This window comes from Ceratosolen solmsi, unplaced genomic scaffold, assembly GCF_000503995.2.
Source record: "Ceratosolen solmsi marchali unplaced genomic scaffold, CerSol_1.0 scaffold53, whole genome shotgun sequence".
NCBI lineage: Eukaryota > Metazoa > Arthropoda > Insecta > Hymenoptera > Agaonidae > Ceratosolen > Ceratosolen solmsi.
The window spans coordinates 1,570,047-1,641,443 of NW_011948441.1; the positions used below are offsets into that span (position 1 = coordinate 1,570,047).

At 29.7% G+C, this 71,397-nt stretch overlaps 3 protein-coding genes across 4 annotated transcripts; all 3 read right to left on the bottom strand.

The window, feature by feature from the left end:
* Positions 1-17,129: 17,129 nt before the first annotated feature.
* Positions 17,130-18,833, bottom strand: Ppt1 (Palmitoyl-protein thioesterase 1). Its single transcript, XM_011503922.1, has 7 exons — positions 18,692-18,833; positions 18,335-18,444; positions 18,117-18,244; positions 17,786-17,944; positions 17,590-17,707; positions 17,351-17,509; positions 17,130-17,274 (listed from the first exon to the last, which is right to left on the bottom strand). The coding sequence occupies exons 1-7, from the start codon at positions 18,792-18,794 to the stop codon at positions 17,149-17,151; spliced, it is 903 nt and encodes a 300-aa protein (XP_011502224.1). The 5' UTR covers positions 18,795-18,833; the 3' UTR covers positions 17,130-17,148.
* A 6,816-nt stretch (positions 18,834-25,649) lies between these two features.
* Positions 25,650-44,978, bottom strand: LOC105365696 (uncharacterized). Of its 2 annotated transcripts, none has more exons than XM_011503924.1 (4): positions 44,284-44,978; positions 28,184-28,309; positions 26,523-26,752; positions 25,650-26,456 (listed from the first exon to the last, which is right to left on the bottom strand). In XM_011503924.1, exons 1-4 carry the CDS (start codon positions 44,385-44,387, stop codon positions 26,182-26,184), a joined length of 735 nt encoding a protein of 244 aa, XP_011502226.1. In that variant the 5' UTR covers positions 44,388-44,978; the 3' UTR covers positions 25,650-26,181. The 2 variants fall into 2 exon arrangements, with proteins under 2 accessions (XP_011502226.1, XP_011502225.1); XM_011503923.1 differs by having other exon boundaries at positions 28,184-28,312; positions 44,284-44,973.
* Positions 44,979-65,778: 20,800 nt separating this feature from the next.
* On the bottom strand, positions 65,779-71,391 carry MsrA (methionine sulfoxide reductase A). Its single transcript, XM_011503926.1, has 4 exons — positions 71,263-71,391; positions 70,516-70,636; positions 68,702-68,838; positions 65,779-66,062 (listed from the first exon to the last, which is right to left on the bottom strand). Exons 1-4 carry the CDS (start codon positions 71,370-71,372, stop codon positions 65,822-65,824), a joined length of 609 nt encoding a protein of 202 aa, XP_011502228.1. The 5' UTR covers positions 71,373-71,391; the 3' UTR covers positions 65,779-65,821.
* Between the last annotated feature and the right edge of the window lie 6 nt (positions 71,392-71,397).

Below are 71,397 nucleotides of genomic sequence, written 5' to 3' on the forward strand. Positions count from 1 at the left end.
ATACGCTTGCGGTGTGTAATTAACTCGTCATTCCGTTTCCGTATTGGATGGCTATGCGCACCATACTCAGAGCTCGCAAAGATACTCCTTTCTTTTTATCCTACCATTCCTCTGTCGCCGTTCTTCCCATATCATCCCCTTCGCTACCCATACCGTCGTTTCTATGTGCGTCGATTATTTTCCAGCAATTACGATTTTTCAGGTTCAAGTACAAAAAGAGGCCTTTAATCTATATGTCTAGATTATTGTCATAATGAAATCAAGCCAAAATAATATTTATATATGCTTAATAAATAATAATAGAGCTAATAAAAAGCAGAGAAAAAGCTCAGTAGTCATTCTTACTTCCTTCGGTCTCCTTCTTCTATTCATCCTTCGATACGCCGGTATTTTCTATATCAATTGCTGAATATTTCTTTCTATATTGCATAATAGGCAAAATTAAATTCAAGTATTTTAATGAAGGTTAAGAAGAGCTCGTGAATTCATATGAAATATTAAATATTAGTTTAGAATGTAGACCGTGAAAATATTTGTCGATTATATTATAAAGAGGGATTCAAACATTTTCATATTCTATATTACAAGTTAATTATACTTTAAAGCAATTGAATTCCTTCGTGTATACATAAATTATACAACCATTCTCATAACTCATTTTAATAAAATGTCTTAAATTTTAATGAATAATCTCGATATATTTTTTCGAACAACAGCAGCCTTGATTTTTATATATTACTTATGATCAATTGAAGTCGTACTCAACAAAAAGTTGTTGAGTTTATGTTCCATTACTCATCTTACGGTTTCAAAGTTTCAAAACTGATCGAGCTTACCTATACATAGAACTACTAACTAATTTTTTACTTAAGGCATTTTTTATTAAAAAATTACGTGTTGTATTGAAATACAATAACAATAAAAGGACTATTTTTTTACTTATATTAAATAACTTTTCGCTTGTATAGGCTGTTGTTAGTATTATTTTTAACACATAATTGAGAACTAGTAAATTCTTTATCATTTTTATGTTTATATCAAATTTTATAAAGTTTCATTTTAATAAGAAAGTTCAATTTTAAAATATTTATTATTTTAATTTATTATGAATTTTGAGTGAGAGAGTAATTTGTTGAGAGAGTAATATACAATTACACGGATATATTAGGATGCTTTTGTTAAAGAAATTTGAATTTGCCTTGCAAAAGTAATAAATTAAGTTAGCAACAGGTCTTTGCTATATAAACAAAGATTTTTTATTCTCTCTTGGAGCTCTAAAAGCTAAGATACAACTAAAAATTTTAATTCTTTCTCTTTTATTTAAAGTATACACTTTCTTTTAACAACTGTCGTTTTTTCGCATTTTTTCATCATTACTAACCTTACGTACATTCTCACTTTTAGTTGCATTTGTGTCAACTTTTCTTTACTTTGTACAACAAATTCAATATTATTTATATTTTCTTTGCCATTTATATTTATCATTTATGTCAAAATAATAATAATAGTTAATATAAAATATAAATAATTAAAAAAATGTAATGATATTGAAGATCACGTAGTACGTTTATTTGAGTACGAAAATACTAGAATAGTACTACATTATTAAACTTTCATATAATAAACATCATTAGGATAAGCTTCCATATAAAATTCGCTACAGACTAAAGAGGCTAAATCCAGAATAAAGAAGGAAAAAACGAAATGTAGCGAAGAACAAACAGATGGGTTTCGGCGACATTAAAACATTCGCAAGGCAAAGAAGAGCGAGAGTCCCCGACAGAAAGGGCAGCCATTGTGTCCGCGCATCCCGAGAAAGAGAAATATTAAAAAATTGTGTCGAATGCCTGACATGATATCGCAAGAGAGCAAGAGAGGCTCTTCGAAAAAGAATGAGAGCAAAGGCTGCGCGAGACGGCGGGGTTCCGCGATGCTCTCGTCCATTACTATCGCAGCTAATTTTCGACAAAGCCCCCCCCCCTCCAGCATCCCCACCTATCCAATTCCCCAACCCCAACCCCAACCTCAATCCCACGAGCTCTACAAGCCATCCAAGGATCCATATTTCACGGACTGGTAGGAAAGTCGAGAAAGGCGCAAAGGAGTGCAACCGCGAAGCTCGATTCCATGATTTTATTTGATGAGACAAGAAGGATGACGCACTTTTAGATTCTTGGCCAGCAGCATTTCCATTTTTCTTGCCTCTCCTTCCCTTTCATCCCTATCCTTTCTTCCGAATTATTTTCATAACCGATCACGTATTAGTTTGGCGGCGGAGTACACGAGACATCATCTGTTTTGTTTTACATTCACTCCCTTCACCTGGACTTTATTATATAAATATCGTCGAATACTTGTTGACTAGATTTATTATTATGGAATATTTGCATATAAGCGAATTGCAAATAATAAATTATGTTGCAATTTTCTAAAATATAGATATATGAATAATATTTGCTACATAATATGACAATAATCGTAATATCCATAACATAATAAATGTTTGTATCGATAAATTTTATTAGTTAAAGCTGTTAATTATATTAACAAGTAATGTGTATTGAATTTACTTATGTGTATTAAAATTAATAATTGAAGAACTGAAGAGAAAGTCTTGTGTATTTTAACATGCGATTTATTTGTTCAACTTCTGTAACCCACAATTCGTATTAAAAATTTTGTGAAACCATTAGAAAGTGTAGAAGGTAGAATGCGGGAGGGGGAGGGGGGGGCATTCCATTTATATAATAAGGTAAACCTGCCAAAAACTTGGAAATTTATTGGATGCATAATACCTCAGTTGGCGTATGTTTATCATGGTTTTCCGATACTCTGGTTAATCGGAAAGTGACCATTAAAATTTTAAAAAGTAAATAAATGCTTAATAACGCAAATAAATTAAAAATATAAAAATGAATATTGTATATCATTAGAACTCCGCAAGAAGGAAATTGTCGATCAAACTAATTGTACTCTTAAACAGTGTTAGTTATCCAATAAATAAATATAGAACTAATTTCCATAATATCGCGGTTGTGCATAAACTTTGTCGATAATAGATTAATTGGAAAGTAACAAAAGCGTCAAAGGACGATGATAGACTGAGAAGCAGCGCAAAGAGAGGAAACCCCGAGCGAATAAAAGAGAAGATAAAAGCATTGACAGTTAGGGTTCGGGAGAAGGAATACAGGTACGGTAGGCTTTACGTTCATATCCGCGCACAAACGCTGGTTGACAAGGAGGAGTGGGAGGGAGCGAGTGAAACAACAGGGTATATTATACAATGCTATCTGCCAGCCGCAATTGCTCATAGCTCATTGTTCCACTGCGAATGAGACTCCCCATCATTGTCCCCTTCCACAAGGAGAGCAAAGATGGCGCGGCTCGGTTACCGGGTGGGGGGATAACGTAGAGAAACGCTCAAACGGAACGCGGGTATCAATTCATTGTCATATCAGTGGCTTTTCTCTTATTGGCTCTAGCTCCAATCGAAGAGAACACTCATCTCTTTCTCTCTCTCTCTCTCTCTCTCTCTCTCTCTCTCTCTCTCTGAACATATTAAATACTCGTGGAAAAACTTTCAAATTACACCAGTCTTTTTACTTTCAGCTTTGTGTCTAAGATAAATGATGAATCAGATATAGATTCATTTTAATATACATTTTATTATATTACATTTTAATATACATAGAAAGTAATATAACATTCTCATTTGCCACATTAATTCGTACACTAGTTTTTCTACAATCAAGTTTTAATAAATCATAATTAAAACACGATTATTTAAAATAAAGATAATGACGAAAATTCTATTTAAATTTAAATAAGTATTAAAAGTGATTTAAAGAACTTTTTGGCATGAATCCTAAGTTCTTGACTATCCGATAGAAATATATGAATAGTCTGCGGAAATGAATAGGTTGCAGATTATAACTATTTTAATCAGAGAAATAATGAATAATACATAATTTTCTGTAGTGCAATGTATAGTCGAAGAAGCAAAATAATAAACATTCCCATTCTTCTACTGGCGAACAAAATTGAAACCAGTATTAATCCGCATTTTCACCGCTTTTTATTATGCAGAGATGTTGTATGTATTTTTTTGGAAAGAAGGAACTATTTTTAGAGGTTGAATTAACAAATAAATGCAAGCGAAATTAAATATGAGGCTACGGAAAATCACTACGGTGGGACAGAACATGGAAATAAAGTCTCTCTCCGCGTACGCGACCATATTTGCCCGAGGAAGCGGAAAACCGGCCAGAGTCATCCTGAATATTTCTCGATCAACGGATCTATCGACAAATGACAAACAAATGAAATATTAACTTTGCGAGTGACGTAGCCGGGGAGTAGCGAGAAGATGGCGTCGCCGCAAAAGCGGAGCCCCCGGCTTATTATACATCCGAGAGGCACGCGTACGTCGAATTTCGGGGGCGGGAGGGGCAGAAACGTCGACACCGCGAACACTAATCGCTTACGTGCCGAGCCCCCGGCTTTTCATTTTTCACGTCACCCATTGGCATTTGGCTGTCTTTCGCATAAAGTCGCCGCGCGTTTGATCCTCGATTAGAGGACGGCTGACATTGTATGTCATACTCTCTTCCAAGATTGGCAGACCTTGGCGAAGCTTTTGCACCAGAATAGTCCGAGTTCTCTGGACAGTTTAGTTGCCCACCGTATTAATGAAATAACAAACTAATAATCCATTCCAGGATGTTGGAAGGAGTTGTCGCAACAATTCTATTCTTTACCCCCTCCACCTCACGGGCTTCTTCGTCTCTTCGTAGGCTTTTCACGGCCTATTAGGCAGCTTCTTTCATATCCACGAATCTTCAAAATATTGTTCCATTATGCCATTATAATAGCTTAGAGTTTAGAGGAATCCGAACAAGTTCGAAGCTCTAAAACAATTAAGCTTCGCATCTATTTGCCTCTCTGACCGAAAGAAATGCCGAAAATATAATTTACAAACGAATGGATCGCGCGAAATTAATCATCGTGTCTCCTTCACAAATACTGGACTTCAAATATTATAGATCATTCTTAATGCTGCGACTTTATCTGTTACCATAATGATTTTGACATATGAAAAGTACGCGTGGTTATTGTTTTCCAATTAAGTTTCTCCTTCCAAATTATCGTTATGCTAAATTATTGGATTCCTTATTTTGTAAAATGTTCATTTAGGGAGCAAAATAGGACAATATAAATCAATTTATAATCATAGAGCCTACCTTCTTAATTCAAGTTATGTAATATTGCTTAGTTAGGAAAAAATCAAGTGCTTTTGGGAGCCCCGATATTATTATAAATTGTAATAAATGCGTAACAAGCAGATCGAATAGACTTTAAAAATGAAAGAATTTGTTAATATAGCTGTTTCTAATTTAATAATTACATTACTTTTTACTTTTTAATATTGAAATAAATTATTTTTACTCATATTATTAATTGTACAATCAATTATGTAAAATATTCAAAAAAACTTTTTGAAATAACAAGAATGAGAAAATGAATGCATAAATAAATAAACTATACAATAGGACAATATATCAATCTGTTACATAGACACAATATAAAAGAATGAGGAATTTTAGAAGGAAAACACACGATGAAAACGCAAAAATACTTGACATACTAAACTGCTAGTGTTTGCATTATAAATAATATGTCCTCGAGGAAATGTAGAGACAAATGAAACAATCAATAGTGACTGCGCATACATGTTAGACATGATAACGAAAAAGTTTTTTTAAAAAACAGTATGGTGATATAACCTGCTGCTATCACTACAATATTACGTATACAAAGAATCACCAAAACAAACATTATGGAGATATCCCTTCGATTAATTGAGGGAGTTACTGAATTGTGATATGATCGTCGAAAAAAGGAGGACGAACACGATCGTACGATATGGCCAGCTAATAGATGACGAAGTAAGCAGAAAGCAGCGTACCAGGAAAATTTGGATTGCTTAGTCGAGTTACGTGCTTGTAAATGGTTGAGAATGTCACGAATATTAAATAATTATATATTGTTGAATACAATTGATTCTATCTTTATTATGTTTTTATTTGCTTTTTCAGGTGTATGCAACAATCACTACTGCTGAGTTTATAGTGTTCTTTATTTTCATTACCTTACTGCCGTTTTTTAAAAAATGGGCGGTTTTGGATAACCAACCGTATGAAAATTAACGAAGAAGACTGTGATATGTGATCTTATACATATAATGTGAAATAATAGTTATGGAGAATGTAGTTGTTTCCTTTATTGGCGGTATATGTATTTGTTTGGTATTTGGTAACTCTTGAAAAACTTGAGAGACTAATTATGTATATAATATTTGTATTTAATTTTTCAAAATGTCTATACACTTTGATTTAATTTAAAAGTTTTCATGTTAATTGCTTTTAAGATCAGGATCAGAATCAACATTTTATTTTCATTGAAAGATGAAATTTTTTTAATATTAACATTTCTTTTATTTATTACCTAAACATTATAGTAATTATTATGTGGTTATTTTATTTTACTATTATATAATCTAAATTAGATATATTATAATATATTTATTAGACTAAAATGAAATAAATACAATAAAATATATCAATATTTTAACTACTCGAGTAATAAAAATTGCTGTAGTTTCTATAGACGAATTTAATAAAATAATATATAGGCATATATTTTAAGGCCAATGAAATTCAAAAAAATACTTTATAGAATAATACACATTCGTACATGCATATGGATAAAATTAATTTTTCTTTTTAATTATAAATATTTTGTGCATGCAGTCATAGTAGAATAAGTGGAGAAAAGTTTAACATTTCCAAATTAAGAAAATTTCATAAAATTTAAATATATTCCAAGAAAAAGCGCGTGTCTAAATGTTGTAAATAATAATAATTAATAAATTCGAATATTGGGTACAAATATAAAAAAATTTAAACGAAAGAAATAAAATACTCGTAAATCAAATTAGATAAATATACAAAGCATTGAAAAAATTTGAATTAACATTTTCAAGTGAGAATAACAATGTCAAGGAATTACTTTACAAAAGTAAAAACCACCTCACGGATTTTCAGATGATAAATGAAATTGTAATACATGTGTATGAATAGCTTGTGCAGTGATATCTTTTATCAAGAGTATAATATAAAATTTGTACGATTGCTGTTACAACGTAATGTGCGTATGCGTATATACGAGAAGAGAAATTTCCATCTGCGCATATTATCGTAGATTTTTACCATCTGACTCCCCCCCCCTCTCTCTCATTCTATCACACTCACTCACTTGATCTTCAGATATAGGTATACGTTGATCCTCTTTTACTTTATTCATCGTGTAAGCGAATATTATTGTGCCGCGTGTAAAAACGCGAGGGTTTGGTGCGCGCGGATAAACATGTTTTTTATAACCAAAAGAGAATAAAACCGTAGAAACACGGCGCTCATACAAATACGGTCATCATATGATTAAAACTCTTTCTTTCTTTCACGATTTTTTTCCCGACTCTTTCGTTTTTTCTTTCTTTCATTTTTTAAATGGAAAATTCAGGACAGTGAACGTAATCCAATCATTTTAAAGGAGTCGCATATACGTTCCTTTTTATTTTATCGTATTTATAAAATTACAGAGAATGAATTATTTTAACAATAGTTTTCATTTTCACGAGTGTTAAATACCTTTTTGTATAATTCAAAATATTATTCGTAAAATCCAATCCAATTTCAATGAACTATATCTGTAATTTAACTATTGCAAAGCTAAAATATAACATCATGTACGGCATGAATTTATCTTCAAATCTATTCATGTTATATATAATTATAGTTGTATATATCGTGCCGTAACAGATGTTAATCCCTAATCAACAATACCAATCTGAAATTCATTAAAGTCATTATCAGTGAAATAATATCTACATACGAACTAAATATGTAAAGCATCATATATTATATTCTTTAACTTTTTTTAACAATGGAATAGAAGTGTCGAAAAAAAGAGCTGCTATTTGCGTCAACAATATTAAGCATAAATTGTATCATTAGCTTATAGATGAATTATCAATAGAATTTTCATTATTAGATGTAATATCTTCCTTTAAAAAAGTGTAAAATCCTTCAGAAATACGAGCGTAAAAATTTTGTTTTATCACCTTTTATGCAATATACTCTCACTACTTTGTGAGCTTTCATTGTGTGCCTTATAATTCTAAATGTTTATCTCTACCCGTCTATAAATAATTAGGCCCTTCCAGCACTTTTATTACTTGAGTCAAATTACATGCACTGTGACGTTGCATGTTTTATATTGTTTTATAATTTTATAGAAAAAAAAAATTTTTTTGTTTTGCAGTGGTTCAATATTTTTGGGGGCGATAATTATACATTCTTTAACTTAAATTTTAATTTTATAGAATATTACGATACAATATCTAAGATACATTTGAATTGTTATTTCCTAATACTGGCAAAAAATTTTGAAGCAGGGTAAAGTAAAAAATCTGTTTTACATCAAAATAACGCAACGGCTATTGGTAATCTAAATATATATAATATTATAATAACAATAATTATGTGTTATTTATTGCTTTTATTGAAAAGAGTCTTCTTATAAAAGAATCTTTTATAATATAGCATTAAATTTCAGGATTTTACTGAATTTCATATTAAATCACATGTACGAATATATTTATAAAATCTTCATTTATAGGTAATGAATAATTGAATTAAAAGTTATTTTCCATACATAAACTTTTCGATACAAAATAATTACGCTTGGCTATATTAGTAGAAATATAATATTATGATTTTTTTTTTTTTTTTAACAAAAGCAGATTGATAAGTCAGTAAATACTAGTAGATCGACAGAAACTTATATATTATTTATATTATTTACAATAATTATTTAATATATTATTTCATTAATTCGTTAATTATTATTACATAAAAATGTGTAACAATAATTTCCTGATAGAAATTATATTCAGATACTTTTAAATATACTTTAAAAATTCAAATGAAACATTTTAATTAGCACATTAGACCAGCCTTCTCGCATTACTATATAAAAGTCGTATATATTTGATGTTGTTATCTTACTTGCTTCCTTTTATTTTATATACAGCATACATTCGTTTTTACCGAATGAGATAGTAACAGATTGATAATAAAATCCACATTCTTTTAATTTATGTCCTCGTGGAGAAGTAAATTTTTATCATATATGTATAGGTTATTATAAGGATATCGCAATTCAAATTACCTAATTACCTAAGACCTAATTATCTGAAACTTACATACTAATAAAATAATGTGAATTGTTATATTAGTAGGGAATTAATGCAGGTGGGTTTAATAATAACGAATAAGAGCTTGGTTTTGTAGATAATTACCATTTCATTTATTTATATTAGCCTCCAATGAGATTTAAAAATTTCACGAGATTTCTTCCAATGTTCTTTGGCCCTCGGTAGATTAAGACGAGCTTTGTACACTTTACGTATTGCGTCAGATTGCAAATATCGTCGTTGTCTTCGTTGTAAAATGTGCATTAAAAGTACGCCAAAGTATGTATATCGAAGCCCATTATTCATCAATCGTGTGGAAAGAACGAAAATCTTTTGCACTACGTAGGGCAGTTCATTCACGGATTTGCAATTAACGAAGCACTTTCCGTGACGCAATCAATTAGCATCTCTTTACCAAATTAATTAATTTTGAAATAGCTCCTATAAAGACCATATAAACAACAAAACGAAACGCCGATAAAGGGACGCGTGGTTAAAGTTGGCGAAGGACCCACGATAGTCGATAGGCGAGAAGCCACTTCCAAGCTCGATGTACATCTCGATGTATTTGTCGGTTCGAGTGCCTCCAGCTTAGCAAAAAAGCGACCGCTCTATCGATTCCACCTGCGTGGATTTTGCGGAGTTTCCTCGCCAAGTGCTCCTCGAAGCTAATTCATTACGGTTATACCTTAGCTTTCGTTTTTATGTGAAATACCGCGTTCTGGCGCTTCCTGCTCACCGAATGAATGCCGTTGCACTATCGCGCGTATTTAATCGACTTTAAGCTTTGATTTGAAATTCGGTGGCATATAATGCGCCCAAGGGCTTTATACGATTTCTAAAATTCAATCTTATCAATGTGATGATTTGGATGCGTATGTAAATGTAAATGTCTCTATTGACAATGCTCACAATTACAATCACTAACCTACACTAAGTAAATCATCCCTAGCTACTTAAAGCTCGAGTGTAAAAAGCATTGTGTAATTGTGCAATATTTAATTGCATAAATGGTACTTATAGGATGGTATTTTGTAATATTGATTTTAGAATACAAGAATAGGTATGGAAAGATAGGCGAAATTAAAACAATCACTCACCACTCTCTTTCAATTGTCTTTTATAATTTAAATTTTCATTTGGATCGACAAAAAAATATTTGTTATTTCTATGTAGCGAAGTATTGGACAACTATGTTCATGAATAGTCGCTAATTTAATAAAATATTATTGATCATTTTGTGTGAAATAGTTTGATACATACGCATTAATCCACGTTCTTGCATAGAAGCATAAGGATTTTTTTGTTTAGTTATTATTCGTACTATACCGCCCTTCCGTATGCCGATTAAAAATTTCAATTACCGCCAATTCAAATTTCGCCACAATATTGCATAGTATCACTATAGTTGTCATACTATACTGCTTTGATCATATTAGGCTTTGCACGTAATTCGTATAATAAAAAAAAAAACATAATAAAAAAAAAAAAGAAAAACCAATTAGGGATTGCTTAACTTTATATTCACTCGAGCATGTTATCGAGGTAAAAGTTAAATGCAACGAAAGTCAAACCAACTTAGTAATTACTATTTTATACAGGTAGAGGTAGAAAATATCGATTAGACAATTTTGCGAAGTTATCCAATCCACGAAAGTTATCCCGTAATATCTATACAATTTTTTTTTCGCTACGCAAATGAAGAAATATGTCTAAAGAGTAAAATGCAAAAAGGGTGGCCAGTGAAAATGGTAGACGAATGCACAAAGACAAAATTCTCGGACGATAATATAGCGGACAATGGTTGATTGTTCGATAGTCGAGAGCTAATGCGCTGATGAATTTCGGGATACACCGTAAGAATCCTACATATTCCCATTCATGGTTTCGAAATCATTATTTCCCTCCCCCATTCCTCACTCACGGCTCATCGAGCCTGGATATAACGGGGCATTAATAACCGACGCAAGATATGGCCTCATTGGTACCGGTTATTTGCCTTCTTTATTCTTTTTCTCGGATCTTCTCCATTCTCCAGACAATTATTTCCTGCTTTCTTTATCGACTGTTATAAGGAAGACAAAAGACGACGTTTAAGAAACGAGTTTTTAAGCTACAAATTCACGTGGTCTTGTATATGGAAAATTTGCTTGCTGAAAGAGCACTGGCGAAGATTGTAATGTTTCCGGTGAGCTTAAGCAAAGAATTTCTCAGCCATACACTTCCCATTTTTTCTAATTATGATCTTTCAGGCAATCGTCCTCTCGATTGCTTTATAAATTTCAAAATTTAATTAGAATTATCATAATATCAATGGATTATGTACGAGAAATTGTCATCGGAGTTTCCGACTACAAAATTGTACGGCTTAAATTTCCAATACGCTTTCAAATTTCTAATACTGCCCTTCATTTTCAAGCATCGCCATTGGAAACTCACCTCCCAAGAAACACTCACGTGACATCGAACAAACATACGGGCTGACGCGCGTCCATCACTCGGCCTGATAAGGAGCGTGGAGAGGGAGTGCATTTGATAAGCCGTGGAGGCGCATTTTCGCGAAAAGCTTCGGGGACAATGGGCACGAAAAGCTCGGTTCGAGCTCCTCCACGCTTCACATATCCCTTCGGCAACTTGCTAAACAAACCCGCCCTGCTTTTCACCTTTCAACCCCCCCCCCTGCTGTTTCTGTTTTTTTTACCAATAGCGCACACGCGCGTAATGAGTCACATACACGCAATCTATTGTCACGCGTTATTGTAACTTCTCATCCGCCGCGACTCGACAAGTCTCGGTTGCACTATTTATTATCGGAGACGTGAGGGTTTTATAACGCTGTCGCACACTCTCGAGATACGAATTCGAAGAGCCAGGACGCGTTGGGAAATTCAAATTTTTTTTTAGAGAGAATTCAGCAATAATACGATATTTGAATCCCATCGAGCAAAGGATCGTGTACTTTACCGCGAATGTGCAGAGTATCAGTGAGCGGCTTAGGACGGACAATTGGCTATTGATTCGGTGAATAGAGACTAATGTGTGATTGATGAAGTAGTCGGAGAAACAAATGAAATCTCGCGATTTTTTTACGCTTGTACTGACTCGCTGTTGTTGCGACGATGCAACTTCATTCAAATTCTTCTGCATCGCAGTAGTTTATCGTTAAATCGCAGGCAAATTTGACATGTATCATCGGTCATTTATAAAAATCGGGACTCGTTATAATAAATTTCGATGGTTGTATAACTTTATCGATTTCACTGCAAAAAATTTTTAAGTGTGCGCGAGCCCTTTCTCTGCTCTTTTGCAGATGGTTATTTATTAATATAAAGGGGTTAACAATTTTGAATTATACACGATTATAATATGCTTTTCAAACATGGTTGAACAAGTACTTTCTAGAATTCGTTGCTATCCTATCAAATAATTACGTACCTCTAATATTTTTCAATACCACATAGTAGTGTGTAAATCCTCTTGAATATCCATCTGAATTTATAATCGAAAGAAAACCGATTGTTATGCATACGGTAGCATCTCTCTTTTTTAATCAGTTTAACCGTGTAACTGATCGTGTAACAAGAAATTTAAGTTAATCGTTGAATTTCCTAATACATTTTACAAATACCTTAATAAATTATAAAAATATATATAAACTATAAAAAAATTAATGAAAAATAAAAGATCGATACACATATGTTATTGTTGTATAATTGAAGATTATTTAGAGGTAACGGAACCCGTTCTATGATATAAAAACTTTTTTTTTTAACTGAATTGTGCTTGACAGATCAAATATATTTATATTTTACATCTGCTTAATAAAACCGATTTAACTTCATACATCAACATATTCTGATTTGCGAATAGTATATTAAAAAAATTTCAATTAATGGAAATCAATACTTTCGAAAAATATATTTAAAAAATATCTAATAATGAAATCTTATTCTTCCTACACATCCATCATAATAATACCGATTTTATTTAAAAATACTTTTTCTATATTTTAATTACTTATATAACAAGTGAATTGGCTGTATTACTATCCACAGCAATAAATTGCCACAGTAGAATACTAGAGCAATCGAATGTTTGATTTCAACGTTTGAAGCATTAATTAATTTCAATTTCACATTATCAATTGCACATAAAATAATAACAAGATATAAATTTTCTTTAAAATAAATGGCTAAAATATATTACTTTCAAAATAATAAATTTGAAAAACTTCACTATATTATACATTTAATGTAAAATGTATATCTAATTTAAAAATAGTGTACAATTATATTAAAATTATATTAACTTCATATGTCAAAATCATTATGGTAACAGATAAAGTCGCAGCATTAAGAATGATCTATAATATTTGAAGTCCAGTATTTGTGAAGGAGACACGATGATTAATTTCGCGCGATCCATTCGTTTGTAAATTATATTTTCGGCATTTCTTTCGGTCAGAGAGGCAAATAGATGCGAAGCTTAATTGTTTTAGAGCTTCGAACTTGTTCGGATTCCTCTAAACTCTAAGCTATTATAATGGCATAATGGAACAATATTTTGAAGATTCGTGGATATGAAAGAAGCTGCCTAATAGGCCGTGAAAAGCCTACGAAGAGACGAAGAAGCCCGTGAGGTGGAGGGGGTAAAGAATAGAATTGTTGCGACAACTCCTTCCAACATCCTGGAATGGATTATTAGTTTGTTATTTCATTAATACGGTGGGCAACTAAACTGTCCAGAGAACTCGGACTATTCTGGTGCAAAAGCTTCGCCAAGGTCTGCCAATCTTGGAAGAGAGTATGACATACAATGTCAGCCGTCCTCTAATCGAGGATCAAACGCGCGGCGACTTTATGCGAAAGACAGCCAAATGCCAATGGGTGACGTGAAAAATGAAAAGCCGGGGGCTCGGCACGTAAGCGATTAGTGTTCGCGGTGTCGACGTTTCTGCCCCTCCCGCCCCCGAAATTCGACGTACGCGTGCCTCTCGGATGTATAATAAGCCGGGGGCTCCGCTTTTGCGGCGACGCCATCTTCTCGCTACTCCCCGGCTACGTCACTCGCAAAGTTAATATTTCATTTGTTTGTCATTTGTCGATAGATCCGTTGATCGAGAAATATTGATATAGAAATATCTATTGATCTTAGATATGGCAGCAAAGTTCAAGGTCCGTTTTATCTTAGAAGATATGAATTTGATAAATCGAAATAATCAATTTTGCAATTACATTTTTATTTTATTTATTAAAAGAAAAAGGAAAAGTTTATCAAATTTTGAAAAACATGCCAACCAGTTTCATGCAATTAAACAACAGGTAAGGGAAATAAAATAACGAAAACGTAAATATGTTGTATTTAACGTTGATTATGGTGCCTTATCGGGAAATAAAATTGTCAGTATGACATTATATAATGAAAATAATGGAGCTAAAAAGCTATGAATATGTAAAACAATTGTTATTATCGGAAGCGATATATATATATCTAATGGAGAATACATAATTTGATTTTCGTGCGACTCTGCGAATGATAACACGAGATGAAATATATAAAAATAACTGCTATTTTTAAATAATAAAATAATAAATAGTAATAAAATAATTTAAATACTTCTGAAAACGTTTATTATGTGGTACATCCATAGCTTTATATGCGTCTAAAAGTATCAGAAAAAAGATTACGTAGACAGATATAATATTGAAAATAATCGCTCGAGAGAATATATTAAACATGAATGTAATATTGAACAAAAATTGTAAAAGCGGAAACGGCACTTTTGTGGGTCTGAGGCACCTTTATACAGACTTTATTGAATATCCATATGGTGTAACAATTGTAGGTGAATCTGAAAGGATAAAGGCGAAGCAGTTCTTTACGCAATATCTTAATGGGGGCGGCGGAACTTGGAGCCTTCTTGCTTTCAAATTTCGTCTGGACCCGCAATAGCACAAACATCTTGTCCCTTCGCGCCCTTTTATCCGCTTCTCCATTCGGATTCTTTTATCAGCGTTCGCAAATGGGGAACTGATCATTTGATATGATGTGTAGTCGTAATAAGCGTATGATAAATTACATAAAGACGTCAGTGAGAATGAATCACTGCTTCTTGTCTTGATCTAAAGATCTATGCATTTAAAAATTGTAATGTTGCATGACACTACTGTTTATAAAATTTATTATAATTAAATTTCAGTTAAATATCTGCTAATATAACAAAAGATAGAAATGCTGTTTACTATAAAACTTTATTTTATATTAACTGTCAAATATTATTAATAAACAAATAGTTTATTAATTGGCAATCATTATTTTCTGCTTAATATTTTTACGTCGTCGTTTTAAATTTCAGATTCTACCAGTGAATATTAACATTATGTACATTAATTTTCAAATTGTTTGCCAAACAGTAGTAAAAAAAAATTTCAAACATTGCCATGAAATTTTTAAATCAATAAATGTGAACAAAATCTTCGAAGTTCTACAAAAATTTATTTATTTTTATTTTTATTTTTTTATTAAAATTTTTTATTAAATATTTTTTCATTAAAAATATATTTATTTATTAAAATTCTTTTACATATACTTGGATTTTTAATTATGTCGAATATTGATCGAATATAACTGAAAAAACTTCTATCCCATGTGATGGCGCCATCACCTATGTGTTTATTACATTGTGGGCAAAGCAAATTTCTACGTTTACCATAAATAAATTTATCTAAATATACAATATTTGTTCGTATAAAATTTGTTCGTACAATATTTATAATATTAATCAAAAATATATTATTTTATTAAATATCTTAATTTACGTTATTATTAACTGAGAACTGTATAAGTAATGATGTTAGAGCGAGTGGCCGTAATTAGAGGGAAACTTACACTGTCAATGGCTTGACTGTCTTTCTTTATTACTATGGTACATGTATTTCTTAAATGGTCATGAAATCTAAATATTATACTAAATTCTTCGTCGTCTAAAAACATATTTTCATTGTCTTTAATTAGTAGACAAAAGAAAATCAACTTATGAAGGCATCTAATGTATTTTATCCTAGTACAATTTATAAAATTGAAGTTCTTATCAGCAACCCTAATATAATAACAATATATCGTTTGTAAAGTTAATTATGCCCACTACTGTTGTCATGGTATCAGAATTGATTTCTCTGATTTGATGAATTTCATTACAACGCCGCCTTCGTGTTAAATGGTAAGACATTAAAAGAGGCTGTATAAATTATCTGAACACGGTTCGTTCAAGAAATATATCAGTATTTTAAATAATTTAGGGACTAGAAGTACGAGTTCAACGAGTATAAATCATAATTATTTAAGAAAATGAGAGGATTATTGATGTAGCTATGTAGCTAAAATTGTTATCAATAAATATACAATTACAATGAGTTAATGAAGATTGTAATACGATCGAACTGATCATGATCTCAACATGAATCTACCGAACCACATCATTTTTTCTTTTTCAGCTGACAGATATCAAAGACACAATAAAGATTTCGCTGGCACTCAATCTCTCTCGATGATTATGGCCCAGAGAATAACATAGTGTACTTGGCACACCACCGGTAGACTAATATAACGTATGATAATATTTCATTCTATACGTACCAAACATCAATTCTATACATCACAATTACTTACTCTTAGACTATCACTTATACAGTTCTCAATTGAAAAATGCAATCTTAATAAAAAAACGTTCGCCTTATTACTGTATCTTGATAAATAAATATAAAAATATTTTTTATAATATTTATAGAACTATGATAGATAAAAATAAATCAAGCACCTATTATGTCAAATAAGATTTAAACTAAAAACTTATTTATAATGGCTTCGATAAACCATTCGATATCAAACTGTAAATGTTTGCTATCTAATGATATAAAGTGAAGTTTACCATTGGCATCCATTTCTTTTAATCCTAAGCGATCCTAAAAATTTTATTTTTATTAGAACAAATATTGAATAGTTTTATTAAATATCTAAAAAAATAGGATTTAGGAATACCTCGATATATAATTTAGAATTGTGTAATGTCTCAATTTCTACAGCCTGACCAGGCTTATAAAAGCCAAACCATTCGGAAATTGCTGGCTGTACCATTTGATCATGATCAAATTTTACCAATACCAAATTCTTTAGTTTCTTCAAATTTCTTTTGTAAGTCTTCATACCAAATGTCAATACAAATATTAAATCAAATACAAATATTAGACTTATTTCGATAAAAAAAATAAATATTTTACCTCATTGATTTGCAATTCATTGTTAATATCAGATAGGAAAGTACTTCTTTTCCTATATTCTTCTTCCCTGTTTGGATCATGCCAAAATTGGGCTTGAACTAAATTATTCTGAACATATCTTGAATTAAAAAAAAAAATTATTTAATTTATCCGAATATGGAGAATATATAACGTGAAATAACTTATAAGAATGTACTTGGTATAAGCCGCATAATGAAGCATTCGACGAATCATATCACAGAAATAATGTTTTATCGATGCACAATTAGGAAGACCATAAACGCCTTGATGCTGACCACCTAGAGATATTAAATTTTGCATTTGGGGACCACCACACTTTTGGGCAACTGCTCTTCTGTATGTCAAACAGTCAATAAACATAATAAATATTTTAAGTCGTCATAGGTAAATAAATATAAATTAATATTTTTGTTTTATTTTTATTGTAATACAGTTGTTACAGAAATATAATTAATTATTAATTATAAAAATTCTTTCTGTTATATAATTTATAATGCATTACTTACAAAAATTGTGCTCCTTGAGAAAATCCAATAGCATTATATCCATGTTTCAGTTTTTCATCCATTGATAGTTCTTGACAAACTTGCTCAATTTGTTCATTAACACTTTTGAAAAAACTATTTTCAACATCCTGAAAATTAAATATGTATTTAATAAATATAAATAAGTATAATTGTCCAATTAAATAAAATTTTTCTTTTAAAATATTTATGTTTAAAACCTCAATATTATTAGTTCCAATCCTTATAGACTTCACATATACACCTGGAATATTCTCTTCTAATACCGATTTTACTTTGCCAAGACTGTAGGAAAAACAGCAACTGTCTCCTGCGTCATTAAAATTAATTCAGACTCTACGCCATTAATAAACTATTTTTTATATAATCTAATTTCCCACTTTATGGAGAAAGTTAGAATATAAATTGAGCATTGAACTTATCAAAATTTAATACAATTTACATTCAATACAATTTACCCATTGCTTAACCGCTACTATACAAAAACCTCCATATTTCCGTTTTCACATTATTACATGAATTTCGATTAATTTCAAAAAAACAATTATCGAACTTACCCATGCCATGCCATAGAACAACAGGAACTTTTGTTGTATAAGAAGTCACACAAAGCCTTGTCAAAAGTAATAAAGACACTTCGATTCGAAAAATATTAATCATATTTAGATTAAAAAATAGTGCCTTCCAATTGCAAATATAACTACAATCTATAAACCTTGACAATTTATTTTCGTATTTTAATTATTTTATTTATGATATAAAAATCAGATCATTTTTACGCTTAAACAATGTTGTGTACAAGATGACAGAGCCACTCGCGGAAATTGAATGAATTACTTGAAAATCGTCCCTCCCGAATCGTTACTTACACGGTTGATAACAAAAAATAAATTACTCTTATTTATCAACCGTTGAAAATAAAAATAATATTTATATAAAATTTAAATTCATATTATTATCATACTCTCTCGTATTTTAATGATCAAATTTTACTGCGATTTATATTTTTCATTAATACAAAAGTTACTAATCTTTTAAAAACTATTAAAAAATAAAATAAGATACATTAAAGATAAATTGTAATCGTTTAAGAAATGTGTTTATGTGAAAATTGTAATTGTGATTAATGATTATTTTAAAGACAAAATAATTAATCAATACAAATTGAAATGTTTAAATAAAAGCAGTATAATTAATAGATTATTATTATTGTTTCTAGTTACTTATTAATATCATATTTCAATCATTAGATTGTTATAAAATCAAATATAGCTGAAATATTCCCATAATTACCCCTATGTTACTTAGAACATACAATATATATAGTCTTACGATCATAAAAATATGTGGATATTTAATTTTTGCCTGAATTCTATAAAAAGCGATACAATTAATAATATTTATTGTACAAAATTCTTGTTGAAAAAATTAATGAAATTTTTTTTTATAAATTAATGCTATTAGAGCGGCATCATGAAAAATTCATTAACAGAAAATATTGTTTCCTAACTACAGTTTCAAACATTTTAAAAACAATAACAAGATACATTTTACTTTCTTCTTATAAATAGTTTGTAAAAGTTTACACAAATTTTAAACCTACCAGAGTTGAAAAAAATGAATTATACTCGCTTATTTGAATATTTCATTCAAAGACGTCAAATATAAAAACTCTTTACAATATAATTTACAAAAAAAAATTATTGGCTACTATTGAATTTATAGTCTAGTACTCTTAGCTTCTCAACCATAATGAGAAAAAAAAATTGGCACCTTTAATTATGTGCTAATTTACTGTTTATCGAAATCTTATAACTCTTCATGACAAAAATTCCTCTTTTCATATTATAGCCACATTGTGACATAAAAACTCGACAATAAATGTTCTTCTATTCTGAAATATAAAGTCAACGAACACAAAAATAAACTTAGAGCATACATAAATATGCATATTATTCTCAAATTTTGCATTCGATGATAGAAAAAAGCAAATGAAAAATGAAAAATTCAAATAGCAACAAACTAATGAGAACAATATATAATAATACGCTGTTATAATATATACTTATGCAATAATATATATACTTTTGTAGTAAAATATTCTTGCTACAATTATTGTATAGATTTATGAAAATTCAGATATTCTATTAAAATAGACAATGTCAGTGAACTTTTACTGATTTATAAAATTTTGAAATATTAAATAGTCAAAATTTTACTACCATTTGAATATTATTTACTTAATTTTTTAATTTTTTTTAATTTTATTTTAATGATGCACATGTTTATTTCAATTTTTAATTAATAAAGTATATGAAGTTTTAATTATATTTTAAATTATTGTTTTACATAACTCTTATATATAAGAGATCGTTAACAAAGTTTATCATTTATTATAAATATTATTGATACATGTACTGTTATATATAAAATTACACAAATTATTAGATACTAAAACATCATCAAGTGTGAAATATATTTCGTATTAGATGTTTATATTTTTAGCATAATAATTGTTTGAAGAATTTGTCCTCTAGACGCAGAATATTTATAAACAATGAAAATTTCTAAACACCAAATGACAATATAAGATAAAAATATAATGAATTAGAGACTGTTTAATTTAATATAACTCTGCTAAAACAAATTGTTATAAATTCTCTTTATTAAAATAAAAAACAAAAAATTAAGTTTTACTATTATAACAAAATTTATAAGTTCAAACAAATAATTGTAATGAAAATAACAGCAATTCTATTAAATATTCACGATTAGAACATTGAAATTGATGTAAATATTTTCGCGACTTCAAATTTACAAATGTAATTAAATTTTTTCTGAATAAAAATTTGTATTTTATAATATACAGAAGTATAAACAATTTAAAAATTTAGTTTTTGCATAAAAAGGTGAAAGATATGTAAAAGAATTTTATAATTCCCAAATTAAATATTCTAGCGATATCAAAAATTACTTTATCAATGAATATATTTTTGGTATTTATAAAATACATTTCTAAAATTTATTGTAAATATAGTTACTTTTCACTCAATATGCTTTTTGGTTTTTGAATATTTAATTTAAGTAACAAAAAAACAATAATAAAAGATATAACTATAAACAGTAATATTGTCATAATAACAATAAAAGAAAAATAATATTATCAATTTTTAAAAATTAAATAAAAAAAAACACACGGTTTTAAGGCACATTATCGTTTAAAGTTTTAAAATTTTGATGTATTATTATTTTATTGTTAAAATTATCCTGATTAACGAATCGATATTAATCTATTTTACTCGCATTGATTCAATGATTTTGACATCCTTTTTTTATGTGGAAATACTTGAAACTATGGTTCTCTAAGAATCTTACCATTTTTAAAAATTAAAAATAATAAATACATTTAATGATTTTTTATCTCTTGTTTAAGTAAATTTCATCTTCGTTTAATATTAAATCAATGAAAAAATATATATTTAATACATGTACTTCGTAAGATTATGTACGATAAGTATCTTGTGGAATACTGAATATTCACAAAACTTAATTTTAAAAATTCTAATAATACAAAATACTGTAAAAATTATGATTATTTTCATTATATTTCTTTTTATGTTGTACTATACAAAAGATGTGATTCCAGATTGTAAATAGTAAATTTCTTAATAAGTGTAATTCAAATTCTCATATTAAGCATTTACTGATGGTGCACTAGTTAAGTAACAAATTTACTTCGTAATAAAGGCAATTACATAAATTAATAAAATATATATTTTTGATATTTTTTTTTCAATATTCTTTCATAATTAATTTTTTATTATAAAAGCCTTTCTACTTATTTTAGATACATATTTATTTGTATATAAACTTAATTAAAAAAAATATATAAATAATAGTATTTTAAAAGCAATAATAAATCCATTATAACTAATTATAATTATTCTATATTATTAATTAAATTAAGGTCTCGCAATTGAATAATAAATTTGGGCACATGTTATTATGACGTAGTATTAATATTATATTGTTATTTACATAGAATTGTAATTATACATTTATAGTTAAATATTGATTTGATAAAAATTAAAAAAAAAAAGAATTAAATACTTTATTCATTCTCAAATATTTTATCTTCTTAGAAAAGAAAATTTATTTAAAATACATTAAAAAATATAACAATTTCCATCTACAAGTTTCAAATATTTTTAAACGATAAAAGAATAACATATACGAGGAAATTCTAATTTAATACGGGTGGAATTGAAATTAAAATAAGAATAATTAAAAGTCTTTCAGGGTGTAAATATTTAAATTATTTGCCATTAGCAATGAAACAAAATATCTATACATTTTTATCTTGAATATTTTTTCTGCGTTATCAAGATTTATTAGATGTTAACGGACATTAAAAAAAAATTAACTATTGCGGCTAATCTAAAAAATTTACTAGCATACTATCAATATTATTTTGTGAGAAAACTTAATTGAATCAATCGATCAACATTACAAAAATTATTATAATAATATGCTATATAAACTTATAAAGTCTAAATAATAGTGACATTTCAATACTTTATAATATATAATAATCAAATTTTAAATAAATTATATTGCAACATCCGTTTATCCCTGTTTTCAAATTCTTTCCAAATCCAAAATTCGTAATGTATTGTCTGTAATGTCGGCATTTGGTAAGATATCGATAATATGCGCCACGACAGATGTTTGTCCGAATTCGCTTTTACATACTTGGTGCTTGTAGATTGGGCAAAGGCTATAATCTCTTGATACGTAATAGCTGTTGTAGCTGACAGCGAAGCTTTCAAGTTGATAGGAACTCAAAATATTTTGTCTCCTAAAAGACTCGCATTGCAGGCTAAAATAACGGCTTACATTTTAACGTTCATGAGTTTTCTAAAACAATCTACGACGTTTTGTAGTTTTTATGACTCACTGATAACTCATACCCCTTCATGTGTCAATAGGAGCTATAACATATTAAAAAATATATCACAAAACCGAATATTAACAAAATAAACTCTGTTTAAATTTTTTTTTATTTGCTTGATCTCGTTGTAAATAAATAATTCTCCTGCATAGGATTATTTAGTTCGTAATACTTTTTTATAACCTACTAATCCCAAGTATAAAAAAATTCATCACTTGTACACTATACTTCGATATCCACCACAAAGGCTTTAAGCGACGGTGTTAAAAAGCACAATAGATATATATAAATGTGTGTGTGTGTGTGTGTGTGTGTGTATTTATATATATATGTATTTTTAAGTATTATATGCATATGCGTATTAACATAAACCATACAATGGATAACGAAGAAGTATATTGACACATATGTGAAGCCATTGATATATTAAAAGTAAGCAACTTAAAAATTATAACATTACAATTTGGATAAACTGCTATAAAATATCTATAGTTATCAGTCAGAGATATAGAAATTTTAGTGGAAGGCCAAATTTACAAAATACTGATATCAATTGAGGAATAAAAGTTCTTTCAATATAATTAGGTCCAATTCAATTTGCATACACATAACACACACACACACCTATATATAATATTTCAATACTTCCAAAGATGAGATTCAAGCATATGTGTAAAATCAGTAGCATATATTTAATGTAAAATACCGCTTTAAGTATTGGTAAGTGATCCAATATTCGTAAAATAAGCTAATACAGTGTAGATTATTCGAAAGTAGCTATGGTCATAGTTTGAAAAAAAACCGTTGCGTGAAAGCAGAACTAATTGTATATGGATGCAAATGTTCATAGTTAATCTGTTGTATTATCAGAAATTCAATACACCGGATGCAGCTTTAATGAGCAAAGATAAGTTCTTGAAATTTTCAAGTTATCCAAGAACGAGATAAAAATCTAAACCATTTATACATTTAGTGAGGAGGAATAAATACAATTATTTGAAATTATTATTTATTAGTCATTTGAAAAATGTAATCCCAAAAATAGTTTAATATTCAATCGGATAATCAAATACAATCCTTAAAATATACTCGCTCTTCAATGAAGAAAACATTCAAACACATTTACATACAAATTTGGGCACACTTGATTTAAAATCACAACTGCTCTACGGAGAAGTGATTTCAATTCCCAGTCCGTACACAAATGTTCAATTTATTTCGCTTGAAATTTAAACTATTAAATAATAACTACGATACTTCTATTAACAAAATATCTTTACCATATGAAAATAAAGAAAATATTCCGTACTAATCACTTTCATGTATAATTATATAGTATAAACGCATTAATATCGTTACAAAAAAGTGAAAGATAATAAAGTGCAGATCTAAATGAATGAAGTATTTATAACCTTTATAAAACCGTTATAAATGGTTATAAAATTATAAATTAAGAAATTGATACGTATTAAGAATGTCAAAACGATATTTGATTTGCTAGCAATCGAGAAAGTGGCGAATTCAATTCGTGTTTATCTCAATAACTTTCATTCGCATCACGGTTTCTTATCTAAATTATTTACGATGACAAAACTAACTGCATTTCTCAATGATTCTAAATGACTAATGTACATATATCTCACGTTTTGGTGATTACGATAATTCATATATTCTGGGCTGTTATTTGAAATATTTATTATTGATTTATCATCAATAATCGAATGTTGAAACATACGTAATTATTATAATACATGTATTATCCAAACAATTGCCAGTACCTATTTCTGTCCACCAATAATTAGATTGGACGAGAAATTTTTAAACTTGTGTCACCACATTCAACAGACTAGTTTTAACATGTTTTATATACGTCAACGATATTTACAACTCTGCACTTTTTTCTCACTCGAGTCTTTCATTACTATATAGAAATTGTTAAAAACTATACAGATATCGTTATTATTTTTAAAACAAATTTAAATGAAATAGATCAGTCTTACGTTCGATATTCAATTGCCAATTTTTTTTTTTTTTTTTGTTTTCATAAATTCACCTTTTTTTACAGTTTAATTATTAATTAATGGACCACGTATTGAGCTTTATTAATATTGTATATCGGTAATAGGAGACAAAATTTAATTTATTTACTTTTATTTTTGTATTTACAATAAGATAAAATGGCGACACTTAAATATCATCGTCTTAAGAGGCTGTTAATATTTTAATTACCTTTTTGCAATTAAAAACCTTTTACAGTTACGTAACTGTAATACCTCACATCAAAAAGGTATTTTTAATTAATTATTAATAATGAAAAAGTTTTGTTCTAATGATAACACACAGAAATAATGCCTTTTGAAACTTTGCGTATTTATAATAAAAACAGAATCATATATTACGGAATTGTTTATATAATAGAATTTTAGAAAAATATACAAAAATGAAAAAATGAAAGGTTACATTGGAAATTCGTAAGTAAAATAATATTATTTATTATTAAAATTCATTTAAACTATTAGACAATTAAGTACAAAAACGTGTCATAATAAAAATTGATATTGAGTCTGAGTGGTTGTAATATTTACTTACTTAGCGTAATACAGTTATTTTATCGTTTAACAATAGCAACTGGAACATAACAGAATAAGTTTTGCCAACTCGAGCAAAATCTTCGAAAATTGTAAATAATTAATCAACTTCTGCAGACAATGAAAATCCATCCAGGCATGCGTAAAAACACATTTTCAAATTTGCCTTGTAATTATATTCGTAAAATTTTATTTGAAACCAGCGGAAGTGTCGTTAGCCGAGTCAATATTAAATATTCACCCAATTGAACAACATTAATTTCACTTATAATGAAGAGTGACAGTGGTAATAACTCCTCGAATGGAGCATAATATTCATTCAATTTGGGATATTAAAAATGGCTGGGCCGTAGTCCCGCCTCCATATATTCGTTAGTCCTTGCATACCCTGAATCACTACAAGAGTGACATCACACGTCGCACTCGCACTCGCTCGTTTTCATTTTTAACGATCTAATACAGCAGTAGTAATGAGAGAAAAAAGAGGAAAAATGGTTAAAAACAATTCTCAAATAATCCGATGAAGGTCACCGGAATGACGCCTTTGAAGGTTGCGTCTGTGGCTGTTGCGTACGACTCCGAAGTACTCGTTGCTGAGGTCATTAAGCCGCTTCTCGAGCCTCAGATGGTTCAGGAAGCGATCCTTCTTCGACCGCGAGAAGTAGCCCCGGCCCAGGGTCAATCGGAAGTCCTCCTCTTCCTCCGCGGTCATGCCCAGCTTCGTGCTGCTTTCCTCGTTGCTTACGTTGCCGCTAACTCTCAGTTCGGTCTCCGAGTCCAGATCTGCCGGAAATGCACGAGATTGTGGATGAGGAAGCGCACGACAAGGGAGCCAGGCATGAAATTTACCGGAATTTGAGCCGGAGTCAGAGGAACAGCCGGACGAGGAGGTTACGTCCCACATCCTCATGTTCTGGCGTTGCAATGAACTGGGCGTCGACGTGACCATTAGCGAACTCTTCGCCTTACCGCAGACGATGAGGGCCGCGTCAAAGCTCGAAGGTCGCGTTCTGAACCTTAACTGCGTTGCCCGGCGGTTGCGATTCTCTTGGTGCAGCGAATTATTATTGTCTAACATCCTGGACGATTGGGAGAAAGTATTGAACTATTAACGTACGTTTTAATTATTCACATGCCAATTAATTATTCTATGTATTTTCTTTCTTTTTTGTTTTTTTCTCCCCCCCCCCCCCCCCCTTCCTCCTTTACTCATTGCCGTCGGTATATCGTCGATAGAGGTCTATTATTTTCCTCTTTTTTTTCCTTGCTTTTTTTTTTTTTTTTTTTTTTTTTTTTTTTTTTTTTTTCTCCCCCCCCCCCCCCAATGGAATTTGTTGTTGATGGTAAATGTGGGAATTTAATCGCAAATTTACTGCGGAATATAACTTTTAAATATAAATTTGGAAAATAACTTTGGAAATATATTAAGTCAGTTAATAAGCGTCAAATAATACATTAATCCTTCGTGAAATTGTATTTGGAATAGGAAGATAATAGAAAAATACAATTTCTCATATTTTTTTCCAATTGAGTGTCATACTAAACTTACTTGCACTTCCTTTTAGAAATTACATTTACACTCGTAGTATATTAGTAATTCAACGTCATTATATTAATCAATTTTAAAAAGTAAGTATAGATTAATAATTTCATATATATTGGACAAAGCATAAATTGTAAGCAATAAATCGCTAATATTTAGTATTCCGTTTTAGCCGTTCAATATGAAATGATGAGAACAAAAAACTATTTAATATAGATATGCAGTAAATGTTACGTTAACTCCCTAATTTGATTGAAACAACCGCTTCGAATGAAAATTATAAAAAATTTTATACAGTGAGTTATGGTTATTAATTTTACAATATCCAAATATTGCGCGTAACTGTGTCCGCTCGATTATTGTAAAAGTAACTTATTAATTAAATTTGTAAAAATCAAATTGTGACATATTTTCACACTATTGTTTAATGTTATACAAATTGCGTGTATGCAAAAAAATTCTTTTTTACAAATACTACCAATTATTTCAAAATAATATGATTAAGTATTTGACTTTATCAGTTAGAATTAAAATTCTATTTTATTCAAATGCTGTGCCGTTCTAATTTATGTACTTTCTATAAGTTTACTATATACTTATAAATTTACTATCTTACTGCGTAAGGAATGAAAGATCTGAAAATCATCATTGTAAATAATAAAATAATTATGAAAATTTGCTTAATGTTCTCATTTGTACGGGAATACGAAAACGAGCAAGTCGTGAGCGTTAATCTTCACGCTTGAGGAACCCGAGCAATAACTTTCGTATCCTCGTCGTGAATTACCACGTCGTATTATAATCAATTAACCGACGAGCCGTACAGTGAACTTATTCGCCATCTACTGAAAGTACAAGCTACCAAGGTATATAGTCAGCCACCGAGCCAGCCGTATCAAAACAAGCGGACTACTAAAATCGGATTAACTCGAAGCCGTTGAGCTCCATTGACTCAGTGTTAACTTACTTGCTGATGGGGATCGTGGGCGACGCCTCGAATGCCTCTGGCTCCGGAACCGAGGTCGGTGCGACCTCGACTGCCGCCCGGACGTCGACGCCCTCCTTGCACTCTTTGCTCTTCTTGCACTCTACGCTACTGTAAAAGAAATGTTTGGTTGTATTATTATCAGAGGTTATTTAAATTTTTTTGCCTCGTGATTGGGGCGCAATATTTAATATTTCCCCATAAAAACACTATAATTTATCAAATTCGGATGTATCAATTGCGTAAGCTGCGAGACAGGACGTACTTTCAAATGTTATGGGGAAAGTTTTCAGCTGGCTTTTGACATATAAATAACACACTGTTGTCTAGCTGGCTTATTAAAGTATATCGTAAATAGGTATTGCAAGGCCTTTCTTTCATAAAATTCATTTAATCGTAAAATTTTATGCAAATTGTTTAGACAATAAGTATAATTTTCATTTGTAAGTTTTAAAAATTGTTTTAAAAATCCATTATCGAGCTAGCACAATGAGAAGTATTATTCCTAAATGAATATAGCTAATCGTTGTGATTTTAATTGTAACTTGTGTGTAATGTTCCACTGTTGGCAAGAGACTAAAAGTTGTACATCTAAAAAAAGACTCAAAACTTTTACTCAACTCCATTATTTCACTTTAAATCTACGAAGGTTTTCAGGCTCCGAGTAAATCGTTCTTTGACCAAGTTGGCAAATCATGACTTTATACCACATGTGTACCACATCTGGAACTTTGCTATTGCAAATTAACATCAATAGTTTAGCTTAGTTGTTATGTGGGACTTGGAAAGACATATTATTTTCTTATTGAATTATAAGGCACCGGAGATTGATATTTCATGAAATAATCCTATTAATGTAGTTTACTTCGCAATAATAAATATGTTTTCCTGTTTAACTACACCTCGTATATCAAAGCAGGGATGAATTATTATTTAAATCAAAGATTAAAGAAAGTCTTTCATCATAATCAGGAAGAACCCGCTTTTCAGTACAATACACACGAGGAATTTTTAAGATTTATTTTTGACAAGCGTCTCGAATGGAAATACATAAGATTCCATATGATTTTATATGTTCATTTACTTGGAATAAATCTATGTGAATGGGGATGTTTAACGTGGAATATAATAAGAATACATACTGGATTGAGGCCTCTAAATTTATAAGTTTATTGAAAATCATAGATCAAATCTTTACATTTAAATCAATTTATACAAATTGCAGATATTTATGAATTTGTTTATACTAAACGGCCGTTTAATTCATCTGTTAAATAGCATATAGCGGAAATCTCGCTACTAAACAGACATTACGCAATCGCGCAAGATATAACTTAACTCCCGAATCAAAAGATAAGCTGATTGTTTTCATTAAAAAATATATCATATACACGCTTCACTACGTCGGGCCGTTGATAAAACCGTTAATCAAAAATAAATGCTACTCAGCTAAAGAAAACTTAATTGCATGATTCAATGGAGTCTAATAGTGACAAGCTCTGATGGCAAAGTTGCCTTTTGCCGTAGTACAAACTATTGATGTAATTAAACGTCACGACATAGTCACTGCATCAGTATTATCGACTCAGAGGCACAACTAATAAAGCATAGTAAAAATTACACCATTGAATGAAATTACACAATTTGAATCAAGATATGACGAATTCGTTAACCCGGGCGCGCAATTAAAGGCTTTTATTAGCATTGATGGCCACTATACAGCGTGAGATCTTGCCATCTCGATAATACGACGTAACCCAATTAGCTTCATTAATATTAAATTATATCAGTTAATGTCCTAAATGTCAACGTTAACTATTCATCACTAAATTTGATTATTGATTGGAAGTGGCTTAGGACAGCTATTAATGTACTAAAGAATGTATTGCGTTGATTTTTAATAGGAATGCAGCTAATGTGTGATTTAACAAAGTGGACTTTTTTTCAAATGCTGCAATACATGATCACTACTTATAATCATGATCTCTCGCAAGAGATGTAAAAAAACACTGCTGTTCGCTTACAGAACTGATATTCTTCCTACCCAATACAAATTCATTATTTAACAAGATGAGATTCTCATATAATAAAGAAAATATTAACACAAAGAAAATAATATATCTTTTATATGTTTAGATTTAATTTGCGTTCGCAATTATGTAAATAACAATCATTTAGTAGTGGCTGAATAAACGAAAAAACAATTATTTTTTAACATTCTTGATAATAAAAAACTTAATATATAAGGCATCATTCATTTTCTCAAATATCACGAGAAAATTATATGGAAATTCAATCATTTTCAATAGGCTAAAGAAACGATATAAACAGTAAGATTATTATTATTCTTAATCAAACGGTTGCTTGACTTTAAGAATTTAGCACTATAAGTGTAGACAAATTAGTCAAAGTATTTCATGGTACAGATAAACACTTTACAACAACATTTTTTAATTGATTTTTTTCTTTCGTAGAGGATAAGCTGCTTTTTAGTAAATAAAATAGAAATACCGAAATTTGTATTAAATATGAGACTCTGAAAAATTGCCATTACAAATGACAAAAAAGCGACTTTTTATAATCTACCACTTTGAAAATAACTTGCGACACGAAAAACATTATCCTTGAATCGGGCTTTAAAAATATTAAAAAAATAAAAAAATAAAAAATAAAAAATAAAAATCAAATAGAATATTAAATGTAAAATAAAAGTAAAATAACTACAAAGATCACGAATATTTAAAGTAATCTTATCTTATTTACATAGATACAAGTTATATATAAATTTCATTTTTTTTTTTTAGTTATTTTGTTTTCCATAATAATAGAAGTATCCAATAATAAAACTATGTAGTCACGTATAGACACTTCGTTAATTTGTCATAAGCAATATATGTATAAATGATGACTTTAATAATAATGTAGTTATAAATACATCTTGCTCACATTTTGAATTTTTATCTGATACGTGATCTATTCGTTACGTGCTTGCACAACAAATGAATAAAATGTACTTTCAATAAAAAAAATTGATATAATGATTGTCGTCTTAAAACATACCAATAAATAAAAATAGAATATTTATTAATCATTTAGCCGTTAAATTAGCATTAATTGTATTCTAGTAGGAGAAAACATGAGTAATTCTGTATGATAGAGAATAAATATTATCATAACGCACACAATGTTTACTATTATAAGTATTATCATCTAAAACAATTCAACACGTCGAATGTTTACCATTTTACTCTCCATGCTCAGTACGTACAAAAAAAAAGTCCTGTCCTCGCTATCGCTATAAATAAATACATCGCTATAGTACACGAAAAAATAAAGTCAATTTCCTCTTTTGAAAAGTGTCACGATAAGAATAATAAACTTTGATAATCTACGTCTCTCTCGCAACGGAAATTAATTTTATGACGATACGAAAAGGCAAAAGTGCTTGCATTGGTCAATCCAAATTTAGGAGATGAAAGTCTCAGAACTTTAAAAGGGAATGGAAAAAAGAGCAGGCGACCTCGAACTTTTGGCGACTATAAAAAAAAAAATATCTCCCACTATAGAGCAGAAGCCTCGATCATTAATTCAGTGACCTCAAGACTCGCCGTTAAGGTCGGCCCCTCCATCCGAGGAGGTCGAATGTTGCCGAGTGGAAGACTAGTCCGGTCGGACTACGCGATGCAACGTTGATCTAAATTCGGAACAACACTTGTAATATGCATGAGAAGTCTGAATATTGATGACGAGGAAGTAACATATGTATCGATATTTTTTAAGAGCAAAAAATCTCATTTTCAAAATAACAAACATTACCGACCGTCGGCTAATCGCATTCACATATTTATTCATTCGGACATTGTTCATCAGCATGACCGTGCGAAAAAAGAATACGGCTTAGTGTGGATCTTATAGACTTATTAAAGCCGTTAGAACGTACGCAATGTTTCTTATATGGTCTTTTTTCCAAATAATTTTGAAAATGCTTCTGATTTTTTAATAAATAATATCGCGTTAACTAAAATTTCACTTACTGTTATAAAGAAAATATTAAATACTATGAAGCTTCAGGCTATTCTAAACGTTCCCTTCGATTCTCTTATTTATCTATTTTTAATTCTATTTCGAAAAACAGTTATCTTTATGTAAAAGAGAAAAATTAAAAAAAAAAAAAAGATTATAAAAATAGTAATTAATTGTTTATCTACTTACGTATCGGTAATATTCGATTTCAACTATTTGGTTAATTTAAAGTCTTTATATATTTGTACTTTTAATATTTCTATCCCGATCAAAGCAGTTTCGTATACATGACTATTCAAATCCGATAAAACGATCATAAATAATTTTATAATACATATAATCTATAAAGGATCTGTTAATAATTATTCCATTAATTAAATATAAATATATCGTTTTAACCGAATTGAAAATTTGATATATCATAATCGAGCAATTATCAATGCAAATATCAATTTTTTATAGTAAAAGAGCATTTAAAGCTTTTTATAAATAATTTTCTAAATCGACCGATTAATTTGATGCCTTATAATAATGATTAAATGTATGTTTGTATATGGATACAATGGTTGATAATAGGTATTGACATGGCTAATAAATTCAAATGATCTATAAATAAAAATATTTTTTAAAACAAAAGAATCGTTTGAGATTTTATTAAAAGCTTTTAATTTTCTTTAAAAAAAAAGCATCAATCTCTTTGTATAATCATAATAGAAAAAATAATTCTTTACAAGATATTGACAATTGCTCAAACTTAGAATGTAAAATAGATAAATAATAATAATAATAATAATAATAATAATAATAATAATAATAATATCTTAATACGCTATATAATATTTTGTTATATTGCTTGAACATGAACTGTGTCATGAGTAACAAAGGCGATAGTAATCGTAGTAATTCTTATTTGACTTATTTAATTTCATTAAATTTCCTTTTCACTCTTACCGGTTTCATCACTTACTCTTTCTTTTTTTCTGCTACAACGTCCCACATTCTCACCACTTTCTTTTATTACTTTATAAATTATTTAATATGTTTGTCCAATAATTCTCCGTCTCTCTCTCACACACTCTCACTCTCACTCTCTCCTTTATTTATCAGTCTACCTATCTCTATAATTTAAAACTTTTTCCAGATATTATCAATGGTTAACTCGTATCTTTTATCCTTATAAAACTTCAAATTATATTTAATAACTTTACTATTGGAACACTATATGAATAATTGAAACGCATTTGGAAGTTTTTGAACAATAGTGGCGGAACAAAAACCATTTGTTTGTAGAATGGTTTACATACAATACTCTCCCTTAATTCCTAAATGAAAAAAAAATTTATCTACATAAAGACTCCATTTAGTTAATTTAATATAATCGAATAAATTTACTTATTCCATTATTTATAAAAATACGAATAACTCATATTAATAAGTCAATTTCAATAAAGTTGGCGCGCATAAAGAGAAAAGACACTAATACATAATCATTTATTATATAATAACTCATATTAATAAGTCAATTTCAAGAAAGTTGGCGCGCATAAAGAGAAAAGACACTAATACATAATCATATTACAAATCGCCCTTTTCCAAATGTATAAATAGTACAAAATAAACAGACGCTTGGAAATAAATGTAACGTGTCCAATTGGTTCGGCAGGGCCATAAAAATACAAATCGCTCCCGACTTATGATCGATACATAACGCATGAAATGATGCAGTAGCGAAGTAGTAAAAACGAAAAGACGAAACGGTAAGAAAGGAAGAGAGAGAGAGAGAGAGAGAGTGAGAGACACACCAGGCGATCGTCTTCACTAACGCAACAGAGCGCTAAACGTACTCAGAAGAGTGAAAGTATGTAAAAGGCTGCGTGGGTAGGCACAGACAGAGAGAGAAGAGAGAGACTGAGAGAGAGAGAGAGAGAGAGAGAGAGAGTGTGTGTGTGTGCGTGTGCGTGTTCGGGTTGAGAAAGAGGGAGTACGATAGCAACTCTTACGAAATTATATCACTTGGAAAGAAAATGCTACTTTTGTTTTCATTTTAGTCCCGACAATGCAAGCATTGCAAATTTGCTTTCAGGTTATAATGGGATCACGACTTAAGGAATATGTCAGTGTTAAATACACTTGTGATTCTTGTCCGTAATGACGAAAAGTGCTCTACTAAGAAATTGAGCGCTTAAGGCTTATAGATTATTATATGTACAGTAATTTCAATAGGTGCGTCAAGTGTCTATTACATTGAAGGCTTCACACGATATTCAATAATGGTTTCTTATGTTAAAGATGTTCAATTGATTAATATAAAGGCAAGCTATTTCAACTTATTCAGATATTCAGATACTGACTACCTCGAGCTTTATTGAAGTATATTTCAAAATGAACTTATCGATAACTTATATCAGCCAAGAATGTAATTGAAATTATTTGATAGATTCGCGTTCGTTCGTTCAAATGCATGAAAAACACTTGATACAACCTAATTCTTTTAATTCATATTGTTTTTTCTTTCATAACTCGATGCATTTGCAACTATTTAAGAAATAAATTACTTTCTTATATTAAGTATATCAAGTACATAAGTCACAAGTGAACATTTATAAAAAATTATCTGTATTTAAAGTAATTTGTATAGTGCATACACTTCTGTACAACGTTCGTGTAGTTAGTCATTTTATGTTGAGTCTTTTAATATAAATATCGTGTTTAATTCAAATAAGAGTTTCAGTTTACTTATTGTATAAATAAATTAGTTAAATTAGTATTAATCAAAATTATTTATTAATAAATTGTATCAATTTTTAGGATAATATTCGTATTAAAATAATCGTCCTTAAACTCTAACATTTGTTTCTTTTAATATATAATTAATTTTTTTTTTATATGTAATTTATTTAAGTACAGCGGTTGTAATTCTTAGAAAATAATAAAGAGCATTGCATTTTAATTAAGGAAATGTTTTATACGTATACATAATGGCATAAGTAAATTTTATGCAGTGCCAAGTAACAAACGGCTGGAGGAGTGTTTATAATTATTTTCAAATAAAATATTTATTTAAAAGTAATATGATATAATATAATGAAGTTATATTTTTTTAAAAAGTATTTAAATATTGATCCGTATCAAGACGTCGTGAAGATTCAATATGCGAGATACAAATAAACTTGAAGAATTGCAGGTTCGTTTTATTATTTAGGTTACATTTTTATGATCAGATATAATTATAGAACGTAAATTTCTTAATACATATACTAGTTTTTAAACTAATAATATGTTAAAATTACTACCAAAAAAAATACAATTATTGTCATTATATCAAATCTAAACAAAATTCGAGTTATTATTAAACTTTTTGTTTAATTTATGTTATGCACGCATGTCTTAAATATATGTACAAATGTGAAATAGTAAACTTTATAAAAATCACTATATATATATATATATATATATACAAAATATTTTTGTACATTGATATACATTTCAAATTATCTTAAGGCTTTTACAAGCGCCTTCATGATTTTTTAAACAATAAAAAGCTCGATGATAAATTTAATACAAAATTTTTCATTTCGACTTATTATAATGTAAATAAATTTTATAATTGTACGATGTTTAAAAAGGTAGTATATTTTTAAAGCGAATGAAACATAATAAAACGTATATATCATACATTATAGAGTTTCTCTTTAAATTTCATTCAAAATTTTAATTGGGTAGCTTAAGCGAAAGTATGTAAATTACCATAAAAATAACTAACTTCATCGATACTATCGACTTTCTATACATTTTTTCACATGATAAAGAGCAGATTCACTAAGTTCATTTAAATGTATTCAATTAAAGATTGTAATATTAGATAACCCAGATTTAGTAATTGCCTACTTTTAAATTTACGTTTGTACACGCGCCCACGAGCGCACACATACATATAAACGTGCACATTCGTTTGTATACTAAAGATTTAAACAGAAAGCAGGATTTTGTTAAAAAAAAAAAGATGATAAAACCCAAAGGCAAACGAATTTACAGTACCAATACAAAAAATCAATTTGGATATTATAATAAAAATAAAAGTGACGTCAAAAATTTTCTGTCGCCTTCGTATGGAACCTGTGATTAATAAGACATTGTAGTTGATTGAACTTCCGCTCAATATTGTGTACGGATGCGTCACTTCTTCCTTTAAAATTTGGTTATACGACGATTGAGCAGCACCAAATAAGCTTACAAAATTCACGAAAGCTATATTAGCGAGAGCGAGACAAATTGATGCCTATCAACCCGGTACTCGAATAATGTCTCTGGTCTGAAATAAAAGGACATAGAAACGAGAATATCAAGTTGGACGAATCGGTTCATAAATAAATGTTTACTGAGATGCGATGGTCAATTGAAATATCGGATATTGAAATATAAGGACGGTCCTGTGAGATAATAGAATGTAACTTTAACTTTTGCATTGTACATCAATGTAATGGGTGCAATCGCTCCTGATTTGACCAGTACTTTTCCAAAAGAAACTAGAGAGAATGGACCATTGCATTAATCTCTAGATTCATGCATTTCAGTGTTAGAACGTAAATTTGCCGTCGACAAACTAGACGCATATACTTAAGTTATGCCAGTGACATAAAATCTTTTGGAATATAATAATAATTATTATTATAATTGTAGTGTTGTGTAACTGCTTATTAGCCGCGCGGAAGTTCGTTATCTCATCAATGCAAGTAGGTCATGATTCACCATTTTACAATTCGTCTAAACTTCATGAAGACTATGCAAATACTATCTTGAGTAAAATTGTTATAAATAAAATCAATATTTTCGGAAACATCGAAAATTTGAAGATTCTTTGAGAGATAATATATTTATGGTCTTATATAGATTATCATTGGAATAGTGTTTTCAACACTGAATTAATCTACGAACAATAAAATTTATTATAATTATTATTACTGTCCATAATCTTTATAATGTACGAATTATATTTTCAATACTTGTAATTTACATTATGTTTAGTTGCTAATAATAAATAATTTTAAAAACTGGGTATTTCAGTTTTATTGAAATAAATTGGTTGAAAACACGCCAGCTAACATTGTGAAAAACATCGTGTTAGCATATTTTACAAATATATGACAAATCAAATTCTTAAAATCTGAAATTTATAATAACATTTATAAGATCCCCGATGCAAATACGCACATGCATGCACGAGCGCATATACATACAAAATTAGCTTTGAATTCATTCTACGAGTTGTTCAATAACGCTAAAAACCCAAAATTCATTTTTTCATTTTTAGTTAATTATACGATTGTAAGATAATAATAAGATGCTTCTTTTCCATAGAATTTTTATCTTATATACTCATTAAATTTGATTAAACGCTCTATCTTCAAATCATTAATTATTTTAAAAAAAAAAACCAAAAAAAATAACTTTTATTTATACAATAATAATAAATTCTAAAAAAAAAAAAGGAAGAAGATATTTAAAAGATGTGTTATTGTTTTTAATTAAGATTCGTGTATATATAATATAAAAATACAAGCTTAAAAGTAACTATAAATAAAATGTTGTTTTTCAAAAGTTTGTAAATATTTTTTCCCGATTACAAAATTCAAAGTAAATTTTTGTCGCAAGCACTATATAAATATTTGGAATTTAATACCTTAATTTTTCAACATTTTAATGGAAACTTTATATACGATCATCTGTTTAATAAACAAATACGAATATCTATTTAAAAAAATATTCTTTTAAAAATTATATTACAAATTCTGTGCCAAAATAATAAAAAATAAATTTGCAATAACATACCGAATTTAATAAAATATCTATTTAAAATTTAATGAATAAACTGACAAAATTAATTTACAACTTTATTACAACTTTTCTTTACGATCTTGAAAAATATATTATTCATGACCTTCGTCATGGCATCGTAATTACAATTGTATCTCTCCTTATGCAGTCTCAACGAGTAATTTCTAAAAAAAAATCGACGTCAACTCCTTGGCCGACGCGTCATTGACTTTCGATCAATATATGAATAAAGTACTGTGCCAATGGGCAGCCCGAGCTGGTTGCTAAACTAAACTGCGGTCTTTATCCAAACAAATAAGCGGGAAAATGCCGAGGTAGCCGAGCACCGCATTTTGCAAAACATATGATTCAGCTTATTTACACTATGACCACGCGGCTCCATTGCCATGAAAAATTGGAGAAAAGATCGGAAATTGCACGAGTCATTCGCCTCGGCTGACAAAAGTCAAAAATAGTTCGTGACGGTAAAGCATGTGCCACAGAAAGTCACAGAATCCGAAAGAAGTGCGACATCGAGCGAGCGAGGCCGCATTCGAAAATTCCGAGCTGCGTGGATGCGAGATTTTTGGCGCTACTAAGGGAGTAAAAATAAAATGGACCTCGTTTATGTGAATTTGACTGAGGCGAACCGTGCGTGACCTTACGCTGGGTTCGGAGCCGTGAGAATGAAAAAAACAAAGCTTATGGATTTGTCTGCTATCGCCTTGCGTCTTCAGCAGAAGCGCCTCATGAGAAGAAATCTCTCTCTCTCTCTCTCTCTCTCTCTCTCTCTCTGTCTCACTCATATCCCATACTACAATAAAATTATTATACCGTTACTGTTTGATTTATGGGTAGTTTCATAATCGTACAATTCATGCGCAATTTTTTAAGAATTAAGACTTAAGAAAGAAGTTATAATTCCGAGGAGTAGATGTGCCTCTTAAGCATTGTAGAACGTAGATTTTACGAATAAAATAAAATGTACAATGATTAAATTATTTTCTCATACGTAGTGAATTTTGAGATTTCGTATTGAAAAGAAAAGAAAAAAATCAGAAAGTCGATAAACTGAACGAATGACAGATTGTACTTTTATGTGTAAGACGTTCGGAAATGTAACCCCAACAAATAAAACGCTTCCAATTCAATTACAAACGATGGCACACAGACGCGGACACATGCACACAACGGTTGCATAATAAAGAATCTTTATCCTTGGATCGCAAACGAACTATGTGGACGCGATTGTCCCGTTATTGAATGCCAATATATACGAGAGCTAATAGAGTACGAGCACGCAGTAAATGTGATAACAATAATAACTAATATTAGAGGAAACCTGTTGTGATCCTGGTCCTTGCATATTTAATCTACATTTTACATTCTATCAATCCAGCACGCGATGTGCCTATTGCATATACACTGTATTTTCTTTTCACTCATTTTGATTATTTAGATTACAGAATGAATTTGCGTTTTAAATTAAAGAGGATACTTTTGCTGCGTCGGCCTATGCTCGGAGTCGATGCTTCCGAGACCTCGACAACCGAGGTTATAGAAAGGTAGGAGGGAATTCACCAGCGCTTATAAAAATGCCTCAGCTGCTGGGCGAATGAGATATTGCCCGATGATATATCAATGGCCCATCACCATTACCAAAAGTGGCGGTCGTAATGTCGTTTGCCTCTTGGAATTTCTCCAACGTGGCAACTTATAAACGCTGACCATCGCCGAGGGTTCTCGGCACTCACTCCGCCCTTCACCGCCGTCGTTGTCTTTGACTTATCCAACGCTTTAGAAAACAGGCTGCGTACGCGTGTCAACCTTCGGCTTCGCCGAGATTAACCGCCAAGGTATACAGCGATTTTTTTATGTTTGAGAAAGGCCCGTCACGTTTCACTCATCCTTCGACAAGGAGCGGGAGGTGGGTGACGCTGTCCCTACCTGACATTGACTCGTCAATCAATTTTCCATCGGTCAATTTCTCCGACGATAGATATGTTTTTTCTTATTGGGGTCAAGCTTTTTTCGAGCGAGGCTTTGTGCATAAAATCGGTACCTTTACGAAAACAACATAGAAAGAAACGAACGACTAATCTGACCTGCCCATCAGATTTTCCAAGATAAATCATAACTGCATGCTTTTCATGCTTAATCAATAGCGTGTGTACATATTACTTCCCACATAAATAACTGCTTGGAAAAACATACGCGAGAGCATAATGGATAATATTTAGAGAATTTTACACAGGTTTTACAGTATTTATGAACTTTTAAAACAATGTCGTAGAAATAATCTTCTTGCATATTACCGTAAACAAGATCATCTTCATCTTGAAATTATAGTGACATATGTAAAAAGAAACAAAAAGACAAGGACAAATCAAGTATACTTTGTTTTATCCTTTATTTTATTTGTTTTTCAATTAATAGTAATGCAGCGTATCCTTACTTAACATTGCACATTAATGCGATGCTAAGTGTCAAACGAATAAATTGCATCTACATTGATAGTTGCTTAGTAGTATAATGAGATATACACATTAATTAAACGTAAAAAGAGAAAAGAAAAATTGAAACAGTGTACCTGTATTTTCTGTTTTTCTATTTAAACAAAAAAACAAAAAAAACAAAAAAAAAAAAGGAAAGACAAGAACTAATCCATAAAGAAGAATTAATCTTTGCATAAATTTCCATTAAAAACATTGAGTAGATGTTTATGAAATATGGACTAATTTTAACCACCAAAGTCATAAAAATATTAGCTTTAAGTGAGCATCGAGAAAAAATGGAGAAAAGAGAGGGAGAATTTTTTTCAACGGATAATACAAGCGTATACATAATTCGAATTGATTTGTAGGTGGGAGAAAAAAATCGATGGATCTTGAAAATGTGGTGGTAGTGGAGGAGAAGAAGGAGAAGAAAGTGATGAGAGAACGTCGGACAAAAGAATGTCGATGAACGCGCATAAGCAATGGGGGCGAATTCAATGAATTTGTCGCTCATATGGTACATAGCGTTTCGAAAAGTTCACTTCTTCGAAATCTAAGCTAGACCGTATTATTTATTCTTTGTGTTGTCTAAATGCGTGCCAATGGCCAATTACATTATTTATCTTTCAGTAAATTCAATTATATCCGATTATTTGTACTCTGAAGACAAAATAATTTCATATATAAGATTCTGCGTCGTTCGATTATCATTTGGCGTCATTCTTTGCCTCATCGCTATTATTGGACATTATTGGATTATTTTTGTATTTTTCGACGGGAGGTCTCCGACGAGAGATCAATGGTGTCTTACGACAAAAATGTGCTATACCTCGATATTTGCGTGTCGCTGAGATCGCGATCGAGCAATGTCATCCTATTAAACGAGTTATACGCAGTTATAGATCCAGTGTTTAATATGTAATTCCACGATATTGAGATCGACGGCACAGACACGAAGAAATACGCATCGTGAAAAATGAAAAGGCAGCCAAGCGCAAGAGCTAAGCCGACCTTAAGCAATTCCATTGACTTACATCGCGCGCTTATGTGGGCCGAGTGGGTGCGAACGAGCGGCTAGAAGGACGCAAATAAGAACGCTATCAGCGAATCAGAACCAAGAGCATTACCGAGTACCGAAACGGTCGCTTTACTTTATCATTTGCTTAGCGATCGCACCTGATCGATGACCAGGTCGTAAGTGCACCCAGTTGACCCCGTTTTCCCTTTTCGCGATATTACTAGACAACGCGCTTTTAGGCCGTACGTAACGTAACGCGGTCGCACGCGATCTATCGATCGAGTGACCGGCGAGCGGTTGCCGGCTGAAGCGCTCGTTTTTAAGACGCTACCTCTACAATATTTGTCAATATCTTACTTGTGACATTCGGCAATGCGTCACTTGAGAAATAACTGCACGCCAATGTTTACCGTCCGATCATACTTTCAGCATCGCGGCCTTGCAGGCGCGTATGCCTTCCCATCGCTGAAACCATCGCGGCGACAGAAAGAATAACGAGACAAGAACATAATTGCAAATTTGCGTCTCGTTTCATTTACACACGTCGGTAGAAATTTCGAGATCGCATTTAAACGAACACGCAACCACGGTGAAAGTTTCATAGTGCTCGTAACTATAACGTAACTTTACGTCTCTTTTCTCGATCGGCGCGAACAAATGAAAATTGCCAGTTTAACATCGTCTCGCATCGGCTTTTGGCTTCTCTCGTCGCGGAAAATCACGTGAAAATCCGTAACTTTCGTTGCTTTCTTATTGTCACCAATCCTGAAAATCGGATACGGCGATTCGCTTTATTGCACACGCGTATTTTCCCCTTTTAAAAATTAATTATCGGCGAGCATCGTTCACTTTTTTACTCAAATTACTTTGATTCTACGCGTCTCGCGTCCCTCTTTACAATTGCACCAACGCGCAATTAACACAACTAGCGTATGCTTTACAAGAATTTAATTGAATATTTTGCAACGCCATGCTTGCATTTTCATATACTTCATGTATGTTTTATTAAATTATTCACTATATATATATGTATATATATATACATATATATATATATATATATTTAATAAAACATACATGAAGTATATGAAAATGCAAGCATGGCGTTGCAAAATATTCAATTAACATATGCATATGTATATGTATATGTATTCGTTATTCAGCCTTGAATTTTTAATTTCTTTAAAGCCTTTAATGAATTATCGTATGTGCTTGGATAAAAAGTCGTTTATATATATATATATATATATATATATATATATATATGTATGTATAAACAATTTTTCTTAGAATGTGAATAAAAATCAGCGGTGCTGGCACTACTTAATTGCTTTAAAAATGTAAATACTTTTGTATGAATATATCCATAAAGAAGAAAATGGTATGGAACTCACAATAACAAAGACGAAAACAAAAACAAAAAAATATGAAAGTCTATAAATATTTTCGAATATTCAATGCGTGTGCAAAGTATTCTGATAAAATGTTAAATTGAGGAAGATTAAAGTCACGCCTGCGTATGTACACTCTTGAAAAGTCACATCCTAAAATTCCTCGAGAGCTCATGACGATTCGCAAGCATTGTCGTACATTAATAACCAATTTCATTAATGGAAATATCCAATGCGTTCTATCGTTATTTTGCCCTCCCAATGTAAACGGCCAACGCGAAACATTCTTACATCAAACGTTCAAATACAATATAATGAAAAGTCCACTCCTACATTATTCACCGTCCGAGTACGAACAACATGAGATTTGTTTGACTCTTCGAGCGGATTATCGACGGCCCATAATTGTGCGCTTACTCATCATTTTACATAAATCGTTAATTCGCACCCTTGGATTCCACGGATTCCATGCTAATTATTTTTCTTATTTCGCGGATTAACGGTAATGATGCTATCGTATTAAGCCCGATGCCATTAGACATAATGTGTTATGACGGTATGCGTAAAGCCTTGACGGTGGAATGCAGACAGGAATTCTCGAAATTTTATTTCTACCTAAGCGTTTTCTCAATAAATACTTATAGATACTCTCCCGGCTTACAATCTTGGTGTTTCTTGGTCAAGCCTATACAGACTGTGACGTGATTTACTAACTTTTCAAACTATTTGAACTGCATAGCGAACACACACAGGTTATTCAATACCTAACAGTTTGTAGACTTTTGTCATTTTAACGACATTATTTCATACACAAACAATGGTGTTATGTTTGAATACAACATTAGTAGGAGGAGCGGAATCCCTCGCTAAACCACAAAATTCTAATGAAATTCTAATTGAAATATTTCTTAACTAATATGCTATGCTACCAAGAACCAAAATATCGTTATATATGTAAATATAAAAAAAAAAGAAAAAAAAAGTTTACGTCAATTTGATGAAAAATATTTTGTTTACCGAAAACGTGCACGATAAACTTATCTTAAGGATTACAATTTCGTATAATGCTGCAGTCAACTTGCCGAAAATCATCAGCATATTATACTAATATTGAATAGCAATAATCCCATTAACAAATTATTATTCTCCGAACACAAATTTGTATATTATTTCACTAAAGCAACGTTCGCGCGTCTTTCTGTTCGTAAAAATGCCTCCGGCAACTTCTGTTTAAGCGGTTGTATCAGTCACGCGAGACAATAAACGATTAAAATGCCGATTGAGCTTCGCCTCGAGGCTCGATCGATAAGTAAAAAGAAAGTAGGAGAAGGCATAGCTCACCTGTATCTCGGATCGAGAAGCTTTTGACAGAACCAAGCCAACCTTATGGCCACAGGCGCAAGTTTTGACGATATAATACCCATATTCGAAGCTCCAACACTCATCTCTTCATCACGGCCGGTGCTACACTACGGCCATGGAGCGGCGCCGCTGCCGTCGGTGTTCGAACCCCACCTCCCGGGGCTTCGGCCCCCTCCACTAGCCCCTTCACCACGTGCGATGCTCAGTGCACACGCACTCGCCAGTTGAAGAGAAAGAAGCTGCGCGCGTCTTTTATCGAGAATCGAGAGACCCTCCTAACCGCCGACGCTATCTCTCAGGAATTTTTGATTGCACCGAGTAACGATTGCGTTAGTAAGAGCATTCTCATTAGTCATTGTGTTCGTACTATTGTTTTCTTTTGTTTTTTTTTTTGGCTTTTTTCTTATTTCACTGTTTTTTCTATTTTATTTTTGTTTCTTTTTTTTGTATTTTTGTGAGCATAACTCGCGGGCCAAAAAGACAATGATTCTCTAAGCTCCTTAAGTATTTGAACATTGTTGCTCAATAATATTTCATTTTTTATTCCAACACATTTCGTAGTTATTTCCGCAATAGTAGTTCGTTATGTGGATAGCATCAAATGCCTTAACTATAAGCTATTGAAAAGTGCTAATAATTCGGTGAACTATGCTTTATTGTTTTGTTGATATTGTAATTATAACGCACAAGTCTTTTAGGAAGAGTACAGCATTACCAGCTTTATCGAGGCGTAAATAAACTTTTAAAAGATGGATTACTTGTTGCTTAATGTGATATAACATCTATTTGTGATTGACATATTTAACTTTCATTTATTGAAAATAAAGTTTATAATATGTAGCGATATTTCGTACCTAAAATAATGTAAAAGTATTAAATTAAAATAGTTTGTCTTTGAACAAATTGCAATTCATATCGATTGCCTGTTGATTATCGACTTCCTTTATTTCATTAGATAGTACATCGAAACGATTTTCAAGAGATTCATGAAATTTGAAGACTAATAACAGAATTAAAGTTAAAACCGACAAACTTTTCTTTTATTACCGCGCATGCGTACATATAAAGTCTGCCCCTCCCCTCTCACACCATCATGCACTTACTTTCTCACTTGCTTACGCACGCGTAAACACATACGAGGCTAGTTAAACGAAGTCGTTTAACTAACTGAATGTTAGCCTTAAAATATTTCTTATTTTTTTGTTTTATTTCACTTTTCGTGAAATGGATAAGTTAATTCATAAAAATGGAATAAGTTTCTATTATTATAGATACGATATAATTGCTAGTAATATAATAATATACATTGTCGAGATAATCAATGGTCCCAATTCATATCAATCTCTAGACTTTTCTCCATCTCGCTTCTCAATATTCGTATTCATCATGCTATTACGTACTATTAAGAAGCATTCCATTGTGTTATAAAAGAAGGAGGATAAATTTTATAGTTTTCTTTTTTAATAATAACTTTTATCCGCTCTTTGAATTGTGTGAATTTTGATCATAGTTTCATGACCAAAAAGATACTTTGTTTATGCATTATCAAATATACCTATACTTTTGATTACAATAACGACAAGTTCCTTGTCATTATACTGTTTACTAATACCAACTGAAATAATTAATGTTATTACACGAAATATTGCCAATAAAACAAGTCTGATATTCCAAAACAATAATTAATGAGAATAACATGGCCTTGTTTTTTTTAGCCACCTCACTTATTTTAAATTCTATAGAAATGTGACTTCATTTATTTTTCAGTATTATTTTACCATTTATTGTTCATAATACAGGTTTTATCTTTATCAATCTTATAAATTGCAAAATATGGTAATTATTTTCTCTGTTCGCATGAATATCGCTTTAATTATTCATGTGCCTTATTTAACTTTAAAATCTGATTAAATTGATAAAAATATTTTTAAATTTAATTTATCGTAGATATATTTTTTTATGCGTGAAATAACTATAATGTTTATTTTTAAAATTATTTTAGTTTATTTAGGCATGTTAACGTTTCAATTATTTTATTATACTATTTTCAACACTATATATATATATATATATATATATATATATATATATATAAGTTATAAAATTTCCTATAATTTATTGTTGCGTAAAATGGGAGCAGATTTGAAATAGCTCGTTACATTTTCCGAACTATTTATAAATGTGTATGGACCCAAAATGCCAAAGAGATCGTTTACATCTTGGTTTCAAAATACTATTATAATAAAAATTTATGTGTAAGAAGAAACACATAGAATAATGAAATTCGCGACAAAAATATTATATTTTCATTAATTTTTTTATTTTTTATTTTTTCATCATTATATACACATTATAACGTCAAAATTTAATATAATAATTTCATAAACAGGAATGGAAGGAGTGAAAGGGTCTAATGAAAATCTATTATAAATCATTTTAATAATTCTATTTTGATAATAAGTATTGTAATACTTGTCGCAATTTTCATAATATTAACATTATATTTTATTATACATATAATAATGGATATAATAAAAATTTATACAAAAATATTACATAAACCAAAATTTCTGTTATATTTAGCAATATAATAATAAATGTGCTTATAAACGTCAAAACGTGTCTTATTCACCTAAACCAATAAAAAATTGTTTATGTTTATGAAAAATAAAAATTTCGTACCATACGTGATTCTGGTTTTACAGATTTAAAATTTTAAATAATATGTCAAAATTCTTAGCAGTACATTTTATATTTGAAAATATTAAACAGTGATCACTACATAGTTTGCATCATTAAAAATTTTAAGCAATCAAATTTTCAATAATTATTGCGCACTTATAATTTTATATAATTGCAATTTTATAAAATTACAAGCTACATTCTTGAGATTTCCGGTAAAAAGTTTTGTAGAATTACGTCAAATAATGGATGTTTTCCTTTACATAAAAAAATATTTTGTTTATATTTTCAATATAATTCCATCATTGTCTAATACTGTACAAGAATTTTTACAAAATAAGAAATCAGCAAAAGTAAGAAATTATATTTCAATCGCATGCAAACTTGTGATTGATTAAGTACTTGGTAACCAATTGGTGCACGTACGCTGTAAATTATGATATGTAGCATTAGAAAGTGCGTTGACTCAGGCCGCTTTTTTTCGCTAAAGAGGACACTTACATGTGCAAATGCACATACAATTTTTGTTGAAACATTTATATAAATTTCATGCTATTGACTCTCGACAAGAAATTATACGTAATGTATTGATTAGAACGAATTTAATGTAGGTTATCGGCATAATATTATTAACATTACACCGCATGTTCTCGGAATTCGGTATGTTTGTCCCAGTAGCATTGCCTTTTCGACAAAAATATTAACGTTAAGCGGCTGGGTGTGTCATAAATACATTCTTACAATATTTTATTTGTTCATCAACGCCTTAAATTGACAGAAGCGTAAATCGCTAAGGCATCAAGATTCGCGAGTGTTCAGTTGCATTACTATTCCGAAAAGAAAAAATAAAAAAGACATTGAAAAAATGTTGAAAGTGTTAAATGGCAAGGGACATCGCGATCGCTTTTCAATCTCTCTCTCTCTCTCTCTCTCTCTCTCTCTCTCTCTCTCTCTCTCTCTCTTCTCCATCCTATTCACTGGTATTTTATCTTACTTGGTTGAATCACAAACTCTTCTCTTTTGTTTTCTCACCGTCCAATAGTGAAGCCACATACCAGACCGCGTTTATGAAACATTCCACGCCGTCCGTGACTAAGGCCAAAACGAATTAAATTTTTAAATATAGTTAGCGACCCAGAGCGAATTATGTACTTTACGGACTTCGGTATTAAAACTCAGACTGATTGTTCTTTCATGGTTATTTGTCAATTTATAAAAAGTCATTCGTGCATTATAAGCCTCTTGTCCTGACCATTGATCATAATATGCAAACAATACGTTTAACCAATCCCTCATAGTATAATTCATTTATTCATTCATTACTGCCACTATCTCGACATTAAATGCGTTAAACCAGGATAAAGGTTATGCGTTCTTTGCATCAAAATGACTCTCAAAGTAAAATCTTTTTGACATTCGCTTCTTCCAAAAAAAAAAAAAAAATGGAAATAAACTGACAGAGATCCATTATACGGACAATAATCAGGCGAATTCAAAAAATTCCACGGTTGAGGGAGAAAAAAGTCGCGGATAAATTTAAAGGCGTTTGATGGTTATATAAGGCTCCATGCGGGCGTATGTATGTTTGGGATAATCCCAGTCATTCATCACCGTCGGCATCCAATGCACTAATGGCATTCTCTGGCTCGGAATGCATCGGCGCTCCCCATAACCAATACTTTTATGAACAAGAGTTTTTCGAGCCATGATTTTCCTCGTCGTGTGCTTTGAGTAAATAACGGTGTCGCATACCTTAGTGGTGCTAAAGTTATCGAATTACGAATTATTTGAAAAGCGCAAGCTTCGTATTGTATGTGCTGCGTACCTGTTGATTGTCGCATAAGAACAATAAAATAAGGTGTGATAAAATAATCAATAACATTCGACTCCGTCCCCGGTGACATTTATTTTTAGATAGGGATAGAGTAACGATTATTTGCTGCCTAGCAATGTATATCTGCAATACGTACGAAGAGAGGGAATGAAGATAAATCCGATCGTACAGTGGATAAAAGAGACTGATAATGTGAGGAGCGAGAGGGAAGGAGATCGAGCAAACGAGCAAGCGAGACATCACACATTTATCCTTGAAAGATCCACATATAATTAACAATGACAAATGATTCATCGTAAAGACAGACTTGCAATGAAAATCTGTTTTATTCTTGTAGACTCGTAGTCACAGTTCACCTCTACTAATACCCATCGTCTAAAGAATTTTCATGTGAAAACGACCATTGTAATTAGGATAATTAGCTATATAAATCCGGAGAATCGCTCAAATATACCTCTATTTCCAACGACAATAACTTTTAAGCTTAGGAAAAAGTGTCAGTTTAATTTTAATATGAATTTCGCAGAACTCTTGCACAAGCATTGGACTAATAAATAATTGTTTATATAATTGTTATCTCTTGTATTTATGAAGTGAATAATATTGTAAATATTATAGTTTATAAAAAAGCATAATTAAGAATAAATACTATTGTAATTTGTATAATTAATTGAAAAAAAAAAAAAAACAATAAATTAAATGTCAAATACAAAGACAAAGATGTTGATTTAAATGTATTTGAAATACTTTACAAAATCGCGATCAATAGATTTTATTAATTTTCAAAATCATTTAAAAAAAATTACAATGTAGCCTGTAAATAGTTCGACTAAAAATGACGATTGCCATTTCTTAAAGATTTTCTTTCTTATCCATCCATATATGTTTACGAAATATCGTTTCAAACATTGAACAATAAAACAACTGGTAAGAAGTAAATCTTAAATTTATAACAAACATATAGGAGCACTGCTCAATAAATATTGAAAAATGTTATTATTATCTATTCTATATCTTGAACTGAGAAAAAAGCAGGAAAAAAAATTTTTCATCTTCGTCCTTTTCATGGAATCAATTATAACTGCATATAACCATCGATACGCTGTTTTGTCGGTGCTTTTGTATCCTTCGCTTTATATAGAATTGAGTAACCGTTTCCGTAATTGCAAATAAATATTAATGTTTATTCAAATAAGCCAATTGCAAAAACACGTTCAGTGATCATTAAAGATATTTGAACAAGGAATATATTTTTGTTTTACAGTAAAGAATTTCACTTGAAAACTACGTTAATAATTATTAAATAATAGTTTTTAATCCATAATATCTAGATATTTTCAGCGAAAAATTTATTATATTCAATAAAATCGACATATACTCAAATGGTTGAAGATAGTTTACAGTTTTTTATATTGGCCGTAATTATTGAAAGTGCAACTAGCTATTGGTGTAATATTGGTGTAATAAAATATAAATAAGACTTTAAAAATGATACATAAAAATATTTGCTGAATATGACGAAATCGAAAATTAATTATTGACATGAAATAAAAACTTTTGGGAATTAAAAGATTGTACCAAAAGATAAAATAATGAGGTTTCTTGTATATTTAAATGAGATAAGCAAGTTCGATAATATGATACAACATCGGTAATATACAATCATAAGTAATAAAGGATGAGTGCTAATCCATTTGTAAATATAACATACAAAAATAAGTAATAAATGATGAGTGCTAATCCATTTGTAAATATCACTTATAAAAAGGTATTAGTGAAGATATTTGGGATATAATCGACAACATTTACAGGAGATTATAAAATGTAAATATTGGCCATAGAAAATACCAAGAAACATAAAATATGATGCCGAGGAGATGATAAACGAGGAGACAGAATGAAAAATGCAAAATATAGGCAAAGTGCAAAAAAAAATATTATTATGTTTGTTTAAAAGGAAAAAGTAGAGAACGACAATACAGATTAAAGAAAAGGTAATGAGAAGGTAAGTAAGAGGTGAAGCGAAGAAAAGTACCTGAGATGCGACATTTTGAAAACAATGAAGCACGAACGATTTATTTCATAAGAAAATTGTATGCGAAAATACACGGGCATCGCTTATCTTCCAATAATGCCGTTTTATATATATTTAGCTGGCCCTTAAGTGACTATCAGCAAAATAGTAAAAGCTTACAAGCCAAGGCGGAAAGATATTTCCCGTGACATTTCCGAAGGTGAGGTACCAATGTATTTTTGCATCAGTAGAGTTTGCAAAGGTATTACGCTGCCAATTAGACCAGTGCAAACTATTTTCATGCTCTTTCCGACACCTTCCCTCGTAATGCAGTAGCCTACTTTTATTTTTCCGCCTAACTCGAAACTGTGCATTATTGGAATACTCGTTCTTTCTTTGCATCGTAATTGTTTTTTCTTTTTCATTATTCAACAATATTCAAATAGAAATTTTTCACTCGTCGATAAATCTGAGTCGAATAAGAGGATTCCTTTTTCTAACAGCTACAAAAATTAAAGACTTGTCCTAATGATAATTCAGTTTGCCTGTAAATTATAAATAGGCTGTTATTATTTATTATATCGCTAAAATAATAATGTATTCATAAAAAAATTTTGATTTAACTGTCTCGTTCAAGAATCAAAATTAATTATAATATGGAAATTTAATGCATACAACGATGATGATATTTTTCAGAATTGAAAATATAAAATAATAGATCATTATCCAGAATAACAAGCTGCTATTATTTTATTGGTGATACGATTATATTTCAATAATTATAATTAATAAACCAAAACAAACTTTATAAACATTATGATCGAACATTATAATATAAAGAAATAAAAGATTTTAAATTATGTTAATTGCAGTTTAAATAACTTTAAGCAGTGTTAAAAACAATTGTTTAATCGTTGTATTTATCGTTTTAATTAAATATCTTTGAAGTTGGCAAATGTTCGCTAAGTTTTTATTTAATAATTTTCATATTCTCAATAGAATTTCACGAATTTTTCGATTTTAACTTTTGACTCAACTTTACATAATAATATTACAGAGAATTTTACTTATGAAAATAACAAAGAATTTTATCTATTAAATTTACAAAGAATTTGATGTAATAAAATTATAAAGAAAGTTTAATCTATTGTTCAAACAAGTTTTAATTATTGTTGCTTCAACTTGACATTGTTATACTTCTTAAGTAATCGACAACATGAATGAAACGTATTGATATAGTCTATGGCTTACATAATTGGCTTACCTTAAATATGCACGTTAGAGGGCTTTAGTTTATTCTTTTTAATTTATTTGGATTATTTGCAAATTATACAATTTGCATTAGAAAAAAATAAATATTAACGAATGATAAGCGAGTCTCTGTAAATAATCAAACATATCCTACAACAAAAATATCTTCTGAATTTAACAATTGGAAATACAATTCTAAGTAATCAAACAATAAAAAATTTAGAAATATATTTTCCAATTTAATATAACCAATGTTTTTACATTTTTTCTTACACAATTTTTTGACCTTTTGATATTAAATTTCTGATATATTATTAATTAAAGAATAAAATTCTATATCCTCAAACTGCGATAAATTATAATAACTGTAGACTTTTATTTAATTGCTTTTTTTATTTTTACTGTAGTGAATAATCTAATATCATAAAACTTTAATATAAGTATTAAAAATATTATAAATGTATTAATTTTGCATAAATGTATCGGCATTTTTAAGAAGTATTGAATAAAAGTCATATATTTGTATTATAATGAAGAAAATTTAATCTATATATGATTGCGTACTATTCCCAACTATAATAATAGTAAAATGTAATAAACGCAAATTCATTTAAATTAAATAAATAAAAATTAAAGTATTTAACTATAAAGAAGATTTTTAATGACAAAGAAGTGTAAAACTACACGATCATTTTATTAAGTAATAAAAATTATCGTATGTCGATTTATATTTATATTTATATTCGATTATAATTTTTCTCTATTTTTATTCCGTATTTATTAATGATACTTAAGTAAAGACATTTGTTGAATTTCCAAAAATAATACAGTTTATCAATATTTTGTAAAATAACTTTATTATCATCATTCCAATCATCAAATGAATATAACTGAAAATACTATATGTATTTTATTTTATTTTATTTCATTTTATTTTCTTTTATTTTATTTTCTTTTATTATTTATTATTTATTTTATTTTATTGTATTGTAATTATTAAAATTATTAAATTGTAAATTATTTTATTTTATTCCCTTGATATTTTATTCTTGATCAATTCGCCTTTCAAGTTTCAAATTCGAAAGACTTCATATTACATCGAATATGAAACTCGAAATATTACAGCCTTCAGTTAAAAATCTGATCAACCTTCAGTATCACTTTTGTCTCATCTGCATTGATAATCAATCGCGTGCACTTTCTCTTTTTAACTAACTAGTGGAAAGCTGCATAATCAATGTTGTCGTGTCGCGATAACAGCAGCTTAACTTTTAAAAAATTGTCTGCTTTCACCGTGGATTTTCAATTCTATTTTCAATTTTGTTTTAACCGAGTGGAACATAGGATTATTAAAATCGTAGAATTTTCTATCATTTTTATTCCTAAGATGAGACGACCTTCATGTTAAAATGTTAAAATTATAGAAACAGCCATCAAAACTTAACATTTGTATGCTCTCTTCTCTCTCTCTCTCTCTCTCTCTCTCTCTCTCTGTCTCTCACTTTCTCTCTCTTCTACCTTATCTTCTGTATATCTGTAGTAATGCGTAAAAGTAACGTCTTTTGTTGTATTAAAAGTATTGTTAATTAAGTGTTGAGGGCGGAAATATAGAATAGAAAAATAAGTTGCATTATATCCCATTATATCATATTATCCTTATGATTTAACTATAATTAAAAGTGTCTTGATATGATGATCTTATAATTTGAATTTTAATAAATAAGAAAACGTAACATACGCAATATATAATATGTAGCAGATATGGCATTTGTGAGCTGAATAGTATAGTAAAACATTTTAATCTGCGAATGTATTTGCACATCGAGAAAAAATATATCATCGAAAAATGTAGTGAATGATAATATAAGTTCGATCATAAAATCATGTTATCATCTAAGATTCGATACTTTCTATCTCGGTTAGATTAAATGCATGATTAAAAGCCTGATTAAAAATAATGAAAATAATAAAAATTCTGGTTACACTTTATTTCTGTTCAAACCATCTGAAGCAGATATTTGAATTATCTCCTTGTAAAGAATTCATTTAAGAATTTTTTACCAATTTTTTTTTATTTTTGCGTACACGTACATTCTTGTAATACTATATGGATTTTATTAATAATGTAAGGTATATAAGATTTTTCATCCGTTTGATTGATTCTAAAAATATTTAATCGTTCGATCGGTAATACTTCAATGATTTTTATGAACAGTGCTTCTGTAATATTATTATTGTAGTCTTAAAAATAATAATTAATCATTATTATGCGCGATTATTATGCAAAATAATTGTTTCAATTGACTTAGAATATTGTATCATTTAATATCAGATAACATATGCTTACTTAAGATTCATAAAAAATATTTTCGATTGAAAATATTTTGTTTATTATATTTAATATCACTTCCTACAGATTATGTTTTATATTTTTTTATTGTGAATAGTTCGTGTAAGCATGGTACATCTTGGTACAAAAAATATTAAACAATAAATTGTGTTGAAAGATTTAAAACTATATTAATAATTATAATTAATTCGGATTATCTATTTCTACATGCAAGTCAGCCTTGTAAGCCGAACTATAATTAACCCATTTACTTATTTATAGCTTGAGTATTTTTAAATTATGTAAGAAATAACAAATGATTTAATTTTTTTTTATCATTGTGAGAATCGTTTATTGTTTATGAGCACGGCATTTTAATCGATGACAAAAAGTGTATTCATTAATCAATATAAGCAGAGATTTATGAAACTCAAATAATTGATATCCGAATGTACTTTACTATAACTGTTTTTTTCATTATTATCTTGTTATAGTTTTTTTTTTTTTTTTTTTTACGAAACTTCCTCTTAACTTATATAATGATTTTCATAGTATCAATTTATAAATTAATTACATAATTCTTTAGAAATTACATTATCAAATAAACAAAAAATCATTCGATATAATAACAAAAAAATGTATAGCCACATTTTTTTTCAACTATTATTGAATAACATTCCAATATACGTTCATATTCAATGTAATTATATACTTAAAGCTGGTATTAATTAGCTAATGTGAATCGTATCCCAGCATGTTATACTTCTAACGATTCTGAAGATTTTCTAAACAATAGCGGGGCGATAAATAATTTAAAAATCCTCACGTTAAAATGAAATTATAATGACATTGCTTTAAACGAATTAAAATCATATAAATAATAGAAATTTAATATCTTTAAATAAAAGTTGAGAAAAAAAATTTTGTACATTTATAGGTATTTCGAAAATTCCAAAGTAAAATTATTTATGCGTGAAATCATCAGTTATGTAATGTTATACAAGTCAAAAATGTCTTTAGCAAAAATTTTGTTTCACCCAATGTAAAAAGGAAAGTATTCTCTTCATAAAAAATAATCGATTTTTTTATTTGAAATAGTTTTCTAAATTCAATCAAATTAACATGCGCCAAAAGAGGAACTTAAATGGTACAACGAAGGTTATACGCTCATTAAAAAAAAAAAAAAAAAAAATAAATAAAATGCATACCCTAATAAAAGAAAAGAAAACGACTGGTATTGTAAAATTCATAAAAGTATCTTCGAGGCGTGAAATAGTTATGAGAGATCAGTGTAAACAAATTGACAATCTTTACCGATAATCCATTATCGATAAAATAAAAATGGTTACGAATTATTTTTTCCAGTTTTCTAATAGACGATCGTTGAATAATGTCGCGAACAATTCGAAACGGTCGCACTCCCCGCGATACATGAACACGCGCAGTTATTTCATGACCCGCTGCGCTGACATCACGTGTAGTTATTTGCCATCATTATTGAACGATTTCTCGTATTTACATACAGCGACTCGAATTTATTTCGAATAACTTCATGGTTATTCTTGGCGCGTGAACGGGACCTCCTTTCGATTCCATTCTAATTCAATAACTCGTTTCGATGATTTGGAAAAGGTTTCTTTTGTAGCCTTGATGGTCAATCGGGCAGATGATTGTCGGGGGACTTGATACATTAACTTTATTGAACAAACTACATCGATAAATGGGAGCGTCTCTTGTGTATAGTTGTGTATAGTTGTGTTATACGTTTTCTTTATTCGCTGTAGCAACATACGACTAATTATATATGCCAAGTGGAAATTTATTTAAAAATAACAGTATAAGCGAGCTTTCAGCGTTCAAACCATTTTTTTAATCATATCAAATAAAATGTAGTTATTTTCCCTTTAGAAGAATTTTAAACTATATAGTACGCATGTGCTTAAGTAGTTTGCTAGATGATAACGTAAAAAAATGTATATACTTTTCGAATAATAATTTTATAATGCTTTTTTACAATTATGTTATCGTGGAAACTAGAATTTCAAACATTATATATCATGAATTAGAATGTAAATATTTGGAAAAACTTTTTATTCTAATTAATCATGAGCACGCCACAGAAATAAAGTTCTTTAGTATGAAATCTTGAATTTATAAATTGCATATATAGTAGTACGAGTATATATATATACTAGGTAGGATATTTGTTTTGTTTCAATGTCAAAATATATTTTGAATTTGTAAAGGATGCTATTTAGTATAAAATTTGTTATTTGCAACTAATCTGTTTTGATTGATACAATATACTTTATTATTTTTATTTATTCGACATAAATTTTATTAACACGAAGGTAAAATAATCTGAAAACTAACGAAAGCACTTCGAAGAAACGATTTGCCTTTCTTTGACGCAGTAGTAAATCTGTTTACATATCTAAATTGTCGTCAAAGTATATTTATCATAGATTAGTGCGAAATAATAAAAAAGTATTTCGAGAATAAAAATTTAAGTTCTAAAAATATATTTAAAAATTGATTTTTTTTTCATTACTATTAATTTTTTTTTATCTAAAAATATAAACAAAATATTATCTATATCTACAAAAAAAAAAAAATTAATATTATTAAATTATTAAATATTATTAATAAAATTAATAGCAATCCAATTTTTAAAACCTTTATTTTTAATTTTTATTCCTGATACCTAAAACTTTATACAAATCATTTGTTTCAAAAGTCACATATCAAATTAATTATACCATATTATAATTATAAAAAAATCTAAATTATAGAAAATTCAGTATTTTAAGTTTCTATATATATATATATATATATATATATATATATATATAATAAAAATAATAATAAAATACTATCTTCCGTTGATGATTTTTTCTATGAAAATATTTCGTTGAATTTCAAGTTCACGTTAAACATCAAGAATAGACTATTTCATGAAATAGTTTACAAAAATATATTCTTTTTATAAATTTTTTTTTAACATGTAAATTGATGGTATTCAATTTTAATTGCAATTTTATGTGAATATCTAAATATGAAATATAAGATTTCAAAAACATTTTTTTTTTTATTAAATTTTAATTATCAACATGTGCTTGAGACTTTACAGAATAAAGTTTATAAAAAAGAAGTATTTTGTCATACACTAATCGAAGCATATATTAAGAATATCTAATATGAAAAATTTATAAAGTTTTACAACCTTAGTTTGTTTAATCAGTAGTGCAAGTCTTTTTTCGACCACTGAAACGTCGACAAAAATTGTATCAATAACTTTTATCATTTATAAATAAGCAATTTACCAGATATTATTATTTTTCTTCATTCTAATATAAATTTTATAATAGTAAAATGTTGCATATGTAGATTTTGATAATATGTAGAATCTTAGAATAAAAATATTTGCGCACATTAAAACGAGTTTTTGAATAATATATAAGTAAGGAACTCGCATAATTATCAATTGCAACATGCTTATTTTTTAATTTTTAATTTGACCATGTTTACACATTGTAAAGTATGGTCGAGTTAAGAATTTTAATAAATGGCATAGCAATATTGAAATTATATCATTTACCGATCAATAGACACAAGTCTGCAAATACTCGAGCACAATTTCGAAAAATTATGTATATTCGTCAACAGTATGTCAGTGCATTTAAGAAGGGAAATATGTCAGAAAATTTATGACAATAAAAGATATTTTTTTTGCAATATAGTTAACATTGATACAATAAGCTGGATGTACAGAGACGGCTTTTGATGCATATATGATGAAGTAAATATATGTAATTGCCGTTTCGGCTCAATATATGTAATTTAGCAACGAATTTATGAATGAAAGATTTAACAGATAATTTTTTCTTTTTTATTTTACTTTTAAAGTCTCGTTAATGTGAAAGAAAAATATCACGATTCAACCACACGAGCAACAAAAAATAACCAACCAATTTTTATATTTGATATGTTATTTTATTCTTCCTTTTTTCCTTCTCTCTCAATCTCTCTCTCTCTCTCTCTCAGTTAATTTTACTCTATCAGTTATATTCATATGATAAGGGATTTAAAGTATATAAATATCTTTCAATCATCATCCAATTACACAAGTAATATTATGAATAAGCACGTTTAGTCATTACACTAAGATCTAATTAATTAAATATCATATAACTATGATATTTAAGAAAATGAAACCGTGAAGTTTTTTTTTTTTTTTTTTTTTTTTTACAAAAATTTGATACATAGCCCAGAAGCTATTGTACTTATACAATACATTACTTTTCAATTACATAGCCATTTTGTAAAATATACAAAATCGAATCTTGGCGTGAACGAAAATACTCTGCACTTAGGGCAAATTTTTTCTTAAAACAAATATCCTTTATAAATTTTCTTTATAAAGAAATAATAAAACATCGATTCTTTATCGAAAACATAAAGTGCCGATTTTATGAAACGATCAAGATAGTTAGTTTAAAAGCTACTTAGTAAAGATTCATTAACTGGAGTAAGCAGACGTACGCAAGCGTCAATATAGCGAGAAGTTGGACAAAAATTATTGAAAAAGGAATCGTATATCGACCGCAGTTCGAGGACCTCACGTAATATCAAGATCCCTATATCAAGTATCCATTTAACCTACGAAACTGATCCGCGGTCCGTTTTTTGTATCCGTATGGCAAACAAAGAAAGTTACTACACGTATCCATTATTTATGACCTTGATCAAGACGAAGGCTAAACTGACATATTAAATCAGACATTAGATATAAAATTATATATAAATTTGAAATGCATATAAAATTGACATGTAGATCTAAGAGATTATGCTTGATATTATTTGTTTCCAAAGTTTCCAGAATATTTGTTTATTATTATTTGATTCGATATACGCCTTTATAATATTCAACGGTCGAGTCAGAATTCGTAATTGTATATAACGTTATGCTCGCAAAAGGATAATGCCCAAGAAATAATGGGAGACAGTAATTGAGTCGAGAGCTCGGCGACATCAGAGGGTCTATATTTCATCGCTAATATAATAATACAAGGTTATTGAATACGGAAGTAGAGGATCCAGGTAATCCTATCAACTCCAATTTATTAGTTAGCTTAAATAATCGAGATGCATATATACTATATAAAAACTCGTAAGAAACGGATGAATTTTGTACTATTCGCTCTGGATAAGTATTTATTTTGAATTAAAATCAGGGAGAGTCAGAGGCAGAGAGAGAGAGAGAGAGAGAGAGAGAGAGGAAGCGATAGGGAAGGTGAGGTATTTTAATAGAAATACGACAATGACATTTTTCAACAATGAAAAAAAAAACAAAAAACAAAATAAGAAGACAAAACAAAAATAAAAGTTCTAACACACATAAGCATCTGAATGCTAAATTATCATTTTGCCCCATATACACATTGACAATTATTCATGTGGCTATAATAACGTCGACGCCAGAGAACAAGAGGCTTCGCATTTCGGAGATTAAGCATGAAACTCGACCTCTACCTTGCCGTCTTTATTATCGAATCCAAAATAATAGAAAAATTAATCACAAAGGAAGCATTAAAGCCTATACGATTCACTCTCATGGGTGACAGCGTACGTGTCCGTCACGCAGCCGTTACTCGTGAAGATGCTCTCAGATGTCTGCGTATTATCCGCTTCCAACGGCATAAACTTCACACGTGGCCACGGTCAGATTACCGAGAGTCGTGCACTTGCACCCGCTGACCCAAAGCTTCTAGCCATTAGTGCGATTTTCCCTAGGCGTCCGTTCAACTTTTCAAACTTTGTGAAACACGGCGTTTCTCTGCCAATTGTTCATACGTCCGCTTGTTATCCTTGCCACACTTTCTGAAACGTAATGTCTTTTACCGCGTCACATTAACAATCAGCTGTGCTTTTATTTCGCGCTTAGAGAAGGAAAGACTGAGTGAGAGGGGGTAGGGGGGGGGGAAGACATACAGAGTGAGAGTGAGAGTGAGATACGGATGCGGTATTAGACGCACGTCACCCTGGCAATTTGAAATTATATCAAGCAGTCATTATCGGTGACTGTCTATATCGCTCTTACTTATCTCAAACTTTTGATTTGTCTACTTAACCAATTTAACAATTCGAAAAATTGTTTGATGCGTTAAAAGCGTGCTTGTAATTGACAACGTGTCATAACTTGTTTGATAAATTCAATTGCAAAATTAACAAAACCACTGGTTACTCTTACGAAATATACTTCTCATTGGAGATTAAACAAATGTATACTGTTACAGAGCCTATAAAAAAAGCATTCAAAAATGAAAAAAAAAAAAAAAATAAATAAATGAATACATTTTTTAGGGCGACAGTCGAGCAGGACAGAGTACTATTCGTATACGAAGAATTGTAAATGATGTGATGCGCCAATTATATCATTACCGCTTGTTAAAAATACTTAAAAATTTTTTGTAAAGTTGCATAAATTAAATAAACTGAAATTTTGTGGAGAGTTTAGCTCTCGAATATAAAATCATTTCCATATACTAAGCCTATGCGTATCCAATATTCATGTTACATAGTCGAAAGAATGACATATTATCAGTTGCGATTAAGCATTTCATGACAACTGTATACAAATATAGAATAATTCACGTCGTCAGATTCTTGCTAATGGTTATACAAGACATCAAGTCAATTTTATTTTTAATTCTAATAAAGATTTGTTATTCATTTATTATCAATACATTATGGAGCTTAAACATTTGACCTATTGGCTTCTAAGCGATATTTCTTAATTTAATGAGTTATGGAATATGCAATCAAAAAGTAATTACTTCATAAATAATTAATTAGTGCGATTAAAGTCAAATATCGTAAGAAAACACGAATTTACAAAATGTAGATCAATCGTTTTAAATTTGAATAAAGGATAGTTGACAAATATTAGTCGTAATTATTTTTTAACTTCTAACGTATTCTAACCTTCATTAGAAGGTGATTACACTACGCAAAATAAAAACAAGAAAACAGATCATAGAAATACAATTTTTTCTTAGTGTTGGTATAGCAATATAATAAAATAGTTTAATAATAAATATTTCATTATGTGAGTCATTCTATTATAAAGTAAATGGGATGCCAACAGTTTCATTAACATTTTGTTTCTTTGTAATAATCTACTTCATTTGTTAATCCTAAATAAACTAAATGAAATATACTTAAATTTAAATACGTAAGTTTTGTATTTCGTATTAACTACATTTTGAATTTTTAGTGTAAATTCCTTGTTTAAATACTGAAAATTATTTTGACGTTTTTGCCGTCATCATATGGTATATTTACATTAAATTTTTTTGTTGTAATTTTCATAATTTTAAAGATACATTAAATGAAATGAATGTAACTAAAAATAATGCCATATAAGTATTTATTATAACAAATATTGTATAAAATTTAACGATCAATATTTAAAATACATACGTTTGCGGTTATATTAATTTCACACTCATTTAAATACATTATTTTTTTACAAAATATATAAGATCAAGAATAAATGATCGTAAATATTATAAACGGATAATACTTGTGTCTATATATTTTTATTACTTTATGACTATAAAAGAATTTTAATTCTTCTGCTTTTAAATCTACTAATGATAATAAAAAAATATGATAATAAAAGGAGAAAAACGAAAAAATTAAATGTAAATATAGTCAAATTATAATGGTACAAGAACTTATAATAGGAAAACTTTAACACAATTGTCAAAATTAAGTTTATAAATTCAATATGTATTATATAAACGATATATTATCTTGTTTATTTTTTATTCAATAACTTTTACAATATTTTTTTAAATACATATATTATAATGGAGAAAAAATTGAGGTCACATAAGCTATCTATCACTTAAGTTTTTATAATCACGATTTCATAAATTTAAAAATTTTCTTGTTACTGACTGTGAAGATAAATTAATAGATAATGTGAAGAAATTTTTTTTTTTTTTGTAACCACAGAGAATATTCAAAACAAAAAAATCTTCTTTTTTGATTATGCCGTCATTACTTTTTTTTTTCTTTCTCTTTTATCTTTTTGGTGAAATTCCTTCTACGTACATACATTTTTCAATTTATATTTCTCTTGCGCTTACAAACAATTATTGTTATCATATTAATTTTCAAATTGTAAATAAATGAAAATGATAATTTTTAACTTCAATGTTTAATATTGTTAAAAAAAAGTTACAATGTTTTCTCATCGGTTCCCGATAAACTATTAACAATGAGACAACATGCATTTATATGTTTCAATTTCAAAACGACTTATTACTTTGCCGTATGTATATAAACAAGTCATTTAAATTGATTAGACGATTGATTATATCCATTTTACTTTTCAATAATGAGCATCTTTTTTTGTGGTAAATGCTGTTTTCAAGATTTTTTAATAAACAAGGAATTTGTTAGGAATTTATTTGCTTAAATTGTGCCATATCAAAATATTTCGTTAGTCCGTCATTAAGGAAGTGTTCATAATGATGAATGTCCCTTGGAGTAATTTAAAAATAATAGTTTCCCAGTATATACGATAAATACATATTAAAAAACTATATTTATTAATAATAATAATTTGTAATAATTTAACAAAAACTAAAAAAGTAGAAATATTTTGTATTTAATCTAAATGGTATTCTATCTGAGTACTACATCATTTATCTATTTTTTGTAATTGCAGTTTGTATGATAATAAATCGCGTGATTTGAGAAGTTGATTTTTTTTTATTACTTTATGCATAATATGCTTTTTTTTTATGATGATGAAATACAATAAATAAGAATTAACAAGTCCTTATTAAAATGAATTAATGATGCAAAATGAGGCTGCGGATGTTATTTATCGATCGTTTAGTTAATTTATTATTTATCATCGATAATTAGCTTTCACCGAAGCGTGAGAAATACTCTTATATTTTGAATTCGTGCCCTAATAAGAATGCGAATAAGACTCTAAATTGTCAAGATAGTTTTAGTGAAAGATTTATTTTCATTTTTATACTAGAAAACAATTCATTACAGTTATTATTGAAATTTAATACTATTATTATAAATAATGTTAAATAAGTGTCCTTATAATATTGTATTGTGCCATAAAATTATATTTGTGCAATATATATGTTAATGTATTCATGTCTATCGAATGCTTATTATTTATTTAACTTCGTATTATTTTCAAAATATTAATCCAACAATATTTTTATATTATTTTCTTCTGAACCAAAAAATATTTGCTTTATTAATGATATTTAATAAGCATCTACATCCTATCTCGTTCTTATAACTATCAATTGCATGGAAAAAATACAAGATACTTATTAAATAATAAGTAATATTTGTTAATCTGATGGCTCTATGTCTTTAATGCAGATGAAAAATTTTATTCAAACAATGTGGTAAAATATCTGTTTCGATCTGCAGATTTTTCCACTGACATTTTATTTATTTAAAGATCTGATCTAAATAGTCCAATACCAAAATATAGCGAAGTATTTTTGCCTTTCTCTCTTATTTGCTTATTGCATTTTATAATATTAATATTTTACGAGTTTTTATTCTGCTAAGTACGCTTGAAACGCACCCTATGCCAATGATTACAACAATGAGATTAAATAATAAACGTACAAAAATTTTGATTTTGTAAATGCCAATTTGAATGTAATTTTGTAGGATAATTGTGATGTACTTTCATTTGCTTGAATCTCCAGTAATTGTATTAATGAGCTATTTTGAGAATAAGGCAAACTTTTTGAACAGGGACAAGAAATCAAAAGTAATGATAATCTTATAAATAGTTATTAAATACAATCGCTTATGCAATAAAATTTCTTATACATTTGTATTCCTCTGCACGACAGTAACATCTTACGGTCGTTTCTTAAGCTGCACAACAAGTGTTGTTGCGTAGTATCGATATTGCAGAAACTTATTTTATCCAAACGTTAATTAAAATTTCTACCTTGATAATTTTTCAGTTAATAAGTACAATTCCTACAACTATTCATTTGATCAATTTGCCGAGAGTGTTAAGGTCATTTAATATGAATTAGCTGAGATATTATAATGGATACGAGCGTTGTGACATTTTAATAATATACGTATTTTTAGCGAGGGATTTATGTATTGGCATTAAGTTTTATTGTTTTTATTTATTAGAATAATAATTAGGAATAGATTGAAATCTTATTTCGAACAAAATTTTAATATTCCCATTGAATTAATTTTATCGACTAATAAATTATCAATAATAATTATCTCGGTATACGTATTTTTATAAAAATTATGAATTTTTCATTCGAATCAAATCGAAGTATGTTTATGTCGTTGATACGAAAGTAAATCACGAAAGAGATTTTCTATTAAAATAATATAATAAGCACAGCTTTGCTCGAGGAGCCATGTTTCTTACTATATATTCGTAACTTGATACTTATTTGCACATTGTCGCTTCAATAAAAAATCAATATCTTACCAAAAATAAAATTAAAATTAACTGCAAGGCAACAGTATGAAAAAATTAAATTATAAAGTAAACAAGTAGTGTAAAGTAAAACAGGTCATTTATTTGTTTGGAAAGTAAATTTTCTGTTATCTTACATGAAAGATATATCTTGAATAATTGCTTTATTAGATATACTTATAAAGTTTAATTGCGCTTAGTATTGTTAAGCGTTTTGTAAATAACATTAAATGAAAATGAAAATCCAGAGCCAAACATAGCTTTATACCTTTGATTAACTTTAGTCATATTGACATCTGCATATGTTTTTTTTTTCTCAATTCAGCCCCCATTTCGTAAGAGTGCGACATGGCAATTACTCTAAAAGAACAAAGGTATCTTATTATACATATTTGTCATTACACTAAATTACGCTAAATTGGGTCAAATCCGCGTTCTATAGTCTAAATTATTATTAACTACCGAATATTCAAAATCAACATAAAAATATACAATAGTATCATAAAACCGAGTGATTCTAGGTATGCTAAATGTTTGTGTGAGGGGGATAAATACGTGGTTAGACAAACAATATGAGAATAAAGTGCGGCTTTCAATAAAAATATATATATTTTTGTTCTTCATACAAATGAGCTTACACACTAGGAATCTGAATTTGTGCTTTAGGATTAGAGAAAATGGAGAAAAGAACGAATTGATAAGAGATGGTAATAAACTAGATACGTTATTCGTAAAAGAAAGAGTGGAGAGTGATGTTCTTGGTGGCCTGTTCAGCTCGAGGTCCCTAAATGGATGTAAGAGGCTGGTCTGGAGCGTCATGTGAGCAATAGGAAGCTTCTTTCATTAAGTCTTCCTTACATTAAGGCCGGACGGTTCAGTACGCCAGGGCTAGCAGTAGAGTCCATTGCCATGTCTTTCGATCACGTACTTTCTCACGTACTGTAGGACTTTGTCGCTGAGACCGAGGCTTGGCACCTGCCTCTCGAACTCGTCAAGGGTCGCGACGCCGACGAGGTAGCCATTGAGTTTCGCCGCCAGTGGACAGTTGCGCAGATCCTCGCTACCGCCCTTGAGGCCGATGTTCTCCAGGAGCCAGGGATGTTGCTGCAGCCGGTACTTCTGGTGGTAGCTGCTCAACCAATTTTGCCGAATGAGAACTCGCGGATGGTGCACATTCGAGGCCCTACTATTGTTTGTTGCAATGAAAGCTCATGCTCGTTTTTTGGTTTTTATATTTGTTTTATTTATTTATTTTTTTACTTGCTTGCTTGCTTTCTCGATATTCCCATCCCATTGTAAAGCGTATTATTATTTCTTCGTCTATCCGTTACGTCCCTATATTCACGCTAATTGTGCTAATATAAAAATATAAAGAATAATATAACAATTGGCAAGACTCGTGGAATTATTATTCATGTAGAGTACGCATGTAGAGTGTAATAGTAATGGAATTTACAAAGGATTATTAAAGGTTCTGCAATGAGTGGATTTAAAATGAATTTAGTTTCAGAGAACCTTGGATTAAAAATTAATAAGCAGAAAAAAAGAAGAAAAAAAGAATAAACATTATCTTAATTGGAACGAGCTGCGATGTTGAATTTTTTGCATGTTTTTTTGCATATTTCTTACCGCCTTCCACCAAATATTTTAAATATTTCGTGAAATTGGGTTTAAGTTTGTTAGTTAACCATTTATTGATATATTATCCAAATTGTCCGAAAATTTTCCAATTGTATTTCACGACTTGTATTTTACAAGATATATTTATAATATACGACTATATTATTTAATACATTTGATTAAACTAAAGAGTTTCATTCTTAATGCATGAAAATAATAGTTTATTGGTCAGATAGTCATCGTAATTACGTAATCGGCCGATGATTTATCGCTACGATTATTGCAATATCATCGTGAGACTAAGTTTTTATCCTTATTTGTAAACTCTGTAAGAACATAGTTAATCTTTGCCTTTGAAAGTAGTAATTTTTCCACTCAATATTCAATTATCATTCGTGTATATATGCTTTGTAAAGAACTTATCGCAAAATAATCAGAAATAGTTTCAACTAAAAAGTATGTCTCATGCGTTATTTTATTTTTCTGTCTTTCACTTTATTATAAGGCACATCAACAAAAGTCGTTAAGTGTACGATTACAGCTCGATTTTACTCTTTGTATTTTATTCGCTTTAAATGAATTAACTCCGGCCATTCTTCGATGCATTCTTAATATAAACTTTTTAGAATTTTAATGTAATTAATTAGAAAATTAGCGAACGATTAACGAATTCGAGTGCGTTATATACCACACAATTATTATTACTCATTAAGCGAAAAATATACGGAAAAAATACTTAATTGAATATCGATCAATTTTATTAAAAAGAAACTTCCTCGAAGTTATTTTAAACAAAGAATTTCCGCCGGCAATACAAAAGTAATTATTACAGCTTATGTGTGTCGTGTAGAACGCGAGAGAAAGCACAACAGCATATATTTTATAAAGAAAATCCAATCAGCCTTCCGTATGTTGAGACTGGCATTTAAATGACACCATCTGTTTAAATAATGAAAGCCAATCTTCAATTCGAGAACGAAAAGTATGAAAATACAGATTTTCAATCCGGAAATGGGTAATACGGTGTTTGCAATGCTTCGTCAATGATTGCAATAACAACAAGCAGCTCGGAAAATTGCGTTGACGATATAACTGTCGTGCAAAAATAGAAATAAGCGAGAAAAAGAAATAAGCGAAAAAAACCGAGAAACGATCGAGAAATAGTTTCGCATATAATCTGCGATTACCAAGAGTCGGCAGTGCGCATATTAATGAATACCTGAGCATAAATTATGATATATTATGATACGTGTAAAGCTCATTAACGGTATACGTACTCGTCTTGTGCGCATGTTCGTAATTTGTATTATTGTGCAGATAGTGCGACGTTTGCTGGTAGTGACTTGAATTTGAATTGCCATCTTTTGGCGATTAATTTATTATGTTTGTTTTAATTTGCGCACGGATTTGCACGTATGAAGTTTTGTAGCGACGATGAGAGGCCTAATGAAACCGCGTAATTTGTACTTCGGCGTATGACCTTGATTATTCTCTAACATGATATGCGTGCAATTGAATAGAATCGCGCTTCTTTTTATTGCTAATGAAAGGAGGCCGTTGATTCCTTAAAATTGAACAATAAGATTAATATTCCGTACAGGTTATGTCGAACGAGAGAAACAGAAATGCCGACAAATCCGTATTACGTGTCCATGTATTCGATCATTTAAATTCTCGATACAAGTGTTTAGCGATTGTCAATGCATTTAAATGCCTGCAGGAATAGGAAATACAAGCTGAGAAGGGAATATTTGTACTTGAGTTTTTGTACGTATGTACACGCCCAACATGTAGATTTTTTTATTTTGGCAGTTCAGTTTTTTATACGATAAATGATCTCATTCATGTCTTTAATAAGCACTTATTTGTATTCGAGGCTATTAACACTGTCGATAAATTTCATTTTAATGATAATCGAGGTATATCTGTATTAATTGAACATGCGTCGCCTTTGATCTAATAACACGAACAATAATAATTTAACTTTAAATGTTTGTACAATGAATGGCTATATTGAAGAAACCCATAATCGTATATTTTTATAATGTCGATTTATTCTTGTAATTTTCAATTGTTACAATTTTCAGGCAGCGCACTTGTTAATATTCTAAAGTAGATAAATAATAAGTTATAATAAATTATACTTACTCCTCGGCGGGATAAAACTTTCTGAATGGACTGATTTCCGTTATGAATTTTTCGTTCTTCTCGCGTTGCAAATAATCACGTGACTTTTCCGCCAATATCCTCTGCTCATCATTATGATACAAAATCAGCGATATGTACTGGATAATAAACAATAACAAAAATATTAATTTTCATTCTCCTTGCGTGTATATTGCGTTACTCACTATACCGTGTACAATGTTAAATATTCTCTTACGTCGGTGATAAAATAATAAATCATAGAATAATAATAATAATAATAACTATAATGACAATAACAACAACAACAACAACAACAACAACAACAACAACAACAACAACAACAACAACAACAACAACAACAACAACAACAACAACAACAACAACAACAACAACAACAACAACAACAACAACAACAACAACAACAACAACAACAACAACAACAACAACAACAATAATAATAATAATAATAATAATAATAATAATAATAATAATAATAATAATAATAATAATAGTAATAATAATAATGATTATACAGATATTAAAAATAATACTAATTACTCTGTTGATAAATTGCAATGTAATTGAGTAATTTCCGATATGCAGCAAAGAATATTGTTTTAAATGAATGATAATTTATATGGAGAGTATTGTAAGAGTGAAATAAAATTATTTATTGATATTTAATATCAACCTTTATATCTAATTTATTCATTTATTTTATGGTTTCTTAATTGCAATATGAAATTCAAAGACAAGTAAATTAGATCGTATGAAAGATTTCTCGATCGATCATTTCTACAAGAATTTTCTCCATGTTTTTTTTTATTTTCGGTCATTTGCCGCTCTACTTGTTTTTATTTATTTTGAATGTAACGAATACTTTATAAGATTTTTTAGTATATATTCATTGTATTGCATTCATTGATCGATGAAGCTAGCTCATACGAAGAATACTGAAAACTTTACGAAAACTCATTAACCGAATTAAAAAACATTTATAAATTTATTATTGCTAATTAGACATTAATATATCGTACTCGTGTATTGCAATGTACTTGGTACTCGGATAGTAATCGGTATTTATGGATAGAACACTGTTTTTAGACAAAGATTTATAGAATAAATGTTTTTTCTTCTTAAATAATTATTATCATAATTGCCTTCGTGAAAAGAAGTATTAATTATGTACTTGGTAACGATAACAAAAGGCATTGTCTATTACGTAACATAATTTTAAAGTTGTACTTTTTTATTCGCATTTATAAGGATTAATAAAGTATTTTATGTGATTATTAATTTGTTAGAATACTATTATAAAATAACACTATACAAATCCTACAAAATCGAATGAATGCGAGATGATTATATAAATTTTTTAAAAATTACCTACTCTTATTAATCACAATATAAGATTAAACATAAAAAAAATAAATAAATAAACAAACAAACAATAAAAAGAATGAAAGGTAGTAATTTGCGCAATGGTGCACTTGGCGAAACCTTGAAGCGTAAAGTTTGTAAAGTAACATGAGTACAATCTCAAACTGATTTAAGTAAATATCCTCACATAACTTTTTTTCCAGTCTTTTATTTGACATTTATATTGAACATTGAGTTTAGTACGCAGATGAGCAAAGAATTCTGTAAACAAAGATACGCGCACAGATGTAAATCTAGCTTGGAAGAAATTTATTAGAAAAATTATACCTCACTTTTCCTAAAATATTTGCTATATTATTCGCTGCACTCGAAAGTTTACTCGGGTTTTTTTCGTTGGTGGTTTTCTCCAACTCTCTCCGGCATACTCGACTCACCTGTCTTTTAACGAATTTCGTCAGACCGTACTCGTGATTGTTCCAGAACAAATTTAATAGTTGCTTATAGGTGATCACCTCAGGGTCGTATTCTATGTCGATGACCTCGGTGTGGTCGCCTCTGAGAAACAAAAATTATGTTAGTTCGTTTATTCAGAATCAGCGCTCATCGGGAATTGTGTTGCATTTAGCTTAATTCAAGGGTTACGTGAAAGTCATGAAGTAGCTACGAGTTTTACCCATGACAAAATGTATTAAAGCTTCATTTAACAACAGTTTTCATTACACGTCAATGCTAATACATAAAAAATATAGTCGAGGAACCGGAGAGAGCCATTAATTTATCGATCGCCTTTCAATACAGTAGCTCGTGTATGTAAACAAAGGCGTCAGTACAATAGGAACTTAGCTACTTTGGCAATTTTATAATGGTCCGAGGTCCACGAATTACTTATTGCACGATAATATGCAAAAAGACTAGCAAAAAGAACACCTAAAAAGAAGGTCAAAAAATACTCTGGGAAATCGCGTTATTTGTAATGTAGAGTAACCGCGAGACGGTAACTCCCAACAGTACGTAACCAAAGACGAAAACAATCGGACTTGGCTGTGTGGAGTGACGCTCGGACAAAGGCAGAAATTATCCGAAACGGAGATGAGAGGCGCATCACGTGCACCACAGAAATCACGGAAATTTTCATAATCTGTACGCATAGCACAAAACGTAGATTAAAATTACGAGCTCACAGATTGCTGTAGGCTGGATTGTCCTTGAGTCCGCCGGCGTAGCCGACGCAGGTGCGTATGACCCCGGGTGTCGCCCCGAAGAGTGAGTCACCGGCCCAGAAACAGCCCATACCAAATGTCGCCCTCCTCGCAGTC

Bases quoted from the DNA above. Each gene is read 5' to 3' on its own strand.
- LOC105365696 (XM_011503923.1), bottom strand. From the start codon at position 44,387: ATGAGTGTTGGAGCTTCGAATATGGGTATTATATCGTCAAAACTTGCG. The intron at 26,753-28,183 runs GTAAGTTAACAC...CCAATCGTCCAG, and splicing joins CCCACGATCCCCATCAGCAA to GATGTTAGACAATAATAATT. The intron at 26,457-26,522 runs GTAAATTTCATG...CATTTCCGGCAG, and splicing joins TGACTCCGGCTCAAATTCCG to ATCTGGACTCGGAGACCGAA.
- Ppt1 (XM_011503922.1), bottom strand. From the start codon at position 18,794: ATGATTAATATTTTTCGAATCGAAGTGTCTTTATTACTTTTGACAAGG. The intron at 18,445-18,691 runs GTAAGTTCGATA...TTAATGACGCAG, and splicing joins TGTTCTATGGCATGGCATGG to GAGACAGTTGCTGTTTTTCC. The intron at 17,708-17,785 runs GTACATTCTTAT...TTTTAATTCAAG, and splicing joins CATTATGCGGCTTATACCAA to ATATGTTCAGAATAATTTAG.
- MsrA (XM_011503926.1), bottom strand. From the start codon at position 71,372: ATGGGCTGTTTCTGGGCCGGTGACTCACTCTTCGGGGCGACACCCGGG. The intron at 68,839-70,515 runs GTGAGTCGAGTA...TTTATTATCCAG, and splicing joins CGAAATTCGTTAAAAGACAG to TACATATCGCTGATTTTGTA. The intron at 66,063-68,701 runs GTAAGTATAATT...TTGGTTGAGCAG, and splicing joins AAGTTTTATCCCGCCGAGGA to CTACCACCAGAAGTACCGGC.